Source organism: Talpa europaea, assembly GCF_964194135.1.
Source record: "Talpa europaea genome assembly, chromosome: 14".
NCBI classification, from domain to species: Eukaryota; Metazoa; Chordata; class Mammalia; order Eulipotyphla; family Talpidae; genus Talpa; species Talpa europaea.
The window spans coordinates 83,235,626-83,307,714 of record NC_140082.1 but is presented as its reverse complement, the minus strand read 5'-3'; positions in this window follow the sequence as shown (position 1 = coordinate 83,307,714).

The following is a 72,089-nucleotide window of genomic DNA, read 5'->3' as shown; positions in this document are numbered from 1 at the left end:
GAGACATGGGAATTGTGTCAAATGGGAGAACATGATGGGAGAAGGAAGAAAATTCTGGAAGAAAGCTGTGCTAAAGTACTCTGGAGTATAAAGCCCAAGCATAGTCCAGGGAAGGGGATTTGAAAAAGTAATTCCAAGTGACTCACATGTGAATAAAGTAAGTAGTTTATTTTTAACGAGATTGTGCTGCGTTGTGGAGGTTTTGTTCATTTTTTTAGTCCCTATTTTTTTAAAATTGAAGTAACATTGCATTATAACATTCATCTCAGGTATGCGTCAAAAATCACCATTTGTACTATTATATTAAGGGCTGTTAAATGGAGCCTCATATGCATGGTATAGCCGTGACCCGGACTATATAGTCTAGGAATGTCTAGAAGATATAACTAAAATAAAAGTACCTGAACAGTCTATGACATTATACCAGCCATCCTGTTTTGTATAACTTTTTGAATAGGTAGAGATCTAACAAATACTATTTTTCCTTGTTAACTGTTTGAAATATTTTAAGCTCCAATGTGGTTTCTTTTTTAACAAAATACTTACAAATTTATTTCCCTGCTGCACAACTTAGGTTCTGAGTTTCATACCCCTCTAGTGTGTGTGTGTGTGTGTGTGTGTGTGTGTGAGAGAGAGAGAGAGAGAGAGAGAGAGAGAGAGAGGGAGAGATTATGGCCACACAATCAAGAAATGGCTTAAGGATTTAACCAATGCAGCATCCAAGTTTCTATGGTTTTAATTCTTCTCGTGAGAACTTTATGATAAAGTACTTTGCATCAACTCATAATAGAAATATCTCTGCTCCCCTCTTAACAGCCAATAGTATTAAAACCAAGTTTCTCCCCTTAGCATTATTATTTTTTCTAAGACTTCTTCGGGGGAAAAAAAAAATGAAACAAAATCAAAAACATCTGGCCTCACCTCAGCCATCTACTTTTCGCTTCTACTCCCTTTTTCTACTCCCGATTTGCACTTGCATTTTTCTAGTGCTGGGCAACAGGCTGGACACAGGGAGTGAGATCCTTACGGGTAAAGTGTTCAGACACAGCCCAGACATGATGGGTGCCCAGGATCCCTGGAGCGGTGGTGGTAGGCATTTCCCCTGCAGAACAGCTTCTGGCTCCTCTGGGTGCCTAGAACCCACTGCTGGGTCCTGCCCAGCACTATTGAAATGGAGTCTGCTCTGCCTAGACAGGCTCCACACTATCTCGGAGGGTGGGCAAGCTTCCCTGCACTCGGGCAACTCCACATGGGAAATTGACACCCCCCTTCCTGGGAGGAGCCGTGGGGAGCACTTCCCTGAGAACAAATACGCTTTTCAAAGGTGCAAAGGTCTGGCAGGGGGAGAGCATAAGGGGCAAGGGTGGGTGATATAGAAAACAATGTATTTTTCCTTCCCTGTCAATCACTTTGCCCTGAGGTTTCTCACCCATTGGATCAATGGCATTAATTGTTTCAGGGGGGACTGCAAATGCCATGTAGGACAAAGAAGTCATTGCTCAGCTTGAATTTCACACCAACTTTTTTTTTTTTTTTTTTGTAAATCGTTGGTCTTAAAATAAGGCCTAGCTTTGTTGAGAGAATAAAAGATTAAAGATTTCTAAATTCCTAAAACGTCCTTACATATCCCTAGTGGAGCTTGGGGGTCTGATCCCAGGAGTTTACTGTAAGCCAGAAACCTAAGGGAAGTCAGCTCCTGATAAACAAAGAAAAGGGCCCCCGGGCAGGGAGGAACTTGGGGTAATTTAGAGGGCAAAAGTCTAAGTCCTTTTCAGGGACAGGAGCCCCACAGCCCAGGTGTTAGGTCCAGAGTCTGTGAAGACAAGGAAGTAGACAATCCAGGCGTGATCATGGGGCAGCCTGAGGGGAGCGGGGGGGTGGGGGGGGTGGGGGGGAACCACCTCCTGTTGGGCACTGTGGAGGCCAGTCCCACTAGGGTGGGGAGAGGAAGATCGAGTCAAGGGGTGTGTCGGAGGCTCATGGGAGCTGGGGTATTGCATATGGGGTTGGATACAACATTCACCCAGTGATGCAAGGGAGAACCGCCCTTGGGTGTATGGCAGGCGACCTTCAAGTTACATCCAGATGCAAATGTTTTTTGGCAGTGAGAGAGCCTCGCCTGGGCTGAAGAGAGAGGACAGCACTGAAAATACCAAGCCCATAGCCATTAGCAGCTGACCTGGAGCAAGTGGATTCCAACTTAAGCCTCCCTGTCTAGGATCATCTGGGAAGTTCAGAGAACAAAGATTCCTGGGCCCAACACCTCCCGATTCTTTTTTTTTTTTTTTAACAGAGTGGAAATTTATTTTTTTAATGATTTATTTATTTATTTATTTATTTATTTATACAAGAACTAAAGTACAGTCAGCGCCGGAGGGTGAGAAAATTCACCAGAGACAGAGCAGAGAGCAGAACAGGCAGACAGACTGAAGACACTGCTGAGAGGAGCAGCAGGCGAGGTAGGAGAGGTCTGCCCCACCATGTGGGTTTCTCCTTGGCCAGCTGGGAATTGAACCAGCAGCTGCAGAGCCTGCGGACACCTTCACAGCATGGTGCTCAACCTGCTGTGACACTGGGGAGGCCCCTGATTATTTTTTTTTAAGATTTATTTATTTATGCATACAAGAACTGGGGTACAGGCCAGAGGTGTAGGGGTTGAGAGGATTCACCAGAAACAGAGCAGGGAACAGAATAGGCAGATTGACTGGAATACTCTGCTGAGGGGACCCGTGGGCTGGTCAGGAGAGGTCTGCTGTGCCATGTGGGTAGCTCCCTGGCCAGGGATTGAACTCATGCTGCAGTGGCTGGAGTTCCCCCTCCCCCACCTGACTCTTATGCACAGATCAGGTATGGAGGCCAGGAACTTCGTTAGAAAGCATGCTGAGGAATTATTCTGAGCAGTATTTAATTTTGGAAACCAGTGTCTTGGACCAGCTTGGAGACAGTGTGTAGAGCAAGAAGAGCAAATGGTAAAGAAGTGATCTTTGCATTAAGGAGAAAATTTGGAGAAAGGGGTGCCTATGACAGGTCAATGGAGGTGCTACAAAGATGCCACATAATGAGGGTTTTTCTCCCCCTTTTGCACCATGAGTCACTACTACATTGTCCCAGTATTATTTTCTCAAAAGTAAAAACGTTCCTTTTCTAGACTCTTTATAGACTTTTTCGTGGTATCCCATTGAGTGGGTGGGACCAATCTTTTTGTTAAAAGCAGTAACTTGTTACTATTCTAAATGATCTTTTATAGTTTCTAACACACAGAGTCTTCTTGATAAAGCAGGGCCAGGAGTGAATTATTAAGCTGCTGGAAGTTCTTGCCAAGGAAAGGCATAAAACATAATGTACCTCAGTCGGGTAACGCCAAGTGTCTGGGGTATGCTTGCTAATGAGCCTGCTGCTGTTAGTGCCTCCCGCCTTCCTTGGTTTCTTCTAGGAAAAAAATAATAATTTACTTGCAAAAATATTTTTTGAGACTCAAAGCAAAAAGCTTAGGGTGGGCAAGGTTTACATAATGGGGTGTGGTGCTATCCAACAAGATGGCACTCATTCTCTGAAACCAGGCTGAAATCTCAGGTGGAATGAAAGCCCGAACTTTCTTTTTGTTTTTTTCTCACTTTCTCAGGCCATGACTGGGCTCTCCTGGCTAATGGGACCTGAAAGAAGGAAATGAAGACTGTGCCCACCGACCCACAGGCGCCTGCGCATCTTGCACGCCTGGACCGAGAGGGGCCTTCCTCTTAAAGACATCGGGGAGGGCCACCCCAACCTCTAATATGTCATCAATAAAAAGCTGTTAGGAATTTCGTAGCTGACATCGGTGCATCTAATTACTGATGGGAATATCGTTGTCTAAAAAGCAATATCCCGTCACTCAAAAAAGATAAATTCAGGTGAAAACCAGAAGTGCAATTAGGTCACCTCCCTTCTGCAGATACATTTGAAATATTCAACCTCAAGGGGTCAGGCCCCTTAGTTGCCTCTGGCGCCTGCATTAAGCCGATCTGAAATACTGAGCCACGTCAGTTTTCAGTCCTGTTCTGGGTGCTGACAACTACCATCTCCAGCTTCTGCTCTTTTGTATTTTTATTTCCAGCCCAAAGATTCTTTTCTGAACTTACGCTCTCACCCTACAGAGAGCATATCAGACATTTCAGAGTGTTGAGGGTTATATATTGTTCTGCAAGAGTCTTTTTTTAGTTTTATTTTTTCACAGTTTCAGAATCAGTTTGCATGAGTCCCAAGTCTTCTTCAGCCAGCTCAGAGAAAAGGCCAGTAGATGGTACATTTTCTCTTCTTGTGTTTATATCCTCAAAAGACATTCCATTTCATGGCATGCAGACCTCTCCTGCAGCACCCGCTGCTCCCCTCAGCAGTGTACTTCTTCAGTCTGCCTGTTCTGCTCCCCGCTCTGGCTCTGCTGAATTCTCTCACCCTCCCACACTTCTGACTGTACCCAGTGATTGCGTAAATAATTCTTTAAAAGAAAAAAAGAAATTAAAAAAAAAGACATTCCATCTCACCACAATAATAAAAAAATAATAAATAGAAATAATCCAGCTTTCATTTGTCAGGCACTCTAATAAAAAGCTTTAATTTTTTTCCCATTGTATTCCCATAATCTATCTATGAGTTAGACACCATCAATATCATCATTAATTCCACCCTCAAAAAGGAAAAACTGGGTCACAGTTAAGCAATTTTCAGACTCAAAATAGCATGGCTAGAAAGTAGACAAACCAAGAGATAACACTCCCCAAATTTATTCTTAAAATATATGCATGCGTGTGTGTGTATATATATATATTTTTTTCTATAAAATGCCCATAAATTGAGAAGAATGAGAAAGTTACTTTTGGGCACCATCTTCCTGCCAGATGCCTTCACTTAGCCCCCGCGCCTCCCTCCACGGGCACATGGCACCTGCGTCTGCTCACCTGTCCTTGCATTTTCCCTTCTACTACAGGATGCAGTTAAAGGGCAAAGGGTCCTTTTACATTTGCCCTGTACACCCACGCATTAGTCAGGGTTTGCTATAGAAACTAGGCTGATGAAGTACTAAGGGACATTCGTTTTCTATTATACTTATTTAGCCACATGATCACAGAGGCTAAGTCCCATAATCTGCTGTCTGCAAACCCAGGAAAGGTAGGGGTGTAATTCAGTTTGAATCTGAAGGCTAGGAACCAGGGGACCAATGATGTAAATCCCAGCCTGGGGGCAGGAGAAGATGAGAGGAGATATCTCACTCTTCTAGAGGGGCAAGGAAAGGGGAGGTGCATTCCTGTTCCTCCACCTTCCCTTCTACTCAAGCTGTCATCAGATTGGAAGAGGTTCACCCGCATCGGGGGCGGAGGGGGGGGTGATGGGCTTTCCTGAGTCCACTGACTCCAGTGCTGACTCCTCAGAAAACACCCCTCAAGCACCCCAGACACAGTGTAGCATCCAGGCACGAGGGCCAGTGAAGCTGACACATAAAATGAACTCAGACTGGTGATTTTTCAGTTTCTATTCAATATATGTTTTAGGAATGAGTGAATCCAAACCCTTCAATTGCAAAGAATGAACTCTAATGTTTGACTCTGTTTTATGTGGCTGGTGGTTGGCTAAGAAGTTATCCGGTGATGACCAGGCACAGGTCTCCAGGTCAGCCAAGAAGACCCATCCATCCTGAAGCATGTTTAAACAGGGTCCTTGGAAGGTTAAATTGCAGTTCAAGTTTATTCATTCTTCCTGCATCTTTGGTGTGTGAAAACTGATCCTGAAAATAAACTTCTCTGAAAAGATGGTGAGGTCGCATTGGCTTAGGTTAAGGCCATGCTGTATTTTATGATATATAATATGATTCATATGTATATGTATATAAATGAAGTTTGACTCTATTCAGCCTGGTTCATATAATGAATCACATTATAGATAACAGAATCATCATGTACATCATGATATAGTTTTATAGAGGGATTATATAGACACTCTATATAAATATATAAATATATGACAATATATGATACATATACTTATAATAATTCATAGCTACTTCATCAAAATGGCATTTGACACCTTATATAAACAATTCAGCAAACAACTCAGACCCTAAAAGAACCAAAACGGCATATTGTATGGGGAATATAACAATAAAATTTATTATAAAAAAAAAATTAAAAAAAATAAACTAAGAGAGGAATAGTAAAAAAAAAAAAGAGTCAAATTTCCCACTGCTAGACATTAGTTTTACTGCATATTAGCTGTTGCGCCTTTGTGCCTCAGTTTCCCAGTCCCTGTGTTAATGATATATCCACTAGTCACATGGCTGCTAATCCAGGGAACTGGGCTTTAAACCATTAAATGTCTTTTTTTTTTTTTTTTTTGGTCTCATCTACTTAAAGACCTGGATGGGTGTTAATTTTCCTTGAATTCTCAGCATCTAGCACAAAGTCGATGCTCAGTAAATTTATGTTAAATGGAATTTGAATATTGTCAGAGGTTTGGCCTGTCATGTGAAAATATCAAAATGCTAAAGAAATAATATCTCATGGCCCTGTGGGCAAAGTGGTTTCCTATAAAGCAATGATTAAAGGTTGGTTATTGAAAAATTATATTTTCTTCCAATATACCTTAAGAAAAGTATACAATAGCATGCTAAGGATAACCTGAAGGCCAGAAACCTATAAATATGTGAAAAATGTTAACATCACATATTTAGGCTTATTAGAAACAGTCTAAATAATTATTCTAGTCAAATTACTGGTGGCTTTGGCTCATGTCCAGGATGAAGGCCATAACCCAACATCCTGCATCATACAAGTGATTGACAGGAAGAGGAAATAGATTGATACCATTCACGTGGGAATCACAGCTTGTTGCAAACATAAGCAAAAATCCTATGTAGATTTTATGGGAAAACTTCATTGTGTGCTGATTCAAGTTCTTTGATTCCCAAAGTGATTTAATTGTGATTTGTTTGCCTGTGTGTGATAAAACCATAATAAAATAAAGCCACTCACTTTTAAAATCTTGGTTGAAATCCTCACTGGATATGTTTTGCTTTCTTTTCACTGCAGTATCTATTGGATATTTGGCTTCAGGCAGAGGGGAAGCAATTTCTCAAATGTATTTTTTTTCCCAATCACTGTATAGGAAATTATTAACTTTTGAGTCTCTAGATAATTATCTACAGTCCATCCACAAAGAATATAGAAGGTATTATTTCAAAGGAAATTATATAAAGGGATAAACTCCCACCACTAGTCTGTCCTATTTTTGTAATACCGAGCATAAGGATTCCAAATTGGAGCTCCAAGTCTGGGTCTGCTCATGTGTCCATGACCCAATACGCAGGAGATCAGGAAAGCCTCAATCTCACACAGGGATTTCTATATTCAGAAGCAGAAGATATACTTCTCAGCTTCAATTCCATGATTCATGAAAAGATTTAGAATTCACGAGAAGCTAAGTGCTAGTTTATCAGCAAAATTTATTTTTGTTTCCAGGAAGCTATTGTGTTGTCAGGCAGAAGTTATCAACCTCAGCTGCACATTAGACTCACCTAGGAAACTTTTTCAAATGCTCACACCACCCCCTCCATGGGTGGAACCCAGGCATCCATAGTTTAATGCAGTTCCCAGATGATTCCAATGTCAACCAAGGCTGAGGACCATTATTAGGTCATAATTATTCAGCTGTGCATGCCAACACATGTAAATACTATGCATTATTGAAGTTCTTTGTTGTTCTTTGCTGTTGTCTTTTGATTTTTTGAAAAATAAAAAGATATTAATAGTACTAAATTGCATTGGATTTATTTACATAGATAGATAGATAGATAGGAACTAGAGATGTAATGTGCAACATGTAACTATAGTAAATACTGTTTTACACATTTTAAAATTGCTGAGATCTTAAAAGTTCCCAAATGAAAACAATTGTAACTGTAAAGTGATGATATTAACTAGACTTATTGAGGTGATCATTATTAAAAATGAATTACACCCCCAAAATGAATTAAAAAATATTATTCCACATTGGTTTGGTTCGCCCAGTGGTATGAAAAGAAGAAAGAATTTTTTTTTCTCCATCTCAAGATAAGGCAAATCAGCTGCTCCATCACACTGAGTACCTGCCCCAAGGTCATCTAGCTCGGCTGTGTCAGGACTCTCTTGCTTGTTTCTTGGTTTCTAGTTCAGTGTTCACTCCACTTGTTAAGGTGTTCCTTTCCTTCTGTAATTGATTCCTTGCAGACTTCACTGAAGATTATTTGATTTTGGTAGATTAAATGAATTTCTCTTCATGTTTCAAATAAATACTCCTGAATAATTCCAGTAGTCTTTTTTCTTAAAGATTTATTTGTTTGTTTGTTTGTTTGTATGTTTATTTGTTTATTTATTTATGCAAGCACTGGGTACAGTCAGAAGCGCGGGAGGGTGAGAGAATTCATCAGAGCCAGAGCGGGAACAGAGCAGGCAGACTGACGAAATACATTGCTGAGAGGAGCAGCAGGGGAGGCAGGAGAGGCAGTAGAGGTCTGCATGCCATGTGGGACCCTGAAAGGCAGCCAGGGATGAACCAGCGCTGTTGAGGCTGCGGGCAACTTCACAGCCCAGCGCTTAACCGCTGCGCCACCAGGGGAGGCCCCAATTCCAGTAGTCTTTAAGTAACACAGCTGCGGTGGGGTTTTCTGTGACAAAATAATGTGGAGAATATGGAGTCCATCCCTGGGATCAGGGCTGCATGAAAATACAGAAGAACGATCTGCTTTTGTGCTCACTGGTATCCACTGGAAGCCATTTGTGCAACTTGGTGAAAGCAATGCTTTTTTTTTGCCGTGGTTACCTAAACATCTGTCTGCTCTATTCTTTCTAAAATTGGAGAAAACATCTCTTCATCTGACTTTCTGGGTTAGCCTGAGAATTAATCCTACTTTTTACCCAAGTGTCTTCAAAACAAAAACACCTGTGCATGCAGTAAAATATAAACTTGGGAAATCAATGTCTCCACTAGGTCTTCATGGTCTAGTAAGTATTTTAGTAACACATGTCCTCTGGGACAATTAGCTCCTGTGTAATAGATTATTCAAGAAAACCAACTGTAATAAGTATTGTTATATGGTCATAAACTTATGAAAAATGCCCCAGAGAATGATTTTTAAAAGACTTTTATCATGTTTTATAAAAAAATAAGGCAAAGATATATGTAATTGAATCAGCAATAATTCTGAATTTGGTTAATCTTCATTACTTTCACTTGAAAATATTTTCAAAAAGATTAACTGACAGGGCCTCCCCGGTGGCACAGCAGGTTGAGCACAGCGCTGTGGGACTGTCCGCAGCTTCTGCAGCACGGGTTGGCTTCTGGGCAGGCCAGGGAGATACCCATATGGCTCAGCAGACTCTCCTGTCTTGCCCACTGCTCCCCTCAGCAGTGTTTTCTCTCTGTCTGCCTGTTCTGCTCCCCGTTCTGTCTCTGGTGAATTCTCTCCACCTCCCTTGCCTCTGGCCTGTACCTCAGTTCTTGTATAAATAAATCTTAAAAAAAAAGTTGTTTTTTTTTTCTTTTAAAGATTAACTGACAGTGTCTCTTCGCCACTTCCTTGAGCTTCTGAGAGTGACTTAGCACTACCGGGCTGCTGGCCATCCCCACAAAACCTGTCATCACTCTTCTAGGTATTTGCTCTCGCTTCCTCCAGAATGTTCATCTTCCCCTTGCTCACAGGATCCTTCTACCTCCCTCCCATGTACTAGCCCAAGGTTGATTCCTCCTGGAGATTTGCTGATCACACCACATAACACCCGATAAATAGCTCATTTAGTGCAAAAATCTCAAAGCATTATATTTCTATATATTTCTGGTTTCCCAAATGATTGTGAATTCTTTGGTGTTGTGGATACTAGTCAAGTGTCCTTATTACTAAAAATGTAATCAGCACTCAGAAATGTTTATGTAATAAAAGTAAATGACAACACCCAGCATCTCATATTCTTAAAAGTTACATTAACTTATAAGCCCACCATCAATTTGTAAGTGTATATTTGTCAGCGTTGCATATGTAGACATTTAAAAATAAATGTTAACCTCCTATCGTTTAATGTCATATCGTTTTATATTTCTTTAATGACTTGTGGATATGGCTTTTATTTTAGCTATTTATATTCTCCTTTCTGTAGTCTCCCGTTTCCTTTCCATTTAGTTATTCATGCCTTTTTAAAGACATGCATGGCTTATTAAAGTATTAAGACCATTTTTAGATATTGGCACAAAATAATTTCTCCCAGTTTTTAAAAAATCTTTCAACTTACCTTATGCTACTTTTCACTTTAGAGAAAATATTCCCTTCATGTTCTCAAAATGACAACATATTTCCTTTGTGATTTCTCCCAGGGAAAACAATGTTATTCTTATTGTTTGAAGCTGAGATAAGCTCCATATATATATATATATATATATACACACACACACACACACATATATATATATATATATTATATGCCCTAACTTCATTGAAAAGTCCAAATGTACCAGGCCTATAACTAGATTATGACTGACCCCAAAAAAAGATAATTCTTTCCTATAACTCTTGTTCAGGCAGCATTGCTATGTAACATTATATAAGTTGCAGCTGTGCATAATTACAAATAAACATCTGTATATACCACATTAAGATTACTATTAAAAGCCCCATTCCCTACAGGAATTTTGAAGCAAATATTACCTTTGGTTGGAAAGGCATCAGAATTAAGGCTAAAGTTGTAGTTCTTCATTTATAAAGTCCTTATCATATCAGTACTCTCCAAGCTGTCAAAATTTTTTCTTTCACTATAATAATTATTATGGGGCATGGTTCACCTGAACCAATTATTGCGATCTCAGGAGGAGGTTCTGAGGAGAACCCTATTTGTTTCAGCTCTACCAGAATGTTTGTGGGAATATGGAAAACCTCAGTTGTGGAAGCCACATTAGTTTCAAGAAAAAAACACCAAGGACATCTATAAGGACCTAAACTTAGTGGCAATTGTACAATGTTGGAACTGTCCACCATCAAAGGTATGCTCAGATCTTTGTGCTTTCCAGAAACTAAGATTTTACTCCCATCTCGTAGAGGCCTAACCCCCCTTAGGTTTACCTAGCTACATAAATGGCCACTCCCTTTACTCAATGGTCAGAACAATAGCCTTAGAGTTCTGATTACTCCCCTCTCTCACACCCTTAGCCTGAATCCAGCTGATCCAGGGTGCCATGATAAATACTCAATCCAAGCCACTGTCATCACTCACCCAGCAGGCAGTAGAGCTTCAACCTTGTCCCCCTGCTTCTATTTCTGTCTCCAGCAATCTGTTGTCTACACAGCCGTGTCCCTCTTACTATGAAAATGTTATCATGTTGCCCCCAACCTCTGCTAAAAATCTCATGGCTTTTCATACCCAAACCCATCACTTTCTCCTTGGCTCTAAGCCCATGTATATGACACCACAATGACTGTCCCCACTCACTCACTTCTTTTGAGGCATACCTGTTGGTTTACTATAAATTGAGCAAACCAAGCAAGCTCCCCATAGTCAAGTTCCTATCCTCCATGTCTGGAATGTTCCTCCTCCATATAATTTCATGATTCACTAGATCATTCTTTTTAGCCTCTTGTCAAAATATGATATCATCAGAGTCTTTTCCTGACCCTTACGTCTAAAACTAACCAATCATATTCACTGTTCCCTTTATTTTATTTTTAATTATTGTGTTTATTAGTCTTAATATTATGTTATGTTTCTAGTTATTGCCTCAAACATAAACTGTTATTTACAGGTGAAGAATGTGAGGCTTTGAAGTGACAATTGAGACTATTGGGTATAGGGGTGAAACTTAAGGGGGAAGGGAAGAGAAGGAGAGAGTTTAAGAGTAATTTATTTTTAGTGTTTGAGAGTTGAGGACAAATATGTCCTTTAATTATAAATCATAGCTCTATCCTGTAAGGAATAGGAATGAAAGGCTTAAATACTGCTGACCACAGCTTGACCACAGCTTGGTGACACCATTTTAAATGACTGCAGGTGTGACTTAAAGGCATCAGAGAAGCCAGGACAGGGCAGAGGTCACCCTTGGGATGCCATAGGCTATTAAGGTAATTTGGGAGCTGAGTCAAGGAAGATGTGGTTTGTTGAACCACAAATCCAAAGGGAAAGGGAAAGCCTTTGAAAATGGGTGAGGGTAAATATTCCTTTGTCCTATTTGGTGAAAGGGCAAAGTAGACCCAGCTGGACACAATTAAGTCTGAAAAAGGTCGAAAGGTTAGGGGCAAGAAAGAGAAACAGGTAAAAACTGACCTCTACACCAACTCTGACACAAACCAGTGAGGGCAAAGAATGTGTTGTCAATTTGCATATTTCCAGAAGAGAAGAAAGCAGCCATCCACCCCAGTGTTGATTGAGCCATATGTTGAGAGTATCATCTGAAATAAACATGAAATGTGTTTCATATGAAACACATTGAAGTCCCTCTGAAGGACCTCAATCCCTATCAGGCCCTCCAAAATATATGCCAAATTTTGAGCTAAGTACCCTCTTGTGCTCACCATCATCCTACTCAGATCTCCTCCATCATATCCTTACATTCTCCTCACGTCTGTTTGTATTACTTTTACCCCAACTTTATTATGAATTCACTCTCCCCTGAGCAGAAATCTATCTTCATATTTCCCCAGATTTTTTTTCAAGGATTTTTCCATATAAAGTATTCAAAACATAACTGGCCAAGTGATTGTCAATGAATGAAAAAAATTCAAATGACCCAAGGTCTGTTGGATAAACAGAACTGTATGTGAAGCAAAGGTATAGGATCATATCTCTTCAAATGTAAGTTACCGCGCCACACCCACCACCAAGGCAACCATAGTCCTCTACCATAGTCCATTATGTCTCCTTCACAATTAGCTATTTACTCCCCACCTCACCCTTTAGTAACCTTAATTCTACAGAAAGATTTCTAGATTTTATGATTGGATTGGTTTTGATTTACTCTTTGTTTTGTTTCTCTATAATTCCACATATAAGTGAAACCATCTGATTTTTGTCTTTCTCATTCTGACTTATTTTGCTTATCATTATCTCCTCCAGTTCCATCCTTGTGGTCCCAAATGGCAAGAGCTCATCTTTTTTATTGCTGAGTAATACTCCGTTGTGTATATATACCACATCCCTCATCCATTCATCTGTCCTTGGGTGCTCAGGTTGTTTCCATAACTTGGCAATTGCAAATAGTCCTTCAATGAACATTGGGTGTATGCATGCCTTATAACAATATCTTTGCATCCATTGGAAACAAAGGGGTGGAATTGCAAGAGTGTCTCCAGGCTATATGATGGCTGGTTTTGGAAGCCATTTTGGTTGGGTTATAGTGCAAAGTTAGGTAATCAAACACTAAAGCAGCTGCTGCTATGTGGCTATTTTATATATCTGAGTAACAGTTTCAGCCAGTTCATTTTAAGTAAAGACAATTACCATCCTTAATCAAGGTGGTCTCATTCATCAACTGAAAGTCCTTATGAGCAAACCTATGGTGTCCCCGAGGAAGAAGAAATGCAATGTATGAACTGCAGCATCAGCTTCTGTCCCAGGGTTTCCAACTTGCTGGATTTCAAGTGAAATTTGATACCCTACAGAAGTGAAATTTGACTGGGCAGCACCCACAATCAAATGCACCAACTCCTTGCACTAAAATCTCCCTGTCTCTCTGCCTGCTTCTACCTTTCTTTCTGTCTCTCTCTCTCTATGCCTATCTATCTATCTATCTATCTATCTATCTATCTATCTATCTATCTATCTACCTATCTATCTATCTATCTCTCTATCTATCTATCTCTCTACAGTTCTATTTCTCTGGTAGGACCCTGGTGATATAGTCAGTGTCTACAAGTACAAAGCACTCCATTGCCAAAGGTATATGTCTACACCTGTATAACTGTATGGAATGCTTCTTTTTTTTTTTTTTTTGCTGAATTATACATGCACAGAACAGAAGAGTGTTAAGTTCTTTCAAAATAGAACTCTGGAGTCAGAGGCACCGCATCAACCTCCGCTATTGGATTAGTCAGTTGCCATGGAAACTTACCGTAGGTCCCCAACAACCTGCGGCTACAGGTCCTCAAACCCTAACTCTAGCACAATAGACAGGAAGAATAGAGACCGCATTACTACGCCCTGTTGATGTGGAGTTTCAAGCCAGAGGAAACTAAAAAGTAGCTCTGGAGAGAGCTGGTCAGGGACGAAGGAATTTTAGACACCGGTTTAATAACAATTTTATCTCCATTTTGTTTTCTGCTACTAAGAAAAGACCAAAGGACAGAGTGAAGCACTCACTAGGAGATCATTGCCATTGTCTGCCTTCAGCAAATGGGCTTCTGATGTCCTCCAGAGTATTTCCATTGCCTCCAGAGGATTCACCATCATGCTCATACATGTGCACAGCAATAGTTCACATTTCTAATCAGATTTGAAAGCCACTCTAAGAAATCTGACCTGAGATGTTTTATTAATGGCTAGAGGTATCTCCTTTACTCATTCTTTGTTTTTCATCAGCAATTACCCAAATCGATCTTCACCTCCCAAAAGAAAGATAAATTTCTGCCTGTGCCTTAGTATAATGATATCATCACAATTATAAAGATATGTACATGATCACACAATCACAAACATGTGTGCTTACTACATATAAATGTATATATGAATCAGTACAATGTATGTTTATAAATCTGTTTTCATGTTTAATTACTTGACATGTAGGTGGCATTTTGTAGGTCTATATATATATATATATATTTAAGATTTATTTGCACTGGGTACAGTCAGAAGGGTGGGAGGGTGAGAGAATTCACCAGAGCCAGAGCAGGGAGCAGAACAGGCAGACGGACGAAGTACACTGCTGAGGAGAGCAGCGGGCGGCAGGAGAGGTCTGCGCGGACCCTCCTCCAGTAGCCGGGGAGCAGCCAGGGATCGAACAGGTGCTGCAGAGGCTGCGGGCAGCTTCGCAGCCCAGCGCTCAACTGCTGCACCACCAGGAGAGGCCCAGGTCTATAATTTTTTAATCCCCTGAAGATGTTTTCCCAATTTGGCCTGGAAAATTCAAGAGCAAAAAAAAAAAAAAATTACAACCAAATTTCTGAGTGGTAGGTGATATTAGTTATTCATTACAAATTTAATAAACAATTGGTAGAAGAGCATGGAATCAAGAAAAGAAACTATTTGTTCCTAAAAATTGGTATTGGACTAGGCCTAAATCACAGGACATATGTGGCTACTGTTTGAGAATGAAGTAGAGCACTGAAATCATCATGTATTTCATCATCTATGCTTGTCCAGTGACTTTTAAGTTTGTATTTTTAAAAGCCAATGTTTTCTATTTAATAGTTCAATACTCTTTGAGACCCCCATTTTAATACCTCACTCAAATACTTTCTGGAAAATGAAAATAATTTTTAATAAATAAAATACAGATTTTTTTAAAGATTTATTTATTTATGCATACAAGAACTGGGGTACAGGCCAGAGGTTTTGGGGGTGAGAGGATTCACCAGAGACAGAGTAGGGAACAGAACAGACAAATATACTGAAATACACTGCTGAGGGGAGCAGAGGATGAGTCAGGAGAGGTCTGCTGTGCCATGTGGGTACGTCCCTGACCGGGGATCGAACTCATGCTTCAATGGCTACTAATAGCTTCATAGGTTGCTTCTTAACCGCCTGCACCACCAGGGAGGCCAAAATACATATCTTTATAAGATGCAGAAACAGATACCTTACACATTTGATCAGCTAAACTTTAGAGAAGATTTAAAAATCTTTAATTATTTACTGAATATTTGATCTTTTCGAATTGGAGGAATTTGAGTTTACTTTTAGTGATATATAAAATGCACCAAATAGTCAATTAAGAAATGGAGCTTCTTTTTAAAGCACGCATTATTTACAAACGATCATATGTTATACCACAAATACTATCTCGGTATCATTTAAACCTTACAATAAATAATGTCTTCAAGGTTGATTTTTTAAATGTATGTTTCATATTCTTTTCAGGATGAAAAAGGGGGTGAGTGACCTTATATCCCAATTCACCCAGCAAATCCCAGTTAAGTTTGTGTCCATAAATAATTATGAATAGTCCCTGTTTCATTCTCGAAAATGTGCCAATTTAGATGGTAAATGAACTTGCCCCCCTACATAAAGGGCATCATAACATATAACAAGAATTAAATAACTCATTATTCCATAGAAGAAATTGAATTTTATGCTTTTCCTATAAATAACTCACTATCACAGGCCTCCCTGGTGGCACAGCATTTGAGCACTTGGCTGTGAAGCTGCCCGCAGCCTCTGCACGCCGGTTCAATCCCGGGCCACTCGTGAGGGTCCCAAATGGCGTGCAGACCTCTCCTGCCGCCCGCTGCTCCCCTCAGCAGTGTACTTCGTCAGTCTGCCTGTCCTGCTCCCGCTCTGGCTCTGGTGAATTCTTTCACCCTCCCACACTTCTGACTGTACCCAGTGCTTGCATAAATAAAGAAATAAATCTTTTAAAAAATTTTTAAAAATCTATTAAAAAATATATTGTGGTGATGAATTTTCCTCCTTACAATGATGTGATAAATAACTTTAAATGATAACTAACAAATCCATTTTAAAAGAACAAAATAAAACAAGGGTGATTCTAAATTGGAAGCTAACATAAAATGGGTCTCATGGAATTTTATACTCTTCCTATAAGCAGGGTTGGTGATCATCAGCTCTACGTCAGCACAACCAGACAGGTTGTTGAAATAGCGAAATACTTCCCTGGAGATGTGTACCCCTCTGTCCTCAAGTGCCCTTGACCATCACTCAAACTATTGAGTACCCATTTCTAGACCAGTCATTTAAGATTCTTGTTGCACACTCTTCCAGCAACTTAGAATTTTCACCCAGCCTGGCAAGCGGCCTAGAGGATGCTGTTCTCACTGTCAAATCAGCATCCACTATGAGTGGTGCACAGGACCATGCATTATGTATTAGATATTTTGATCATCGCCACTGTCTGTGCCCACACCACATATTTGGCTATGAATTTTGCAGTTAATCATACAATTGCATGGCATGGGAACTAGAGCCCCTAGGACTTCTGAATAAAATGCCAGCCTACCGCTTGACAGAAACATATTTCTGATATGATGAAGGACATTATAGCTGCTGTCTTGGTCCCAACTGAGGATCCTCAGGCAGAGCATCCTAGTGGTGTAATCAGCAAGGACCTCAACAGCATCACTGTTCTCCATCCATAAGGATTCTAGGGGGCCGTTTCTTACAGCACCAAAGCACAGGTGTTTATTCTTGTCCCCCCCTATCCTGGTGATCTTGTTTATATCAGGGGATGCTCAAATGTTTACATGTGAGGAAATGACACTCTATACAATTGAACGGTATCTTATTTGTGGTCACTGGCTACTATTTATGGCACAGTGTCCATTGAGCATTTACTCAAGCACTTTATAGACATCATCTCTTGATTCTCCAATGACACTATGGTACAGACATTCTCAGCAATGATTCTATCCTTATTATAGAAGCATTTGGACTCAGAGGCATGAGGTAACTTGTTTCAGGTCAGAGGACTAGCAAAAGGTCAGAAGCAGCTTTCAAAATGAACTCTTTCAAACTTTTAAGCCTTGAAAATTTCAACCTCCATTCTCTTAATGGCTTGGCTACCATGCCTTTCGATTTAATTTTTGCTCCAGTTATTTCTAAACCCCCAGCTGTTCCCATCAACTGCCTTCTCCAGTGAGATGTGGAATGTGCATCTTTTAAAACAGGTCTGAGGCCTCCTTGGTGGTGCAAGGGGTTAAGAAGCAACCTATGAAGCTATTCGCAGCCACTGCAGCATGAGTTCAATCCCTGGCCAGGGAGCTACCCACTTGGTGCAGCAGACCTCTCCTGTCTCTCCTGCTGCTCCCCTCAGCAGTGTATTTCATCTGCCTGTTCTGCTCCCCACTCGGTCTCTGGTGAATCCTCTCACCGCCACACCTCTGGCCTGTACCCCAGCTCTTATATGCATAAATAAATAAATCTTTTTAAAAATTTAAAAAATAGGGCCTCCCCTGGTGGCGCAGGCAGTTGAGCGCAGCGCTGTGAAGCTGTCCACAGCCTCTGCAGCACCGGTTTGATCCTGGCCGGCCAGCAAGTGTCCTACATGGCGTGGCAGACCTCTCCTGTCTCACCCGCTGCTCCCCTCAGCAGTGTATTTTGTCAGTTTGCCTGTTCTGTTCCCTGCTCTGTCTCTGGTGAATCCTCTCACCTGTGCATCTGGCCTGTACCCCAGTTCTTGTATAAATAAATAAATCTTTAAAAAATAAATAAAAATAAATAAAACAGGCCCCAGCTTCAGCAAAGGTCTCAAAGTGAGATGGGTACAGCTCAAAGCAATGGACAACATCTCTGTGATAAAACAGAAGTCTGTGCAGCTCAGCTCCCCTCACCCCTCCAGCAATGATGACCTTTAACGACCTTATCCCAGGCCCCTGTGGATGGAGAAGGGGAGGAGAATGGCGACACAGCAGTGGGGGCAGAGGCCGCATGTTGCTCCACCGCAAACCAGTAAAGCCTCTTCTAGAAAGGGCCCCCTACCCATAGGCTTCAGCTGTACCAGCGGTGCCCCTGCCCCCGGGGACACAGCTTCACCTTTTACTCTCCCTTCGTCGCCAGTGTTTTCCTGCTCCTTGACATCCACTCCCAGATGGTTGACTGCGATGAGCCACACCTTTCATATTTTCTTACCAGTCATAATATTGCTTCAGTCATAACCTCGGCACTTTGAGGAATAATTGTCCCTGACAAGAGGGTGAATCACTGACAGAGAGTTGATAAGCATTACATACAGATGACAGAAGTCAGGACATATCGGATTACTGCTGTGAATATAATAAAAGAGAGACTAAACACTTTGGCAGCTCAAAGACAAGCCATTTCATAACTCTCTAGTGGGGCTATTATCTTCCATTTACTGCCTCTGATAACCAGGTTGTGACTGTCTCTCTATGATCCAGTTTCAATTCACTTAACACGTTGCTGACCAGACGTGGTGGGGGAGGCAGAGCCGATAATCAGATGTTTGGGGCATTTATTTTTAAAGTTTATCTTCTGCCTCCCCTCTGCAGCCGGATAAGGTTCGAGCGAGGGGCTTTAAGCCTTCTGGGAGGAGAGTCGGTGTGGCCATGCTCTCTTTAATCTAGGACTGTCTCCTTCCTTTGAAGCTGCCATAGCCTGTCTAGAAAGTGACAGTCCACTTTCTCCTGTCCTCTGATATACCTGGGCCTAAAAGCCCAGGGCAGTAAAGGGCCAAGCTATTTTTACATTTGGGGCTCTGAGCAGATAAGATTATTCTTTTTTTTTTTTTTTTTGGTAGCTCGACTGAGCCACCTGAAAAGACAGATCAAGAGCTGTGTGGTCTGCAGTGTAGACAGCCCTGTGCAGTGAGGAGGTCAAATGCACTTCGGCATCCACAGAAAAGAGGCATTTATGACAACTCGGAGGGATTTTGTTTCAAAATATGTAGGAAACCACATTTAATATGCCAGAATTGAGGGCATCAAATGTAGAACAAAGAAGAAAAATAAAAACAAGATGGGGGAGTGGCGGAGTCAGGGGAGAAGCCCCCATCAGCAGGTGGCTGAGCTGGAGTCAGAGATGAATGAACGGTTAAAGTCAGCTCCTCCTGAAGCGGTGTGGATGCTCAGCATATTGAGATTTTGTGCCGTGCATTCTCAGAGCCAAGAAATCTTAAGCGGCCACTTCTGTGGATGCCATTTGAAAGCTCTACTTCTTGTCTTCCTGGTCACTGCTCACCTACATTGCAGGACCCACTGGACAGATTCAGAAGCGTGGACCTCCTACAGGAGCAGGCTGGGGAATGAAGTAGGTTGGCCTGGCAGTGAGCAGACCTGGAACAAGAGGGAGACCACTTGGACGAGACAGGTGTGGGCACGAGAAGTCACAGCTGGCACATGAGAGATGCCCAGAGGATTTGATCAATTCAGGTAGAAGTTAAAAAACTCTTGGTATCAGAGGTCAGTACGTGAAATCCTATCAGGAAGCAAAGGGACATTCACATTTCCTTGGAAACAACCACCTTCGCTGGGGACCAGACTCCGGAGTAGAGCCCAAGAGACTGCCATGTACAGCTGGGCAGGTTGTGCACAGCCCAACTACAGGGAACTCTGCACAAGACCCCATGTGAATGCCACCCCCTTGTGGTGTATAATAATAACCTACCTGCATAACCACTTTGTGGTGGTGGGTGGGGGTACAGAAGCCAAATAGTAGGATTTTGCACCCCTTGTTCTCTGGGATTTCTTTGGAGAATTCACACAACTTAAAAATTCAGAGGCGCTCCCTGAGCCAAAGTGCAGCTGACAAGTGGCCTCCAGGGTAGAATAGAGTTAAGCTGCAGCATGGACATTCAGCTCAGCTTTGGCAAGACTCCCCCACTGTAATACATGCTGAGACCCCAGAATGGTGTTGCACAGTTTGCTGATGAACTTCCTGCTGCTGGGGCCTCTCTGGTGCTGCAGGGGTCTCATCGTATCAAGCTATTGCCAACCACTGCGGCACAAGTTCAAAGACCTCTCCTGTCTCGCCTGCTGCTCCCTCAGCAGTGTATTTCAGTAGTTCTGTGGTTCAAGGGCATCCCCTCTGAATGGGAGGTTCTTATTCCACTAATGGCAGGGAGTATTTTAAGTTTCTCCTTCTCTCAGTTTCCTTTCATGTGAAATGGGGATACAGATAGAGTTGTTATAAAATTAAATTAGTTTTAAATGTCACTTAAAGTCAAGTCAGAGTAATCTCAGTGCACATAGGCTATCATGATGACCATTGTCTTCTTTATAGCTCTTTTGAAGACCCAACCATGGAATTTCTGGGCCTCTTCTATATATTTTAGAGTCAATGAGATAAATATTTAAAATAGGTTCAATAAACTAAGGGACCTAAAAACCAAGCTTTTGTATACTTTGTACTTTTATCCAAGCTGAGAATTATTATCCTATGAAATGGTTTGTGCTGGATGGATTAACCCTTTACAGTACCCTTCTGGTTGCCATGGAGAAAGTACCTATCAACAGAAATACCCCTGATTTAAACTCACCCCATAAAATTAGCTAAATTGTCATCACTAAGAAACCATTCATTTGAGAATGTATAACTTGGGGATTAGTTTCTGAACTACAAAATCTTTGAGCCAGGATTTTACCGGATGAAATAATTTTATGGTCAAATAACTGGCTCTTTTGGCCCTGAAATATATGGCTTTGTATATTTTAAAAGTAGAAACTGGTTCTTTATGGAAAAAAAGAAAGCCAGGAGTGAATCAAAATGACTCTCAGATTATTTTTAGAAATGCTTACTTATAGACTTTGGAATCAAGTTCTATCAATCAAACATAAATGGATCAGGATGGAAATAGTTAATAGAATGGTCATTATGTCCATAATTGAGAAAGGCTTCAGCACTCTGAAAACCATTTTCTTAATTATTTTAGGTTAACACTTGTGTCCGTGGCAAGGAGAGGGAAGAGGACACTTGTAATCTGAAACCCCAGATATGGTGCCTAGCCTGAATTGAGATAACATTAAAGATTTTATTGCTGATACATTATAAATTATTTCTATTACTGTGGTCCTGTGGGTATTGCATTGTCGGTGCACTTTGCCTATTACCTCACTTAATGTTATTAACACACTTTGGGGTATAAAATTACAGTTTTATCATGGAAACCTTAAACACTTACATCCAAAGTACTGAATCAAGTTATTATCTTTACTGACCAGACCCGTTTTACTGTCGTTTTATCACTCATAAAATCTGAGATTCAATTTGATGTAACTATTAAGAAAAGCTTGGTCTACATGAGTTTAAACCCAGCTGTAATATTAATATATTAATATATAAGATGACTTCATTTTATTAAAGGTGAGGTAACTTAGAAAACCTCTTTTAATGTCTTTCTGTGCTAAGAAATGTTACCTGACCTGTTTGCACTTGGTTTTCACCAACATCGACAAAAATTGAAGACGATCTTCTTGGAGGATGTTAAGCGCTATCTCTAACCTGCTCAAGACTTTAATTCAATGTCTGAGACACATTAATCAGCGACAAAATGGCCTGGCTCATCAAAAATGTCAAGAGGTGATGTCCAATTTTAAAGCAAAAGGCACTGAGAATCTATGTACCATGTTAAAGAAACACGGTCCACACTAGAAATTTGAGCATCATTTCAGTAGCTCCTAAAATAAAAGGATGGATCAGTTTGCCAGATCAAGTCATCTTCAAAAAACTGCTGGTAGGAACACAGAATGTGTAAGTGTTTTTCTACCTTATTATGGTCTGTTTGGTGCCTTAGAGGTTAGGAAGAAAGTTGTTACAAGACTGAGTTGCAAGATAAAAGGATATCTTTTTCTGTGAAAGGGCATCTTGATATTGGTTCAAAGATCTTTTATTTCTTTCAATTTTTTTTAAGATTTATTTTTTTATGCACACCAGACAGGTCAGAGGTGCAGGGGGTGATAAGAGACAGAGACAGAGTGGGGAACAGAACAGGTGGATTGACTGAAATACACTGCTGAGGAGAGAAGCAGGAGAGACAGGAGAGTCTGCTGTGCCATGTGGGTAGCTCCCAGGCCGGGGATCAAACTCACACTGCAGTGGCTGCGGATAGCTTCATAGGTTGTGTCTTTTATTTTTTTTTTAATTTTTTTTTAATAGAGGCATGTTTTATTTTTTTATTTATTTGTTCATTTGTTTTGTTTATACATGCACTGGGTACAGTCAGAAGCACGGGAGGGTGAGAGAATTCACCAGAGCCAGAGCAGGGAGGAGAGCAGGCAGAAGGACCGAAGTACACTGCTGAGGGGAGCAGCGGGCGGCAGGAGAGGTCTGCGCGCCCTGTGGGACCCCCCTCCGGTGGCCGGGGAGCAGCCGGGGATCGAACCGGTGCTGCAGAGGCCGTGGGCAGCTTCGCAACCCAGCGCTCAACCGCTGTGCCACCGGGGAGGCCCCATAGGTTGTGTCTTTTAAATGAAATTCAAAATATGCTCTGGTCAATGGTAAGAAACCATACAAGAGACAGTTGTGTTATTTAAATTGACAGCTTCACTCTTTCCAAAGCACATTAGTCCTGGGTGTTACTTTGCCTGCACACTCCCAAAACTTTCAGTAAAGGGGAGCCCTGGGTACTGTGTGTGCATTCACACCACCTGCACTACCAACGCTTATCACTCTACTACTCTTCTGGGTCTGAGGATCAGACTAGAACCCATGCTGCAACTGGGGTCCCACGGGTCAGTACAGAGCCTTGAAAATAACATCCTGAGTCCCCACTGAGTGCCACCACGCAGGACATGTGACAAATGACACCCAGGGTCAGATGTGTGCCAGTCTGTGTGCTCACTGTGGGGATATTGAAACAAGACACACAAATCTTGGCTCCCCAAATCTTGTAATTTCTTGAAGGGTAAAGAAGGACACAGGGGCCATCTCACAGAGTAACAGGCCTTGATGGGGTCTGCTTGGGCGCTGGGCTCCATTGCCAGATTTACCAAAGAAAATGGTGCAGGAGTTACAGTTCAATTCAAATGTCAGACAAACTATGAACATTTTTTAGTATAGATAGGCCCCAAATATTGCATACCTATGGTTCATTATCCAAATTTAACTGGACAACCTATTTTGTAGAAATGGTACTAAGGAAACCCCAGTTCACCCTCAGAGGAGGGCCAAAGACTGTTGTCTTCTCATTAGAAATCATTTAGAATCAAGCAATGATCCCTGATGCATTTAAAAAAAAAAGGCAAAACAACAAAAGAATTGGGTTGCACTACTGGGAATTATCTTGAAGAGGACATGTTGCCATCTTTAAGCTCTGAAAGGACAAGAGGAGTAGAGATTTTGGTTGGCCAAATGTCTAGCTCTCTGACCTTTAATTTCACTTTCCCCAGCTGCCCAGGGCTGTTGCTAGGAAAAGATTTGGCATGAAAGGGTGCTCAATAAGCAACCATTCATTTTCTTTGTGTCTGTAGCATCATATTGACATGAAACATGGCCTTGGGAGAGAGTACATCATCATACCTTTACACCCGGACTCATAAATAAATAGAAATGTTACTAAAGTGTTAGGGGGTGGGAAAGGGAGGTCTTTGGCACATAGTTTAGTGTATGGGAGGCAATGGTGAGTCTCTGTGAGTCCCCCAAAGCATCAAAGACTGGCAGCTGCATTTTGGGGCATGTGTGTGTGTGTGTCTGTGTGTGTCTGTGTGTGTGTTTAATAGAAATCTTGATCAGAGGAGAAATCCTTTGTTAAAGGCTTTTTGTTAACACAGAATCTTGACATAAAAGCTTGACATTTATCTAAAAGAGTCAGTCATGAACGACACAGATTGTCTAATAAAGTAAGAAAGCAGAAAATTCCCTGAAAGTGGAAGAAAGCACAACAATAGCCGCAACACGCACCTTCACAATGGGTGAAATTTTGTGAAAAATAGCAGTTGTAGAGGAGTTCTGTGGACGTGAACTGATCGACAGAACGGACTTCAGAGATCACCTACTTCATTCCTGCCTTGGCAGGCAAAGACAGGGGAGCTAGCAAGGCCAAGGGACTTGTGTTGGTCCCCCAGTTACTTGACAGTACCCAGGCTTCCTGATCTCCTGTGTGGGACCTTCCTCTACTCTGTGATGGTACCTGCTCGGGAGGAGGCGCTCAACCCCATGACAAACTGTGAATCAGTGGAGGTTGTCTTCAGAGCTTCAATCTTCTGGATTTATTCCAGTTTCTACGACAGACATGAACTGATCCCCCCGCTGCAATGGTAGGTTGAATGCTCATTATTTTTAAATCATAAAAATTATTATACATCTATCAAAACATTATGTTGCTGGGCCTCCCCGGTGGCGCAGTGGTTGAGCGCTGGGTTGTGAAGCTGCCCGCAGACTCTGCGGTGCTGGTTCGATCCCCAGCTGCTCCCCGGCCACCGGAGGAGGGTCCTACGTGGCACGCAGACCTCTCCTGCCGCCCACTGCTCCCCTCAGCAGTGTACTTCGGTCCTTCTGCCTGCTCTGCTCCCCGCTCTGGCTCTGGTGAATTCTCTCACCCTCCCGCGCTTCTGACTGTACCCAGTGCATGTATAAACAAAACAAACAAATAAACAAACAAACAAACAAATAAATAAATAACATGCCTCTATAAAAAAAATAAAAAAAAAAACATTATGTTGCTCACTGTAAACATATACAATATTACACATCAATTAATGTGAATAGAACTGGAATAAATGTATTATACAATCAAGGAAATATGAACATTAACATATATTTGAAAACAGCAAGAATTAACAACTGCTTTAGATTTTATAATACTTTCATGCTTAAGTTTTCTTTTAAGATTTATTTATTTATGCATACAAGAACTGGGGTACAAGCCAGAGGTGCAGGGGGTGAGAGGATTCACGAGAGACAGAATGGGGAATAGAACAGGCAGACTGACTGAAATACTCTGCTGAGGGGAGCAGCGGGTAAGTCAGGAGAGGTCTACAGTGCCAAGTGGGTTGCTCCCTGGCAGGCCGGGGATCGAATTTGTGCTGCAGAGGCTGCAAATAGCATCATAGGTTGCATCTTTACCCCTTGCGCCACAAGGGAGGCCCTCATGATTGTTTTTTTAAAGAATGCTTTTTTAAAAAATATGTACTAAAATTATTTGAATATAAATTGAGTCAGTTGTTTCACTGAGGTGATGTTTGGGCTGGCTTCCAATTCTGCTCTCTTTTCCACACATTCAGGCTTTTTTGTATCTTGATGGGAGCAAAAATCCATGAAGTAGGCGACAGAATGGAAAAGTGATAATCACCTAGCTCACCCCTCTGAGCAGCCTATAAATCTGGGACAGCAGCAGACTCACGGAGCTGGTGACTGAACCATTCTCCTGTGGCTAAGTTAGGTATTGTGCTTTTTTCAGGAACTTACCGAATACTTATTTTTTAAATTTATTTTTATTGAAGTGACATTGGTTTATGACCTTGTGTTGGTGGCAGTTGTATATAGCATTATGAATCAATATCTGTATATCCTACATTCTGTTATCTCCTTAAGTTTAGTTTCTAGGGACCTCCCTGGTGGTGCAAGGGGTTGAGACGCAACCTAGGAGGTTGTCAGCAGCCACTGCAGTGCAAGTTCGATCCCCGGCCAGGGAGCTACCCACATGGTGCAGCAAACCTCTCCTGGCTTGCCCGCTGCTCCCCTCAGCAGTGTGCTTTGGTCAGTCTGCCTGTTCTGCTCCCCACTCTGTCTCTGGTGAATTCGCTTATCCCCAATTCCTGACCTGTACCCCAGTTCTTGTATGCATAAATAAATAAATCTTTAAAAAATAAAAGTTTAGCTTCTATCCACTACCGTACAATTGCCCCCTTTACCAGATTTACCCACCTTCTTCCCCTTTACCTTTCAAATGTTTGTAAATCCAGTATCTGATGAACCATGTTTTATCAGAAATGGATATATTATCCAGCTTTAGTAAGATTTTAACCCCCACATTGTTTTTCCTTTTAGTCACCCTCATATTTGTGTTTGGTTTTGTTTTGTTTTTCTACAACACAGGTTTTGCAATCCTCTCCAGTTAAATAGTTTGAACCCCTAATTACAGATCTGTGTTCATGCATGTGACAATGTGAGTTTCTGAAGATAACTGAACCAGGGCCTGAACAAAACTTAGAAGGACCTTGATTTCTAGAAACCCCAGAACTGGATATATCAGTCACATAGACACATCCACAGCATGTAAGTTTGGCAAATCTTATTCCTTCCATTTTCCAAGATTATACTAAGTCTCCTTTTATTGTCTAAATTATATAATTATTTGCCTACCCCATCTTCTAAGCTACCTCTAAATTCTGATGAAAACAAATAGTGCTAATAATCAATATAAACATTGGCACTCCAATTTTACCTCTTGCCTGGCTAACCAACCTTTCCCCTTATATGGTCTGGTTGCTTGATCATAAAATAAGAATTGATATGTACATGGATTTATTTCTGGACTTTTGATTCCATTCCATTGATCCATGTGTCTACTTTTATGCCAATACCATATTCTTTTCAGTACTGTTGCTTTATAATGTAGTTTAAAGTCAGATAAAGAAAAAAGCCTGTTTCTCTCCTTTTCTTTTTTTTAGGTTTGCTCTTAGTATTCAAGGTCTTTTATAAATTTCAATATTTTTTTCATGTTCATTGAATAATAGTGTTGGTGTTCTGGTGGAGATTACATTGGCTTTATATGTTGCTTTAGATAGGATAGTCATTTTGATTATATTGATACTCCCTCTCCACGAGCCTGGGATATCTTTCCATCTCCTGTCACTATCTAACTCCTTTAATGACTTGTAGTTCTAGTTGCTCTTTTCATACTTGGGGAAAAAAATGTGTACGCACTGATTTCTGTGGAGTGTTTTGCAGCTATCTGTGAAGTCTATGTGATCTAGCTCCTTATTTAAGGTTATCATTTTCTTATTTATGAGCTATTTTGTTTATCTGCCCATAGTTGTAAGTAAAGTATTAAAACCCCAGAGTATTATTTTATTGTCTCCAATATCTTTCTTTAGTTCTATTAGCAACTGTCTTATTTAACTTCATACGCCATCATTCAGTGCACATATATTTCAGAGTGTTATTTCCTTTTATTGAACTAGACCCTTAATCATCATGTAATGTCCATCTCTCTTACTGCCTTTTTTAATTGGAGGTCTATTTTTCTAATATAAGCACAGCTATTCCCTGGCTTTTTTAAATTACCAATTGCATGTAGGATTTTCGTCTAGCCTTTAATTATGAATCTGTGCTTATCTTTGTTGGTAATATGAGTTTCCTGTAAATAGCAGAAGGTTGGATTGACTTTGTTTTGAAATCCATCCAGCCACCTTTTCTCTGGTAAATTCAGACCATTTACATTTAAGGTGATTATTGAGATAGAGGAGTGCATTGTCATTTGCTACTATTTCTTTGTTTTTATTTGTCTTATCTTTTTTCATTTTGAGGATCTTTTATATTTTATTTAGGTTTCATTTGTTGCCTTATATGCTACTTCTTTTGATTTTTCTTTGAATGTTCTGATGAGGTTAGGATATGATGGGGTATTAATGTGGCCTGTTGGATGGTCAGGTCTTTCAGACTTCTTAGGATGGGCCACATTGTAACTTTCCTCCACTGTGTTACATGATTTAGGTGTCTATTACCTCTACATCTGTTGTTTCGTTACTTCATTGTAACCACTTTAGAGCTTCTTTCAGGTAAGGCTTAATACCAACCCAATTCTTAACCCTTTGTATTGTAAGTCTCATCTGATTCATGGGGATCTTAACTAGTTTTAGATAAAGAGATTTTGAATTTGCAACTACACACAGATTTAATAGAGAAGATGGCACTCCTTTCAAATCTCTATTAGGTTAACAATATTAATAGAGATTCTGTATAACAGCCACAGCCATAGGATGAGTATATAAAAATATAGCCAGTCCTGCACTGGCAGACATACAAAACCCCCATAGCAACAGAGATGACAGCTTGGTAACAGCAGCTGTTGCTTAATTGAAAACATTAGAAAAATATTATATTATATCTGTATTCCCTGTTTTTATGTTTATTTTCATCACAAATGAGAAAATAACACAGGAAAAATACAAAGGAAACATGAAACAAAGCTTCAATGCTAACAAAGGTAATGGGTGAACCATCTCTTCAAAATTTAATATTCTGGGGACTTACTCCACTTTTCCATGTGAATGAGCACTTCCTTTTGTGTTTAAAAAGCTAGAAATTCTTCTCCTGGTGTTGAATTTAGCTCCTAGTCAAGCCTTTAAATTTGATGAACTCGGAGGAGAAATGGAATATGAATGTTCTCTATGTCTGTATTTGTGTGTCAAGAAAGAGATGGTCACATTTTAAGTGCCATTACAGATACAGAGAGAGATTTGAGACCCAGAATCACACTCATGCGAACTAGGAGTGAATTTTTTTAAAGATTTATTTATTTATTTATTTATTTATTTATCTATTTATTTATTTATTTATACAAGAACCGGGGTACAGGCCAGATGCACGGGAGGGTGAGAGGGTTCACCAGAGACAGAGTGGGGAACAGAACAGGCAGACTGACGAAGTACACTGCTGAGGGGAGCAGCGGGTGGCAGGAGAGGTCTGCTCGCCATGTGGGACCCTCGCCAGCTGGCCGGGATTGAACCCACGCTACAGAGGCTATGGACAGCTTCACAGCTCTGTGCTCAACTGCCTGCGCTACCAGGGGAGGCCCTAGGAGTGAATGTTTTTTGACAACACAGGTCCAGCCCTGCTAGAGTGACCCATTCACACCAAAGCAACACCAACATATGGGGTACAATTTAAAAAGGATTGGTAAGAAAAGAAGAGCATATAGGTGGCTCTATGAAAGCAAAATAAATTAAGCAATGAACAACTATTTTTGTATCTCAAAATATGGAGCAAGAAGGGACCTTGTAGTTGATCTGTCTACTTAAAACTTTACGTTGGTGGCACAGGAAGATAAAACAGGAGATGCATTTTATTCCTGGGATAGGGTTTTCTTTTCCCTAAAATCATGCCAGAGATAATGGTCCTAATGAATTTCAAGGGCCCTAAACATAGTTGGCATGTAGTCAGAATCCATCTGGCAACTGGAAATCAGGCACCACATTTGCAAATAGGATTTCCAGTGCAGGCGATGCATTGAAGATTCTCATTGCAAAATAAATATCAAATATTCCATTTGATGACAGTGAACTCACAAAAGAAACACACTGCAAAATTGTAGGCTAGAGTCCAGAATCTAGCCTACAACTACAGGTACTAATTTTTTGCAATAGAATTCAAGTCTTTTCAAGATTGATGCCATCCTATGAAAGAAAAAATGCTATTCTGTAAGCTTCTTGGGATCAAGAACTGTCTTATTTATTTTTATGTCCACTGTGGCCCATAGTGAAAAGCTTGCAAATAGTAGACATTCTACAAATAAATAGGGCTATGAAATGAAAGTGAAATTGATATGCTACTGAAAGATAATACAAAATAATATGACTTTTTCTAATGAATCAGGAATTTCAATACATTCTTTAACTGATTAATTTATTTCTTCAATTAATAGGTAGTGAGCACCTACTCTGGGTCAACCAAAGTGCTAAACTTACATTGTAGTTTCCAACTTACATTATTCTCTTATGTGAAAGAGGTAGGAAAAACATTCTCCCTCTTTCAGTGATTCCAGTTGTTCAACTTAGATTTCAATAAATAAATCAATTATTATGTCAAGTGTTTTATTAAAACAGCATTTGATAGGAAAGATGCATCTGTAACATTGGGAGGGTCTTTTCCCCTCAAATTAATACTGCCTTTACTCATCGAGTATGTGAAGAGAATAAAGACAAACAGGAATTTCTCAATGTTCAATAGCTAGAAACCCAGTGAAAATCATCACAGTGATCTCAACCCTTTAAATCATCTTAGAACTCTCAGCTCAGAGAGGCCCATAATGCAGGAAAATTATAACATCTTAAAGACTTCCAATCTTTGAGTTGGAAAGATCTCAGAAGTTAGCTGAGTTTAAAACAACTGCTTATCAGACTGTGGTAATGGTGATTTGGTGGTGGGAATTTTATGGGGATTACATCTGAGAGGACAAATGATCATTACACAAAAATGAATGATGATGTAAAATATATTTAAATAAATATATTTAATTAAAAAACAAATACTTGTCACGTAATTCAGGAATATCAGAGAAGATATGCTCTTCTTTTATATTACTGGTAGATTGTCATGTAATTTCCTATCATATGTGGCGAGAAACAAGGAGTCACTACCAATAGGCCAATTGTAGCACATTGTAAAAATATTATGTTAATGTGTTGTATCCTCAGGAATTTAGGAAGAAATTATATTCTAGATCCATCAAAACCTGAAGGACAAAACACTAGAGAGGTAAAAATTATACAGACTTAATCCAAGAAGGCTACATGCTGTGTGATTACAACTATGTGACAGTCTAGGAAAGGCCAAATTATGGAGTCAGTTAAAAAATCAGTGGTTACCAGGAACTGGGGAGATGTAAGTTGAATCAGTAGAGAGATTCTGGAGCAGTGAAAATCTTACAGGGCAGGGAGAGGGACACCCCAGACCCCCCAAATTTGCTTGCTCTACATAGGTTCTGCATCCTCTGCATCAACAAATATATGAGACTTTAATGGGAAGGAACTTTAATATAATTAGGAAACAACACAGGAAAGGCAAAGAATATAGTTTCTCAATCAAGCACCCAAAGTTACCTGTCCCCTCATGGGTAAAAGTCCATCCAAGCAGGATTGGCCCAGAGAAAAGGCCCCAAAGCCTGCCATAAGCCTAAAGCATCTTCCAGTGGGGACCCACAGAAAAGGATCAGAAACAACCAGAGAAGTCTGGAGGAAAAGGAGCAAAATCAAAAGCAAGACAAAAACCGCCCTTGTCACCTCCCGACGGGTCTCACCCACATCTGTGTCACCCAGTGCATGACCAAAAGGCAAGCGCAGTTTCTTCACGTGTCTCTCAGCTCCATGTGCCTCCTCCAGGTGTCCTTCTGGCTCCATCCTGCTTCCTTCCTCAGTCTCCTCTGCAGCTTCTTCTCCCCCTGCTCAGCTCCACCCTCCCTTCGGTGGGGCAGGGAAACTGGAACCTCCCCCTTTCCTGGAGACCACCCTGTTACAAAAATACACTCTATAACCCTCTAATGATAAATACCTATAATTACACATTTGTCCACTCCAAAAAACTTACAACACCAGAGCTTTAAGGTATACTGATGTAAGTTTTGGACTTGGTGATTATTATTTCTGAGGTCAAATGAAAGATTCCTCAAATTTCTATTAATCATTCACTGTAAATCTAAATCTAAATCTTTGTCTAATATGTGTCAAAAATATATCATCTCATAAATAAATATATAATCATATAGAATTGTAAAGCTTAAAAAGGAATACATTTCAAAATACATATTGCAAAATTTACATTAGCATATTCATTGCATACTAATCACATTATATAAATACTGAAATTCTTATGGAGCACATGGGAAACTTCTAGTGAAATAAAACCAGAGCAGCATAGATCCATGTCATGATGTCATAAAGCATAATATATTGTATAGTATAGTTCAAATTACACAAAATTATATTATTTTGATTACATAGTTTTGGACACAACTTGGCTTGAAAATTAGAAATGATAATACATTAAGTTTGATACACTAAACAGAACTAAATTTTTGTTTTTATAATACAACTTTTCCATTTTCACAGCTAGAGAAATAATTTATTAAATAAATTAAAGCATTAGCCATAAAATAATTTTCAGTTGATGATAGACTGAAACATTGCAAAAATTGGCAGTAAAGTAAGGTTATTAACGGTCTTACATGCTAAATTATATTGTTTATGGGTATTAAAAATCAACCAAGATTTTACTGAAAATTAAAATTTCTCTTAATCCTACTTATTAAAATTTCCCCAATACAAATGTATACATAATAATCCTAAATTAAGAATTAAACCTCTTTCAGATAAATTATGCATGGAAAATATGATCAGATACATTACATTTGAGAATGTTCGATTATCCTGTAATCTCTGCATTTTCATTTCTAATAAGGGGTAATTCCATTTAATGTAGTGATTCTTTTCCAGTTAGTGATTAGAGTTTGATATTGCAGAGCTTATGGTAATCCCAATATTTAGGTTACAAGCATATGGTGTGGTGATGGTGGTGTTGGCTACTGCAGGGGATGGTAATAAATAAGTCACTAACTCCATCATTAAACGTGCGGTTTCCATTTCTGTTGGAAGGAGGTGAGAGTCAAAGAGGCCTTTAAAAAGACTCTCTCAGTTCCATCGAGCATGTTAACACTCAGAGCTCCCTCCTGGAGATTTCTGAGGATTGTCTGTTAAGAGAAGGTTAAATTAATTTGAAAAGCTTTGACAAACTTTTGATTGTAACTCCCTGTAGTTTTAACAAGTTGAATAAAAGTATTTTGGAGATAGGATCATAACACCTCTGACAAATTTGCAGTCCTTGGCATTTTAAAACTATGACTCAGGTTTTTCCCAAAGGAAGAAGTTAGGAAGTCAAGAAGGGAGGGTGGAGAGTTTGGGAGGGTGAGGTTCAGGGAGGGGTAGGGAGAGGGAGACCTTTGTTTGCTAGTCACACATCACAAGCAGTGAAATTCCCTTGACTGGGAACCCACCAGGTACATTTCAAAGAGACACGTTTGAGGGAGAAGGTGTCACTCAAGGAAGATATTTATAAAAGATGACAGTTTGCAAATATCTCTAACTTGGACAAGCCTGAGCTCATGACACACAGGAGCACAACCAAATTGTACAAGTCAGCAACCAACATTCATTTCATCAGGACCTGTCCGGCCTCCGCTGATGGTTTGATAATCTGGGCAGAGCAGACAAGAGTGGGTTCATTCTGCTGCTTATTCTGCCTGGAGCCATCTCCAATGTCCTAATAAATATGCAAAGAAGGAGAAAAAGTAGAATTGAGGAAAGCTTTGTTTCCAAAGGTAGCATGTGGCTAATTTTTAGCTCTTCCAAAGAGGAAGCGTGCAATCAATAATTGCAAAAATATTGATGGTGGCTCCTGCAGGTTGACAATAAGGTGGCAGAGGGTCTGCCAGTGTGGAGACTTTTATCTCAGGACAAAGATCCCATGGAAGATCTTCTGCAGAAGAACTGATCCCACTAGATGCTCTTTCCCGTGACAGCTGCCCACAGTCCTGATACACGGAGCATAGTGATCTTTGATGAAAATAGTGTTACTTCTTCTCCAGGGGGTGAAACATTAGAAGTGCCCTGAGCAAATGCTAAAATACCACGGGAGATTTTCCATAGTGTTTCTATCAAGTTGACAGACACTCTGGATGTCGGAGACGCATTGTGTGGCCAGCCTGCTTGCTGGCTTTGACATTACCACTCAGTGCCGTTTGCTACCTGACCAATCGCTGCCCACACAGATGTGTTTCGCTTGCCATTCAAAACGTTCATAACGTACATCTTTTAAATGTCAATGTTAAAAGTCAGGAGTTTTATGGTAAATCTTAATTTGGGGAAAAAAACATCAGACTGAACAAGGTTAGGCACAAAAGACTTCTTTTGACCTTAACCTGGAAGAATTGAAAACCACTGCCAGCTTTACATAGTTCATTCTCCATAATCTCAAATCTTTCCAAAAGTCAGTCCTGAGGATCAGAGACCTTTTTCCATCCAATACATACTTTTTGTCCTTTACAGTCTGCTTATTTCTCTCTTTTGTATAACCTGTCTGAGTACTTGAGTTTGGACTCACTCTGCCATTTGGGCAAATCATCACCTCAGCCTCCTTTTCTTTAAAATAATGTTAAGGCTGATTGTTTTATAGGGTTGTTGGTGAGAACTAGAGATATGGAAGTGAAAATACTTTGCACAATTTGGGATACATACTAAATAGACATTGGATAGATGCAAGTTTTGTTCACTCTTCTCCAATTCTTTAGGAGGGAAAAAAAAAACATGCACACAATAGCATCTTGTTTCAAGAGGTACGTGCAGAAAGACAGATATTTTATTTGCATAGGTCTGATATTTTGAAACTCTTCATCCATTTTTGTGCATGTCAGATGTCACCACTCTTGTCCATCAAGTACTAAGTGTCAGCAATGTTTGTGAGCTGGGCGTGCATCAGAATTGCCTGGAAGGCTTCACTGCAGTGTAGAAACAGCCCCAGAGTTTCTAGTTCAGTACTGAAGGTCTTCAAGAAAGTGCATTTCACTTTTATTTTATGCTGAAATCATAGAAGCTGAAAAGAAGTTTGCCTTGTGTCCATCTCTTCCAGCAAGGAGAGGCAGGGGGTAATTATTTTAACATTTGTAACAAAATCAAATGACTGGATCCCCAAAGTTTTTTTAAGCAAGAGAGTTCCTAAAGATCATAACACAAAATAATGTGAAGTAGATCATAAGTCTTGGAAGAGCAATCTCCCCAGGAGAGATTTCACCTGATAAATGGCAAGATAACCAGCATCCTCAAGAATTGGGCATACATGGTAACGTTACTCAGTTACTATTCATATTCAATCTTATTTTGGAGGTGATGACCATTAGCTTCTCTCTGTAAGTAGCTGTTTATATGCCATCTTTAACATCAGCCATCCTAAGAATGTTTTTCAGAGATTCCAGTGTGATTAATTACTCAGCTAACCACAGGATCAAATAGCACCTTGGTCCCATCTGACTGGCCAGGATGCCAGCCTTGCTGGCATATCACTTGCAGAAAAGTCAGTTGCTAATGGAGGTGAGTTTTCTTTGCAGAATACACAAAACTCTGCTGTGACTGAGCCTTTCTGCAATGCCACTGAAATCAATGCCAAATTCAATTAAATGCTCTGTCCTTCCTTCCTCCCTACTTTGCATGTATCAGAATCTTGCAAAATTAAAAATAAATGTGAGGCAAAGCAATTCTTGTTTCAATTATTTAAAGTTGTGTTTCATTTTTCATCCCATTTGAACAATGGGGAGGCATCTCTGAAAGCACACAATTAAGAAGTGAATTGTAAAAGTTCTCCCAGGGGCTGGCAGGCAGGAGCACCCACCCTGACAGGTGTGAGAGTTCCCTCACCTGCTTCCCAGCAACTCCAGGTGCAGAGGAATCTGAGTCATCCTGCTTACCACCACCCACCTCTACTTTTAAAATTTTTTTTTTCCCTTCTGGTCACCCTTTAGCACAAACCCTTATCCCCATGAAGTAGTAAATGTGACCTCTGCCAGGGGCAATAGGTAAAATTTGCATAAATCTGTCCATATTACCAAAATGGAAAGATAACATTAAATCTTAGCATTCATAATCATGGATTATTTGTTATAGGTTATTTACTCTCTTCTCACAAATGCAAGTTTAACCAAGTTTAACCTCTTACTGCCCCTCTTCCTGCCCCTAACCATGTCAAGAGTATAAAATAAAAGATTGCTTATCTGCTTATTTTTCAGTCTTCAAATCAATCTCATGGCCTTTGGATAAGTAACTTTACTTATCCTAAGACTTGGTTTTCTAACTGCTAAAATGAAGTAATACTAGATACATTATCCTTTTTATTTTTTCTTTTAAAGATTTATTTATTTATACATACAAGAACTGGGTTGCAGGCCAGAGGCATGGGGGGTGAGAGGATTCACCAGAGACAGAGTGGGAAGAAGAGGCAGACTGACTGAAATACACTGCTGAGGGGAGCAGCCGGCGAGTCAGGAGAGGTCTGCTGCACCATGTGGCTTTTCTCCCTGGACAGCGGGGATAGAACTCGTGCTGCAGTGGCTGTCTATAGCTTGATATTGATGTGGTTGTGTCTTTAACCCCTGTGCCATAGTGGGACCCCCCCACACTATCCCTTTATTGAAAGAAATCACTGAAATAAGGCAGGAAAAAATTGAAAGATTGAAAGAAATCACTAAAATCACTGCATGTAGTGATATTGGTACATCAGTACTAGAAATGATATTTATTATCATCACACTAATTGATTATAGTCTTTCATCACCCCTTAGTTCCTCTTGCCACCATTAAAGCAATGATCACATCATATAATAATCTGTCTTGTTCCACTAGACCATACACCTTTAGAAGTCAGGGTGCTAACTCTCTTAAACATGTTTATTTGATGCTAAATTATGCCTAGTTCTATTTTTACATTGGAACTATCCATATCTACCTCATACTTTTTAGCAGCTGCAGAGTATTTCATGATACTAATTATTATTTACTAAAGAATTCTGCTACCGATGGCCCTTTAGATAGCTTGCAAATTCTGTTACAAATGACACTATGTGGATATAGTCATCTAAGACAATTTCTTTTCACCACAAGTGCTTTATCCAAGAGCACATGAACTGAAAATTTTGATAGCTAATGCTAAAATGCGTCTAAAATATTAGTTAAAATCCAACTGCTATCAACTCTTTTCTGAGAATTGTTTTTATTTCCTTTCTTCCCATCTTTGTGTGTGTGTGTGTGTGTGTGTGTATTTGCATATTTTTTCTTATTGACTGGTGGGGAATTTTTACATATTCAGAATATGTTATCAAATTAATAGATTTCAAATATACTTTCCCCACTTGTTGCTTGATTTTGAACTTGAAAGTGTCATTTTCATGAAGTTTTTCAGTGTTTCTAGCAAAAAAATTTAAAGGTATGTGTGTGGGGGGAGGGATTCTAGGTTTAATCCCACTTAGAAACATCTTCCTTATTATTAAATTATAGAACTATTTAATTCTAACAATATAATTTTTCAGCTTTAGTTCTTTGATCTCTCTGGAATTTGTTTTGCATAGAAACTGTGGTATATGTCTAATACTGTTTATTTCATAGAGATAAAAACTGACATGACACAAATATGAATAATCCATATTTTTTTACACTTCTGATATGGCACCCTGTAAGTCAAAATTCCTATTATTTTCCATTGAGAAAATGGTTTATTATGTCCCAATGTCACCTCTTTGGCTAGTTTTGTGTTTTTGAACTTTTTGTTGATTTTTCCCTTTGCTTCACAATATTCTCATCTGGATTTGGGTATTTTTTAAGACAAATTCTAGACCCAAAATTCCATAAAATATCCTATTAAGAGCTTTAAAGGCATGGACTTTATAGATGAATGACTTAGGCAACACTGATTTTGCTCTTTTTCAGTTTTCATATGTATAACATGGTAAAATTAATGATACACATGTCATGAAAATACTGTCAAAATGTTACTCTGTTAGCAAATAATATCACCTCATACATAGTTAACTATTATTATCATCATTATCACACAATTTTCCATCCAAAAACATGGATTATATCTCTGTTAACTTAGACATTTAGCAAACTTTTTTTTCACATTGAGCTCATGAAGTCTTTCAAAAACATATTGCAAGTTAATGAAATAAAACAACACATAAAACTTAAACATTACTTTCACGTTATAAATCTAACACATATGTTTATTGTGGAAGAAAAGAATGACATAATTTTTAAATTACTATTTATGCCAGAATTCAAAGGCACATTTGTTTACTCATAACCAATTATTATTTATACATATTATTTCAAATAATAGTGTATTTCAAACATATCAGCATTTAAAAAAGATTATTAAAGATAGTGTATCCACACTGTTAATGGTCTCATTTTAATATTTCAATGTCAATTAGATCAACATCCCTGAAACATTATGTTGAGATTGTTTCTGCACTTGATAAAAATAAAAGATTATTCTTTTTCATTAAAGTTTTGTACTCATGATTATTTTTGTGAGATTGATTCCAGGAACTGGAATTAATAGATTAAAGAGAATAAGTATCCTAAGGCTCTTAATACATTCCACCTAAGTGCTTTACAGAAAGAATTCTGCATACCCATCAGTAAGACATGCAAGTGCCTGTGCCATTACACTTTCCAGAAGTGAGGATTTTTATTTTAATTGTCAATTTAATAGGTGTAATAATTCTATTTTTATTCATATTTCTTTACTCAGAGATTGAATATTTAATTATTGTGTTTATTACTAATATGCATTTACTAATCTGTGTTCACATCCTTGGGTTAGTTATGAGGCTTTAAAGATGTTCATATTGATTAAGTGATTTGGAGACTAACTACATTAACCTTTTGGAAAATTGGCAGCAGTTCTTTTTCTCCAATTATTTTACCAACTATTAAAACGTGATCTTATTTTGTATTTCTCTCTTCAATTGCTTTTAAACTTTGTTAGGTTGCCTCCGTAGAGATATTTACTTCTGTGCAATTTTTAGGATCAATGAGCCAATGCTTAGTGAATTATGCTATGCCAAATATACATAGCCAATGCTATGTATATTATGACAGCATACTTTTTTTTAAAGATTTATTTATTTATTCATACAAGCACTGGGTACAGTCAGAAGCACCGGAGGGTGAGAGAATTCACCAGAGCCAGAGCAGTGAGCAGAGCAGGCAGACTGACAAAGTACACTGCTGAGGGGAGCAGCGGGCGGCAGGAGAGGTCTGAGCGCCATGTGGGACCCTCACCGGCAGCCGGGATCGAACCAGCGCTGCAGAGGCTGCGGGCAGCTTCACAGCCCAGCGCTCAACCGCTGCGCCACCAGGGGAGGTCCTATGACAGCATACATTTATCGAGCATGAAAGATGGTCAAACATTTTAAGAAAGTTGAAAAAATATATACTAAAATATCATACTTGTTTTACAATGTAATATATACAGTTTTATATATGATAACAGAAAAATGTTACATATACATATATGTATATTTATATATAGAGAAACAGTTTTAAAATATAACAGAGCTAAAATTCATTGTTATATTGAGATATTGGAAGCATTAGTTCTTTTTATTGCACTTTCTATTTTCATACTTAATGGACACAAATTATTTTTCATAAAATCTCCACAATAAGGCATTCACCATGCCCTGAAAAACATAAAAATATACTTGACAATTGAAGTGTGAGGAATATATGATCCCCTTTTCAATAAAAAAAGACTCAACACCAAGACCAGTGCAGATAGGAGACAAATGTTGGAACTGTCAAAGAATTTAGAGCAGTTCTTTTTATTGTGTCAATGAGCTAAAGTACACTAATAATAATGAAAATTTGGGAAATGCAGCAGAGAGAGAAAAGGAAAATATAAGAAAGAACTATACTGATATCTGAGAGCTGAAAGATACACTAAAATTTTAAAGGCACTGAATAGTTCAATAGCAACATGGAGATTACAGAGAAAAAAATGATCAACTTGAAGATAAATCGATATGACATAATCTGACTTCCTGAATGCTGGAGTGCCCTGGACAGGACAGCCAATGAAGCTCTCTGCCATTAACGAAGACTCAGAGTCTAAACGAATTTGCAGTGAGGGGAGGCTGTGAAGAGCCATCGAGAGCAGCTCTGCCTTTCTCCCAGCTCAAGTTTTTATTACAGATATGAGCAAAGGAACAAGAAAATAGCATGCAATTATGTTTTTGCTTATACAGATTAATAAGTTACTGCTGAAAACAAGTTTTCCTGGTTAGTGGGGAACATGCGCACAAGCCAGCACGTCCTCAGAGAACAGGAGTCAATTCTGGGATGAAGTTCTGTTTGCAGAACTTCTAATATCCTGGAACTCCGAATGCAGACTAAACAGGTGTTCTCCAAAAACTCCAGCTCCCTTTAGGACAGCAGGCTCCCGACACTGGAGTGGGTGGGAGCTAGGAGTGGAGTTCTGCAGCCACATTTGGGTTTATAACTGACCATATGCCCACTGGGGTGCTCTTATTTCTGCAGCCAAGCTTAGATCCTGGTACTACCAAGAAGCAGACCTGGAGAAGACATTGGTGGGGGGCAGGGGGCGGAGAGACTTGTTGGGCACTTAGAAGAGACAGGCATAGAAGGCTGTTCTTGGCAGAGACGATGGCAGCTGTAATCTTGACTTGCACTTTGACTTAAAGTTTGCATCTCTCCTTCTGTCCAGGGCTCTCTAGGACATGCCTCACCCCTTTCCTGTGGTTCCCTGCCAAAGGTACTTAGACGTGTGGCAAGCTTTCAGTGGCCCTGATTCAGGCGGAGTCTGTTTGGCTGGGCATTTGCCCACGACGGAATGGGTAATATTCAGAGTTTTATTAGGGATATCCTTTCTTCTCTTCTCTCTGCCCACAAAAACATCATTGGTTTCCTAGGGATAGAGGAAAAAGTGGATGCCAAGGAGTAACAAGAATCTTTTTTTTCTGGTGTTGAATTATTACTGGAGTCAAGAGTAAAGCTGTGGTTTCACAGTTGGTTACATTTGTCAAAATGCATTGAGTTTAAATGGATGAAGTTTATTGCACGTAAATTATACTTCAAAAATTTATAAAAGTATTCTGTGGCAATACATGGATACACATCTTACTTGATAATAAAATATTATATATTATCAGTAAAGAAATCAGTTTTGGTTTTGGTACATGCATAAATTAACAGATGCATAGCACAAAATACAGATGCAAAAAGAGTCCAACTAGAAATTTGGCATCTATAAAAGTGACATCTCAAGTATCAATGGGGAAAAAAAAATAGAGATTTTAATAAATGAGGTTAGGATCATAGATCACCACATGGAATATAATAAAGTTTGATCTGTTTCACACTTTATAGTATAAGATATTCCAAATGGAAATAAGTGGGTGAATTCTTCCATAACCTCAGAAGAGGAAAATTTTCTATGACTCAAAATCAAAGGGGAAAAAAATTCTAAATTGGACTATAAATAAAGAAAATTTATCATCATAAGAGAAAAACACCTAAAATAAAATAAAAAGACAAATGTCCAACCTGGAAAAATATGTGTTATTTACACCAGTGAAAGATTTATTCCCTTAGTTTACACAGACCTGTTGAAATAGAGAAAGACGAAAAACGTGATTGAAATATGGGCCAGAGCTATGAATCGCCAGTTCTCAGCAAGAGAAAACCAAGTGAGCCTTAAATATATGAAAACATACCAAACTCATCATTAAAAGAGAACCGTAAATTAAAACTACCCTGAAATATAGTTTCTCACCTACCAGACTAGCAAAAATCTAAGTTTGACAACCCCCTTTGTTGAAGAAGCTATAAAAAACAGCACTGTCATAATTGCTGATGAGATATACAATTAAAAATTTTAATATAGGGCCTCCCCTGGTGGTGCAGTGGTTGAGCTCTGGATTGCGAAGCTGTCCGCAATCTCTGCAGCGCCAGTTTGATCCCCGGCCGCGGGTGAGGGTCCCACATGGTGTGCAGACCTCTCCTGCCTCCCGTTGCTCCCCTCAACAGTGTATTTGTCATTTTGCCTATTCTGTTCCCTACTCAGGCTTTGGTGAATTCTCTCACCCTCCCGTGTTTCTGACTGTACCCAGTGCTTGTACGGATAAATAAATAAATCTTAAAAAAAAAAATTAATGTAAATTAGTATAGTCATTTTTGAACATAGTTTGGCAGTTTCTTGCAAAGCTAAACATAGGCATACTATGAAATCCAGCAATTATGCTCCTAGGTGTTTACTCTACTGAGTAAACTCATGTCCACAGGAAAACCTGCCATGAATGTTCATAGTAACTCTATTCATATCTTGAACCAAACAACCAATATGCCCAGTAAGTAAATGGATAAATAAACTGTGGTATATCCAAAAAATGGACTATTACTCAGTGATAAAAAGAAATGATCTCTCAAACAGAAAGATCACACACATTGCTAAGAGAAAGACACCAAATTGAAAATCTATGATTTCCATCTATGGCTTTCTGGAAAATGACAGTTTAAAAAAAATCAGTGATTGCTAGAAATTTGGTATAAAAGAGGTGAAGCACAGGGGATATTTAGGGCAATGAAACTCTTCTGTGTGACACTGACTAATATACGTCATTATACATTTGTCAAAACCCATAGAACTATAGGACATTAGTAAACTGCAGACATTAGTTAATAATAATGCATCAATACTGGTTCATCTATTGTAGCAGCCCTACTGCACTGCTGCGAGATGTTACTAATAGAGGAAAGTGGGGTGGAGGGACTGTATGGGAGGGAACCCAGTTTTCTGTGTAATTTTTATATCAATGTAAAAATGTTCTAAAACATGACTTTTAAGGGCCTCCCCGGCAGTGCAGTGGATTGAGCGCCGCACTGTGAAGCTGTTCGTAGCCTCTGCAGCGTGGGGTCGATTCCCGGCTGGCCAGGGGAAAACCCACATGGTGGCGCAGACCTCTCCTGCTCACCTGCCGCTCCCCTCAGCAGTGTCTTCCGTCCGTCTGACTGTTCTGCTCCCCACTCTGTCTCTGGTGAATTCTCTCACCCTCGAGCGCCTCTGATTGTACCCAGTACTTGTATAAATAAAAATAAATTTTTAAAAAAAGGTGATTTTTAAGGTACAGTAAGCCAAACAATAATAAATGGCTTGGAATAGACCAATAGGAATGGAAATCAGAGCCATATGGTGGCTGGAAGGAGGCAGGTGTGTACAGGCCAGGGAACAGTGAGTGGTCTCAGAGTAAAGACTTGAGTAGGGTTTGAACAAGGTGAGGGGTCAGGGCACAGCTGCACTCAGAGCCTGAGGGGTCAAGGAGCCACTGAAGCCAAATCTCCAGGGCAAGAGTGAGGAGATTGGGTCACTGGAGAGGCCCATTGTATGGATGAAAAGTCTGAAACCTAGAAGAATGAAATGATTTACCTGAAATCACAACACTGAAGATCGGATTGCTCAAAGAGAAGCAAAGGAGATACATATAAACTTCTGCAAGTCTGTATACTGGGGAGACCTAATCTCCTTATCTCTTTTCAATGAAGAAGGCAGAATTTACATCTACATAACTTGGTTTACCCTTAATCCTCCCTAACTAACAAAAGTTTCTCCCCTCCCCCTCCAAAGTCCTTTTCTGGGGAGCCATTCAAGATGAAGCCTAAAGTCTTAAAGTACCAGTTACGCTGTCATGCTGAGTCTATCCTGTGCACAAGGGAGGTATCCCTTATTATTAAACATCTTATTGACTTTTTATCTTACAAATCTGTCTGATGTTTGTTTGTTTGCCAGCCTAGAATTGCCCAAAGGGCTGTAGGAAGACTTCCCTGTGTCTGGACACTGTTTCCATGTTTTCTTTAAACAACACCTGGTTTTCTTAGATGGGGGTATCTGAGTCCCCAGAGGGCAGATGCCCCTTAGAAAGCAGTAGGAATGCCATGGGATGTGGCAAACTGCTTAAATAGGCCCTACAAGTAAACAAAACACCCACATAGGTCTGCCTGCTTAAAAATTCCATCACCCCAGTTTCTGTTTATACCCCAGCTCCACTATTTCAAGAAACCTGGGAGAGTTAACCGACGTGATTTTCACTCTAGAATGTAACTGCTATTTCCTAACACAGTTTGGGGGAAGAGGAAGCAAGCTAGTGGTGTGTTACCACGGCCTTGTAGTTGCACTACAGGACAAGACTGTCATTTTAAGAAGCTTTGGAAATGTGGGCTTTGTGTGCACCAAAGTCTTCAGCTTAAGGGCTTCTCTGCCTTGGGGGCACCCAGGGGCTTAGGTGAGTTGAAAGGAACAAGGTTAATAGGCCGGAAGTATCAAATGGGAAGGCTGGAGGACTCAGAAAAGGAGAGAAAGCACAAGAGCAAGCCCTGGAGTGGCCTGCATTCTGCTAGGCCCCGCCAAGGGCCCAGGCTTGGAGACTTGGAGGTGTCCAGACTGCTGGGATCTGTTCTTGGCTTCTGCAGAAAGCAGTAGCTTCCAGAGTCGACCTCTGAAGAGAAGCCAAGGAACCTTGCAGGTGACCGGGCAGCTGAATACGCTTATAGTCTTGTTTCTGCTGTCTGGAGAGGGAGAGCAAAGACCTCAGGCCTAGTATCTCACTCAGCTGTTGCTGGTGAGGGCCAAAGTCTCACAAAGAGCTGTTTATCTGACCGTCCACCCTCTTCTCCGCTGCTGTCTGTTCCAGTGTTCTGGCCGTTCATTCTGCCTTTCTGCCCTTGGACGGTTGCTGTGGGCTGCTGAGGCATCGTTTCACCAGCCCCACCGGTGAGCCCCTCCAGCTGGGTTGCCACGGTGAGTTGGATCCTGGTGATCATTGGTGGGGCGATTTCATCTTGGAGGAGCGATCTTTTGTTCGGGACTCTGAACATGGTGGACTCTAGGGTGAGATAGCAGGCCTCTGGGGGCCCTAGTGACTCTTTGTGTCCCTGTTTGTTAAATGCCCCATTATTTTTATTCCCTAGACTTAAGTGGTCTTGCAATTATGTGTGAGGGTGGAGAACTCACAGACAAAGTGACCTGTCCTCTGTCAGACACTGTCCTTGGAGGGCTTTTGTACCCATAGGGTCCTTCATCAGGTGTAACATTTTTTTTTTTTTTTTTTTGTGGGACCCTTGCCGGCGGCGGGAGCATGAACCAGCGCTGCAGAGGCTGCAGGCAGCCTCACAGCCCAGCACTCAACTGCTGCACCACCAGGGGAGGTCCATAACATATTTTCTTTTTTAAGATTTATTTATTTATGCATACAAGAACTGGGGTGCAGGCCAGAGGTGTGGGGGGGTGAGAGGATTCATCAGAGACAGAGTGGGGAACAGAACAAGTGGATCCACTAAAATACACTCCTGAGGAGAGCAGCGGGCGAGTCAGGAGAGGTCTGCTGTGCCATGTGGGTAGTTCCCTGGTCAGGGATCAAATTCATGCTGCAGAGGCTGCGGACAGCTTCATAGGTTGCATGTTAACCCCTTGCGCCACCCAGGGAGGCCAGGTGTGACATATTTAACATAATACCTGGTTCTGTCACCAGGCAAAGGATCTAAAAACTGTTACCAGGGCACAACCTCTCTTACTGTTTTTGGGTCTGGCCACCGTCCCTCACAAATGCAAACAAAAGGGGTCTTCGGTGCAGCAAAAGAAAAACAGTGTTTTAACTAACAGGATAGAGAGAGAGGGGGAGGGTCCAGATACCCCAAGGATCGTCGCTGGGGTCTGCAGCAACTGGGGCAAACCCTTACCAAGCCGTCCTCACAGAGTGTCATCTCCATGAAAGGGCCACTGAGGCCTAAAAGCTTGTGCACGTCCAAGGCACATTCTGGTGGGGAACCACAGCGAAGGGGCAGAAGGGGCCAGGCAAGTCTGGGATGAAAGGAGCAAAATCACAGAACAAATCAATGTAAAAGCTGCCATTGTCAGCCTCCCCACAGGTCTCTTACCAACATCTTTCCCAAGTATCTCTACATGTCTCGAATTATGAAAAAATCTCCTCCCTTTAATTGAATGACTTTAACATCAGAAAATCAGCCTAAAATTCTGTTCTGCTTATTGTCAAATGGTTTTGGGGTGTGGTTCCTGGTGCAGCAACAGAGATCAGGTGTGCTCTTGAGTAGAAGTGTTAGCGTTCAATCGAGGGGTACCCAGGGACTCCAAACTTAAGGTGTACATGCTCAAAAATGGGGGCCTGCCCTCTGCTGCATAAGGACAAAGGAAGCAGACTCTTAATTGAAATATCTTTAATAAAATGAATATGCATTGAGGGGAAAGAGAGGACAGGAGAGAGATGTTCCTAACAATAGCTTTCCAATAAATCCGCCCTCCCCAGCCCCAGTTACCCATGCCTTCATGGGTAAGAGTCTAGCCAAACAGGGTTGGCCCAAGGCAGGACTGCTGAGGCCCCAAACATGCCACCAACCTAAGGCATCTGCTGGGAGAGAAGACCAAGGCAGGACTGCTGAGGCCCCAAACATGCCACCAACCTAAGGCATCTGCTGGGAGAGATGAGCAAGAGAAGAGCATCTGCTGGGAGAAAAGAGAAGAGAAGAGCAAAAAACTGGGACAAAGGAGCAATATAAAAGTATCTATCAATGTAACACCTGCAGTTTCTCTGCCAAGGACATCTTCCTTCTCATTCATTCAAATGTCTCCACAAGTCTCTCTCTTGTGTCCTCTTCCACAGCACCCCACCCCGACCCCAAGCGCCTAGGTGCAAGTCAAAGCAGAGAAGCAAGAGACCCCCCGTGTGCCTCTGTTCAATTCTTTCTCAAGCACAGCTGCTTGACTCTGCCCCGAGGTCCCAGTTGCTAGTCCAAGGCTGCTGCACAAAGTGGGGGCAGGGAAAAGGGTACCTCCCCTGCAGCAGTCACACCCCTGAACTAGGCATGAATATAGCCCTCCCCACCAAACTCCCTCCCTGAGAGTGTTTCATGTAGCTCCACTGGACTCAAATATCCAATAAAAGACAGAGTCAGTTCAGACCACACCGTTCTCTCTTTGGTGAAAAGAAAATAATAAGGAGTTCTCCAAGTTGCTGTAGAAATAAATGTAAATCACCTACCAAGCATTTATAAACATAACTTACCTTTCCCCAGATATGAAGGGATGCAACAACTGGACTTAATGGTGGACAGAAGGGGGACTCGGGAGGCCAAATAATGGACACAGCTCATCTGGAGGGAGACAGGTAAGACCTGAACACACACCCTCATTCCTTGGGTCTGGCCACACCTGGTGCTACCCTTCTTCCTGCAAGTACCTTGAGGGGACACACAATTCAGGCATAGTGTCAAAATTCATTTGGCTGTGTCAAAACCCCCTTTGATATGACACAATGTAAATTTAAATTACACACTGAGCTTTAGTCTGGAGGCATGTTGGCACCCCTGAGTAATTAGCAGCTAATGCCATTCAGACAGGCACACAGCAACTCTATGGTGGTCAGCATTTATGCCCACTTGGAGGGCAGCCCCTTTATTTGAATATAAAAGGGTAAATACTACAGAAAAACAAATGGAGCAGGTATTGTTTAGGGCAGGGATGAAGAGGAGAGGGGTTTTACATGCACAAAAGCAGGGGGGCAGCATGCAGCTACTTCAAAGCAGGACAAGCACAGGAAACCCCAGGCTCAGCCACGCCCAAATCCCCCGGTGTGCCCAGGACGCATCAGCAACCAATGGATACACGCCGAGATGCAGTTGCTGGAGCTTATTTATAGGAGCTTTCCCTCATCTCTTCTTTAAACATAAACAAAAGTGAAGTCACAGCACCGATAGGCTTCATCGACAGCATATGGAATAAATTTTGCCTAATGACAGTCTCCAGGCTGCTTCGCCACCACTGGGCGCACAGGCTGCACTTAGCTGCAGAGTCACATTTGCCAGCCCAGCCGCAGGCTCCTCATCCTCAGCAATCGCACAGATGAATGGAGTGGAGAGAGCAAGGCTGCTAATTGAAAAGGCGAGCACTTTACAAACACCATTACATGAAACGTGAGAAGTGTAACGTGGCAGGAAGCAGGCAGCACCTGGTGTCAGCGGCTAATTGTGTTGCTTGGTGGCATGTTCGACCAGCGCTGGTGCCAACCCCAGGCACGCGCTCTCCACTCACTTGCCCTGCAGGCGCCGCGTCCTCGGACCCAGAGCTTGGATTACAGGATGGACCATTTCGGTGGCAGCATCCTCAGGACTCATGTTTCATTCAAAGGAGCTGCGCAGATGACATGCCTTCCTCCCTTGCAGCGCTGGGGCAGAAGTCACATGTCTGTTTAGAAGAGGAAAAAGTGAATCAAGGAGTAGGAATCTGAATATGTTTGAAAAAAAGATTTGAGGAGGAAGAAGAGGAAGCATGGAAAGAAAGCAGGGAGAGAAGGCAGGAAAAACAAAAAGCGGAGAAGGAAAATGAAGCAAGAAAGTAATTGAGGAAAAAAAGAATGCTTTTTGTGAACAGGAAAAAAAAAAAAACTTTAATTAGAACCCGTTTGCCATAAGAAAGGTAGTCTCCATTAATATTCCCCACTGCTGTTATTATTTTCACACATAGGTATGGGAAATAAGACAAACTTCAGTAGAAATTAAATTATGTTCTCAGGGGACAGATGTTATATTCTTGGTTTCCTAAGGTGCTCTTTGACACAGTCCTCTTCCATTTATTCCAGACCTTTCTATGAGATGCCTGTGGTCCTGTTCCTTACTGGAAAATTAGTGACCAATCAAAAATTTATATTTAAGAAATTTATATTTAAGAGAAAATTTGTATTTAAGAGAAAATGATCACAGGCAGAAGGGACACAAACAAAATAGTCCATATAATCTTTAATTAGTAACAGTTATTACAGACATACTGTAAAAAAAAATCAAACCAATTTTTTAAAAGATCAAATTTTACATGAGGAATAACTTATGCAATATATTTTGACTGGTCCTGATTTTCTAGTAATAAATATCCTGAAAAGGTTTGCAAATTCTGGGGAGTTTGTTTTTAGATTTTTCTTTAAGAGACATAGTTAAATCAAAGCAATGTCAATAGATATAATGGCCCCTGTGGTTGATAGAGTTTTGGGAGAGTTTTGGGAGTGAGGCAGTTTAAGCCTGCAATTCCATTTGGAATATGTCTAAGCTGTGTGGCTTTACGCATTTAACTTAACCTTTCTGAGACTCTCTTCAACTATAAACTGTAAACAATAATGTCCCTCTTGTAAAGTAGAATGAGGTCTAGAGAAATGATATCAAAAGGGCTAATTAAGTATAGCATCCTGCATATAACCATCTACAGTGGTTTTACTTTTAAAATGAGAATTGTTGGTATTTAGGATTAAGCTGCTAAATATTCTCTGCTTTTCAAATAGACAAATTCTTAAACTACTCAGAAAAGTAGCCAATGCATTAACACATTATTCTAAATTTCAAGCAGCAAATGCAAATGACACACCAGTTCTCCTTTGCCTTAAGATAATGTATACTCTGTAAGCAGACACGACACTTACCCCAAAGTGCCTCTACATCAGTGCTCATCCCCAGGGATAGACCGTATAGGTAACTCGATGCATCTGTTTCTGCTGTAATTGGGAACCCGGAACCCCGTCGCTGAGTGGAAAAAGTCAGGGCTCCCCGCCATGTCAATGAAGTAGGGTCAGAATGACATTTGCAGCGTAATGTTAGCCAATTAGAGTTTGGAAATATGTATGCACTGCTCAGACCACCTGTCACAAGCCTGGGTTCCCGATGGGAAACAGGGCGAGATCACCAAGAAGAAAAGCAAAAATCAAGGGGGAAAAACCAGTGCAAAGACACACGGGCTGGAAAACAGCAGCATCCGGAAAGTCCCATGGAAAGTGAGTAGTTGTGTGGAGAATGGCAATGATCACCAGACCTGGCATGCAGGTCCACTCTTTCAGAGAAAATTTTTTGGAGGACCCCACCCTGGTAGCTTAATGAGGCAATGCTACAAATCATAGCAGAGACTAGACAGGTGCTAAACTAGCCCCTACCTTTGTTGCCATTGAAAAAAGTAAAAGAAAAACACACACACACAAAACCTATGTTCTCCCAATGAGGTTTTTCAAAAATGAATTACGCCATTAAGTGCCAAGAAGAAAATTAGCTATGAGCTTTTAAATTTAAAATGATCCCCTTTTTAATTGTAAAACAGTGGCACTTAACTGCTATTGATCCTGCTGAGACACATTAGGGAGCAGGGTCACCATAACTGTTAATATTCACTGCTTTGTGAAAGAGCATCAAAGGACATTTTAATGTCACAGACTTTCTCAGGGAGTTTTTAAAGAAGGTTTGAATCAGCCAGCCTATGAATGAAAAGGACATGAGGGTGACAAATGTAGAAACAAATGTGATGGCAATTTTCTGCTAATCAAATCATAACTCAAGATTGATTTTTTGGCAAAAGTTTATGTCATATAGATTTCCAAGGCTGGTCGACATTTAAAAGTCAGAGTCTATATTTTCTATAGACTGGGACTTTTTAGATGATCGTCCAATAGGGAATTTTTGTTTATTTTTGAGCACAGAAGTGTAAAAGAAAGCTTCCCTTCTGGGGAAGACCATTTCACTCTTGCATACCGCAGAAGGAAGGGATGTCAAAACTCAAAGTCTGTCCCGCTCTTTGGAAACTTTTATTGGATGAGTCAATAAGCCACAGGTGATTGTTCAGATTTTTAAAGGTAGAAATTACATTTTTTAGAGCACATTCAGGGGAGATTTTCCTCCTTTTGCCTGAATTTGAAAATATTGAATTTGTGGCCCTATCTTCTAGAATGTCTGTCTTTTCCAAGATAGTTGAGCCAAGATGCTCATGTTTAGGTTAAAATCCTTTATTCCAAAACCTTCAGTTACCAAGAGAAATATTAACAAGGTAAAACAAAAACAAAAAAACAAAAACAACATTTTAGTAACCTCTATTTCAAACCAAATTATATTTTTGCCTCGTTCAGATGCCTGTAGCACACTATGCTAATAGAGTCTTGCTAAAATAGTGTTAGATATTGTCATTATTTTGATCACGAGCTGAAGCATTTATCTTATTTGCCTACCTCAACATTTTTTAGGGTGCAATTTTTTGGCAAATAAAGTCTTACAGTAAATATTAACTAGAAAAAGAATTATACGAATGGTTTCTTTGGGTGGCTTAAATTATTGCTTAAAAGGAGGTATTTCATTCTTTTCGGCATCATTGAGGGAAACTCAGGAACATCTGGAAACAAGTAGAAAACCGCTGGCCTACGAATGTCTTCATTCTTGGAATCATATTGCAAATATGTACTAAATGCATATTCTCAGGGATGTCACTCTGGAACTAAGGAAAATCCTTGTGTATTTAGGGAGTCACCACAGGAAGAGACAGACATGACAACAGGAATTCTGATGTGCAAAATGTCCTAACAGTTTAAATCCGAGCACTGTGGAACGTGGAGGGCAAAATGAGATTCAAGAGGCAAGGAAAGGATCCCCAAGGGCATGACTCAGGGCCCAGGACTTTGAGAATAAATTGGTACTGGCCAGAAAGAGACTTAGGGTATTTCATTCAGGAAAAACAAATAAAAACAATGCAAAGATGGCAGCACTCTGTCTGCCCACCTGTGACTATGCAGGTGCTTCCTTTCACCAACTCTCCAGGCAGCCTTCCTGCCTGCCTGTGACCTGTCAAGGCCACCTGCCTGCAACCATGCAGGCCTCTCTTAGCAAAACTGTCCCTTCTGGGGCAGCTCTTCCTGCCCGCTTGTGTCTATGCAAGTGTCTTTTACTGTTTTTATCCCTTCTCTAATAAACCTGCCCTTTAAATATTAAAAAAAAAAAAACAAAGATATGGTGCTTTCGTGGGCACGTGAATGTCAGGAAGCCCGCAAGGAAGACAGAAGCCAAACCATGTTGTGCTAAGATGTGCTAAGGTATTTTATTCTTTAAAACAATGGGGGAACCATAGAAATACTCTCAGAGGACGAATGATGTGGCCATAGTTATTAGTCCTAAGTAGCTACTCTTCCAGTAGGATGGAGAAGGAACTGGAAGGAACATGCAAGGTAGGAGGCAGAGACCATAGGTGGGAAGCTGTTGTGGGTGTTCCAGGTGAGAAAGGACAAGACCCAGAACCCCGGCAGGAGTTGTTGTCCTGGAAAGAAGTGCGATCTGAGTGATTTATTAAAGTGGAGAGGGAGGAAGAGAAGGGCGCCCAGAGTGTCTCTGGATTCTGACTTGGATGGTCTTGTGGATGATCTACCAAGCACCATTTTACTTCCACTAGGTTTACTGTCTTCTACACTGACCTAAAATATCAGCAAAAGGGTTATTCAGGACACAGCAAGTCCCCTCTGGGCTTGTTGAGACTGTCATCAAAGCACAGGTGTCCACTAGGCAATTGAATATATAGGAGCTGAGGAAAGAGATCTAAATTCTGGCTATATTGTCCAGAAGGACCCTTTATTGTCCAGGCATACCCCTACAGGCCATCAGATGAGCTGCAGGGGTGCTCTAAAATTCTTGTGAAATCAAGTCTTCTATATGCACAGTGACATGGGGAAACTCATTATATTAAACAGCTTCTCCAGGGGATCAGTAACCCTCAAGATACTTTCTCTATGGATTATAAACGGGGATCAAGGATAGAAGTCTGTGAGTATCCTCAATATTTTAAGAAGGGGTGTTGTTGGCCTTGATGCTTCACAATGTGTGTCCATTTGAGTTTCTAAATAATTCGGTTTCACCAAATCCCTCTTCTCCAGGCAGGCAAAGAGCTTAACTGTTGCGCAGGGCATCTGAATGTGAAAAGCCGGTGTCCTACATTTTACCTGACATTAAGCAGCACAAGCTTCTCCCTCCTCCTGCCCTGTCACTTTCTCTTTGCCTGTCTCAGTATCGCTCCACTCAAATATCCAATTCAGGAAGTTTGTACTTATTCCTTTCACCAACCCAAATGCCCCTCTGTCTTCCAAATTTCAAAAAAAAATGCTTACCTCTAGGTTTCATATGACCCTTGTACAGTGCCTGGAACTAAACAATATTTTTAAATAAGCATATATATCATATCTGAAGATAATTTTCATGTGACATTTTAATAATGTGTGTATGTGCATGTATATATGTTTATTTGTATATGGCAGCATATGCATATATAGTTGCATATATTCTGCTTACCAACCAGACTATAAACTCATTAAAAGCAATGTCCATATTATATTTCCTTTTTTTTAAAGATTTATTTATTTATGCATACAAGAGCTGGGGCACAGGCCAGAGGTGTGGGGGTGAGAGGATTCACCAGAGACAGAGTGGGGAGCAGAACAAGCAGAAGAACTGAAATACACTGCTGAGGGGAGCAGCAGGCAAGTCAGGAGAGGTCTGCTGTGCCATGTGTGTTGCTCCCTGGTCAGCTGGGGATTAAACTCGTGCTGCAGAGGTTGTGGATTGCTTCATAGGTTGCGTCTTAACCCCATGCACCACCAGGGAGGCCCTCATTGTTCATTTCTAAACAATATTTGCTTCTCCCACCCCCCACCCCCTCAGGTGTAGTCCCCATAGAGTTTCCTTCCCCAATGCACCCGTGCACCATCACCTCAGTCCCCTGTGCTCCTCCCTCCCTCCCTCTGATCTCTCTCCCTCCTCCTTCCCTGCAGGGTGTCTCTGATTTATAATTGTCCATCATATTATATTTCTAAGTATAATTTTCAGGAGGATGAAGAGATAGCATCCCAAATTCAGTACAAAGACTTCCATACTCAAATTTGGAAAGCAAGTCCTGTTTCCATCCTGTCCACTTTTAAGATTCTAAAATGAAGAAAAATTTGTCTGCCCTATTTATGTCATGATATTGCCATAAAAATTAAATGATACAATAGATAAGTAAAGTAACCCAAAGACGAAATTTTAATGATAATTCATAAAATTTTTATTTTGTTTTCTAAGTACATAAACTATTGTTTAAATATAGTTTAAAATAATAATAATAATAGATTAATAAAATGGATTAATAAATAATAGATTAATAAAAATAATAAATTAATGACTTTGGGGGAGGAAACAAATGGAATCACGTTTAAACATTTAACAAAATGTAAACAATTAAGCTCCTAAACATCTGTGAGTGCCGTACAAACAATTATAATCAAAACAAGTTAAAAGTAATACTTCTGTAATAATATGGTGATAATAAACCCATCATTTTTAGAAGGGGTAGAATGTAAATATAATAGTTTGTTCTAAATAACTGTTTCTAGAATTTGACCAGGAATAGATTTATGGCAAATGAAAATAATTTATTTAAAACAGTTAAGGGAACTGAGTTTAGAGACTCAGCTAAATATCATTTTGGAATAAGAAGAATTCACTTCAACAGCTTTTTCTAGTTTAGATTTTATATAACACTGCATTAGAATCTATGTTAAATATTCATAAAGCAGGATATAATTTTTTATGATTTTTGCACACCAGTGTTGAGTACTTTTTTAAATAATAAACACTCAGAGTATACTAATCTTCACCATAAGCACATTAAAGGGAATAGATCCAAATCTTGATTTTGTATATTTTTTAATATAAAAATTTCATCCATGCACCTAGTTCTGGATGTTGTAGAGCCAAACTAAAATAGAGTCACTGGAGTCAAGGCCAAAATGGAGCCAGTGAACACAAATTCAATAAGGAAATCTGACCTCACCTTACAGGGATTTGCAGAAATCAGCAGAGGACACCAGCTAACCCTCAAATGCCAAGTCTGCTCCTTCCAGCTTGGGACTTCTTGTTTACCCCCTGGACTAATCTGATCCAAAGGCCACTGGGCAACCACTCAGCTGAAAAAGCCAAATAATTCCTATATTTACCCCCTAGATTCCCCTAGTCTGTGAGCAACTCAGAACTTGGCCCCCTGAGCCTGGAGTGTCCTAGCCAGTGGGTCAAAGGCCTTGCAATAAACCCACCCTTCTGCTTTGTTTTTATTGAGGATGCAGACTTTGGCTTTTTACAATACCTTTTACAGAGTAGTTTGGCTCAGGTAAATATGAATTAAATCACTGCATGTTGGGATGGTTTAGAAATGGGTTGGGAAGGGGAAGGATAGAGCAGGAAGAGGGATTTTTTAAAATCTCTTCAGAGAGATTTACAGAAACAGATTTTACTTGGTCCTGGCTGTGAGCAGTTGTCCCAGGTGGGTTAAGAGAAGGGCACTGTGGCTGGAATACAGATGACAGAAACCAGGGGAGAGATGTCCTCTGGGGCATGAGTCTGAATCCACACTGTCCCTCTGCCCTCATGGCCTTGGGAAGGATTTGTGGAGTCACAGATGCAAACACACCCTCTTAGAAGAGGAAAACGATGGAATTACAAACACAGAATCAGTTATGAATGCCGATTTTTCTATGGTATGTGAAAAGAAATTACAACTTTATGAGATTTGGAAATCCAGGTCCATTTTTCTGCGGTGGCTTGAAGCACGTTGCTAAAATACCTGCAGAATAGGTCCAATGGCAAGTTTGTTTTTCCTCACTGGCCAGGCCTCAACTCCTGAGAGCACTTCCCAACACTCACAGAGACCCACCCCAGAGGCCCAGGAGCTTGAGATTCATGGGCTGTGCAGGAAGTCTGCCTCTGGCACCGAGAACCAGTAATGAGCTTTGTCTGGTTACCTTTTACGGCTCCACATTCAGGCCATCCCATGTGATGGCTAAGACAGTGTTCTGTGAAAAAGACAATGTCTGCACCTTTGAAATTCCAGCTCCCCAGTGAGGAAACGTGGAACGGACTGTGGGCTCATGACTGCTCTCTCCAGCTTGCCAACTCCCTTGAATCTGTCCTTGGCCCTGAGGAGAGAAGCCCTCATGCTCCACTCCATGCCAGTGTGAGGGGGTCCTGCCTGGGTGGGTGGTAGGAAAGGTGCCCTCCCTGCCCCTCAAGTTTGGTCCTCATGCTCCCAACAGCGCTGATACAAGTTTTCCCAAGCCCAGCAACCTGGCAAGTTCAGTCATCACAGAGGCAGCTTCAGGCCCCATGGTTAGGTTTCAGCTGTGAGGCTACAAATTGGTTGGCCTAAACCTACACTGACCTCTGAGGAGAGGAAGGAAGTCTCAGCACCTCACTGTCTGTTCTGGCAGGTCAATAATATTGAATTTGCACCTCTGAAGTGCAATATTATTTTAAAATAATCAAGTTGCTTCAGCAGCTGACAGCCAAGAAATTTGAAGAGCACAGGGTATGGGGAGCTGTCTGTTCCAGCCTCCCAGCAGGCCAAGCTAGCAAACCAGAGCCAGCGGGAGGGCGAGACTGAGAGGCTAGACGGGAGGTAGCTATGGACTGAAACACCAGAATCCAGGGAGTTGGGTGATAAGTTCAAATACAAGACACTCCCAAATTCATACATACATTTTTTTTAATAAGTATTGTCTCAAATATTGCATGGGCTGATTTCTATTTTTTTTTTTAATTATTTCTTCTGTATCTGAAATAAATTTAACTCAGGGTCCTATATCTTCATTTGCTAAGTCTGGCGACTCTGAGGCAAGTCAAATTAAAGGAAGACCCTAAATTAGCCAGGACAATTCAGTACTGAGAATTATGAAACCATGCCACATGGCTAGAGCAAAAATAAAAATAAATGTGCAATATCTAGGGAAGTGATTTTTTATGTTTTTATGGTGGTAAAAATATAATTCATTTGAAAAGTGAGAAAGTACTATAGCACTTGAGTATTTTTATGGAAAAATAAGACTACCCCTATCTTACATCATGTATGGTAATTGAGTAGAATAATCATATATCTAAAGATAAATGCTGAAAACATAAAGCCCCTAAATACAAACATAGGAGAATATCTTTACCTCCTGATGTAGGCAGAGATTTCTTAGGATACATGCATTATAGAAAAAATGATAACTTAGCCTCCTGACATAGGCAGGGATTTCTTAGGATACAAAAAAGGGACTATGCATTATAGAAAAATTGATAACTTAGCATCTTAGATTGAATCTCCTAAAAGCAAAACCTGAGAAGAGAGTGCTTGTGTGAATCCTTCATCCAGAGATAACTTGCAAGTGACAACTGCAAGGAAGTAAGGGGGGTGGAATAAGGCAGAGGACTGACCTCTTGGGGCGCCCCAGAACACCCAGGACACTTCAGCGGAGGTGCTGTCCCCAGTGGAGGTCAGAAGACAGGACTGTTAACCACCATGCCAGTCATTTGTCTAAGCCATTTCAGAAGAGAGAAGCATCCCAGTTATTTCTCGATACCATAGCTTCTGCTGACTGATAAGTGTTCTCTCCCAGAGGGTGTCCCCATAAGTACTGGCAGCCAACATCCCCATTAGTTGGGAATGGGTCTGCTATCACTGGATGGACATCATCAAAGTAAAAAATTCCAGAGATCAAACATTGAAAATAGCATATAATTAGGTAACATATCCAAAGAAAATAGTTGCAACTTGTGCATGTAACAGAGGTTTAATAACTAAACTATAAAAATATATGTAATACTATATATATTGTGAAAAAATCCTTCAAACTCATAAAAAACAAGTCATGTTGGGTCCTTCCTGGTGGTGCAAGGGGTTAAGTTGCAGCACTGTGGGGCTGTCCACAGCTACTGAATCACGAGTTCAATCCCCAACCAGGGAGGTGGACTCACATGGGGCAGCAGACTTCTCCTGTCTTGCCCTTTGCTCCCCTCAGCAGGGTATGTCAGCAGATCTGCCTGTTCTGCTCCCCACTCTGTGGTGAATCCTCTGACTCCCCCACCTCTGGCCTGTACCCCAGTTCTTGTATGCATAAATAAATATACCTTTAAAAAAAAACAAGTCATGGTTTTTAAGTGGGCAAATATATTTTTTCCCCATGTGAGTCTTGCTTTCAATATTCATTAGTGGTTTATTATACTGAAGTTTATAATTTGGGTAAGTCAAATTTATCTTAATTTTCATTAATATTTCCTATTTGTATATTGTATTTAGGAAAATATTTCTATTTCCTAAAGTGTTGGGAGTTCACTTTTTTTTATTTTTTTTAAAGATTTATTTATTTATGCATGCAAGAGCTGAGGTACAGGACAGAGGTGTGTGGGGGTGTGAGAGGATTCACCAGAGACAGAGTGGGGAACAGAACAGGCAGACTGACTGAAATACACTGCTGAGGGAAGCAGCGGGCAAGGCAGGAGAGTTCTGCTGTGCCATGTGGGTAGCTCCCTGGCTGGATGGGGATTGAACTCCTGCTGCAGAGGCTGTGGATTGCTTCACAGTGTGGTGCCCAACCCCTTGCGCCACCAGCGAGGCCCTCGCTTTTTTTTTTTTTTTTTCTTTTAGGTTCCAAATGCCCTTTCAAGGGTTCTTTTTTATTTTATTTTATTATTTATTTATTTATTTTTATATATTTCTTATATCATTTTTCATTTTTGCACAATGTATGCATTTTCATCTTGGTTATACTCCCCATACAATTGCACCCCCCTTATTTTGACCCAAATCCCTCCTTTCCCCACCTTGCCCCCAAAGTGTGTCTCTGGTTTATAGTTGTTGATTTTGATTTTTTCTTTATTATAGTTATTCTTTTTCCTGGTCCCTTTTTTAGGTTTTCTAGATTCCTGCTATGAGTGAGACCATCCGGTATTTCTTTTTCTTTCTGGCTTATTTTGCTGAGCATGATCCCTTCCAGCGCCATCCATGTTGCTGCAAATTGCATGTGTTTATCTTATTTGATTGCTGAGTAATATTCCATTGTGTATATGTACCCCATCTCCTTGATCCATTCATCTATTTTTTGGCATTTGGGTTCTGTGTATATCTGCCATCAACTGAAAGTATCAGTGTGTCTGGTTCCAGGTCCCCCTGCTGCATGTGACCCAGTTCATTGTTGCTACACTGATTTGAATTCAACCTCTGCTGTATTCACTATAGATCAGGTTCACTCTATTTCTGAGTTAGCTGGTTTCCCTATTATTGATATATTTGTGGTATATCTCTATTGTTTCTATATTTATTCCAATATTTTAGATTCAACTTATATAATACAACCAAAAAATCCCAATACAACCAAAAAATCCCAATACAACCAAAATATCTTTGGGAATTTTAACTGATATTTAATTTACTTTATGTTTAATTGAATAGAATTCAAATATTGATATTACTAACACCACCCCATTCAACAACATAATATTCTCTTAATTTACAATTTTCCTTTTATTTGATTTAGTGGTGAATCTAACTAAAGTTTAGTATTTAATGAAAGTACTAAATCTAGGTAGATAGTTGTCATTATTATTTATTTCCAAATAAATCCTACTATGGCTTTAATAGCCAATGGCATGTTTGAGATCGACAATACCAAGTAGACTCCAAATCAGCCGAGCGTGCATTTCCCCTTTCAAATTTAAGGTTGAGAATCTCTTCCTTTTGACATAAAGCAGTGACCTTCAATCCAAGACTAAACTCTGTATCATTAAATTCAGAAGGCACCACCAGCTTTCCTCCCTTGTGAGTGTTCATGGATATAGATCTGTGGTTCTGGGCCTCCCCTGGTGGCGCAGTGGTTGAGCGCTGGGCTGCGAAGCTGCCCACAGTCTCTGAAGCACCAGTTCGATCCCCAGCCATCGGCGAGGGTCCCACATGGCGTGCAGACCTCTCGTGCTGCCCCCTGCTCCCCTCAGCAGTGTACTCCATCAGTCTGCCTGCTCTGCTTTCCCCTCTAGCTCTGGTGAATTCTCTCACCCTCCCACGCTTCTGACTGTATCCAGTGCTTGTTTAAATAAATAAATAAATAAATCTTTTAAAAAAAAAAAAAAAAAGACCTGTGGTTCTGAAAGTGAGTCCAACCTCCCCCAAGAATTCTTATTTATTTATTTATTTATTTATTTATTTATTTATATTTTTACAAGAATTCTTAAGGCAGGCCTCCCTGGTGGCATAGGGGTTAAGTCTCAGCACTATTGTGCTATCACCACTGCAGCCTGAGTTCTATCCCCGGCCAGGGAGCTGACCCACATGGTGCAGCAGACCTCTTCTTTCTCACTCACTGCTCCTCTCAGCAGTGTATTTCGTAGATTCACCTGTTCTGCTCCGCACTCTGTCTCTGTTGAATCCTCACACCCCTACACCTCTGGCCTACACCCCAACTCTTCTACACAAAAATAAATAAAATAAATCTTAAAAAAAAAGAATTCTTAGGGCACATTCAGGAGATCTACAAGATAACAAACTTTTTATAATAATTATTTACTGAAAACACATTATTTTCCTGTGTCACTGTATGAACATTTGCATTGATAATGCCAAATCAATAGAGAAAATTGCTGTCACCTTAGCAGGAACCCCAACATAGTGTTGTGCCAGTAGATTGCTTTATGCACACAATTAGAATAAAACACATCAAGGAAATTCTAGTTTCCCTTAAGAATTCATGACAAGGCAATACAAATTATTAATTATATCTCAACTCTTGAATACCTATCTTTTTAATATTTCATACTAAAACATGACAAAATGGGATGTACTCTAGAGCATTTCTGCATAACCAGATATAATGACACTTTTGTAATTAAGGTACAAGCTGAACTAGCCATCTTTCACAAAACACTAAACTACTATTAATCCAACATGGATATTTGACAGGCATTTTCTTAGAAATGAATTAAGTAAAGCTATCATTTTCAGGGACGACATCTATTAGTGCGGCAATTTGTGAGTGATAAAATAGAGGTTTTCTAGAAAAACCTGTAAAGTTTGAAAATTTGTCATAGATATAAACCAGATTTCTAGTGGCAATCATCTCTGTCATGCTTATAGACATGAAATTAAAATGTCGTACATCTGAAATTTATATAATGTTATAAGTCGGTGTTTATAAACCTCAATTACATTACTTATAAACCTTCTATTACATTTCTTTTTCTCCAAATTAAATTTCTCAATACTATTGATGTTTCAGTTCCACAGAGGAAAAACAGAATGAAAATGAATTTGTCAAAACTTACTGAATTAGATGTCTCCCCTCCCCATCAATATCAGCAATCATTTATTAAGTGATATTGGAGATAGGACACTATGTCAGTGAAGTGAGTTGTGCTTTTTACTTAAAATTAATTATATATCTATACCTGTCCTTCACGTTAATTTAGACACACACACATTAATTATACTGTTATAATTAATCAAGCACATATAATTATATTACATGTTACACCAACAATAAGATGATTTTAGATGTTAGGGCAATATACACCAAATCTCTGCTCCATCACACATTAACCTATAAGTAGTTGTGGAAATAGTATTATCTACTTCAAGGGCAGTAGAGGTTATTCTGATCAAGAAAGGCAATACTAGGAAAACATAGCACATCATACAGTATCAATTCATTTCTGGAAAATATTTTCTAATTATAGGCAAATATCAAGCTAAAGCCTGGAAATATTTTCTATATCACAAGTCAATTTCATATACTATTGTTGGAACACATGCTAAAAACTAGGAGACACTTTGGTGAGCAAACAAAATGTAGGGGGATATTGGGATTTACCAATTTTTGGACTTTTATTCTCTTGTGGCATTTATTTTTATTGCAGCACTTACCAAATTGAATTACTATTATTTACTCAAGTATTAACAGTAGAGGAGAGTAAAAAAAAAAATAAATGAAATTTGAAGTACATTAGGCAAAATTGCTTAGCCCTGAATTGCTTTGTTACCACGTGAGTGGTTTTGTGGAAGCTCATTATGGCCGCCTGGGTGTCATCAAGCCCATGAGGTGAGATGGGATGATTGCAGGAATCAGACTGGTTCTCTTGTTCTCACTCTGCCTCTTCAAGTGCTGTGAACTTGAAGGAGGCTCTCACACCATTTCTGAGACTCTGCTATGTTTTGTGGAATGAAGAAAAAAACACCACTGTTTTTTGGCAATCTCCCATTTCTCTACAAATGTTAAATGTGAGGTTACTATGAAAATTCTCAAGACCTCTATAAATATAACCAATATTTTATAAGTAGTCCAAGAAGAATATACACATATCTAAGTATTTGGAGGCTCATGAAAAATTCTAGAAGCAGTATAGATTTGAACTGATCCTAGTTTCTAGAATTGTCTATGTCCCAACTCTTGCAATTTCTCCTCCTAAATACAACCCATAAGAAAAAAACAAAAAAAAAAATGTTATAACACCTAACTTCAAAATAACAAGTGTATAGGAATATATTGCTGAAACCAATTGCTGAATATCAGAATTAACTCTAGAGGAATGCCATGTTGGCTGAAGTAAAATGTCTAAAGCCAAAAGTAGTTGATGAGATAATTAGAACAAAGAGATAGAGCCAAACAGAGGTTAGAGAATTAGGGAACTAACAAGGCAGAGAAGCAGATTGTAAGGGATGAAATGGGAGGTGATCCAGTTAAGGAATGACTGAGTTTTTATATAACTCTACCAAAGACTTAAATGCACTGTGGAGATCCATTTGCAAATTCTAGCCCCAGGACATGAGATCTATAATGTAACTATGTTCTAGCAGGATTTTAAAATATGTGTTTAAGTTCTCAAGAGCACCATTTACCTAAGGGTATATCTGTCCCTGTGTAAGAATGAGTTGCATTGTTAAGAAGATGTATTGTATAAATTAAAGACACATTTTAAGAAAGGATATATGCATAGCTTCTGAGTAAGACACATGGCCCAGGAGAAATCCAGCCCTCAAAGTGTTTGAGTGGCAGCCTAAGAGGCAAAGGAGGAGCAAAATGGGATGGGAGGTCAGAACAAAAGACAGTTCTATCCTCTGACAGATTAAGGCCATTGGGTTTGGACACCCTTGCAAACCATCCACACCTAATACTTAGCATCTAGTACAATGGCAGGAATGAGTTTAAGAAGAGCAGGGAATCATACCAATTTCTGATTCAAGTGTGATTCCTCAAATCCAGTGGTACAGTCATTATTTCTTGATTGACCCAAGTGAATAAATCTGAGAGTTGATAGCATGTCCCAGGCTGCCCATCAGGAAACAAAATATTAGCAGGCAAAATAAGGGTACTCTGAGGCCCTCAAACCTTGCATACTCTAAATAGGTTCCACCATCCATCACATAAAGGCAAAGCATATTCTTAGAGCAGAAGATCATCAATAGAAAAAAACTTTAATAGGATTAGGGTGTGAAAGAGACGAGAAAGGTTGTGGTTACCCAGTAAAACACCCAAAGTTATCCATCCCTTCATGGGTAAAATGTCCAGCCAAACAGGGTTGATCTGAAGCAGGGCTACTGAGGCTCAAAATCTTGCTACTGGTCTAAGGCATCTTCTGGAGGGGAACCATATAAAAGAGACAGAAAAGGCCAGGCAAGTCTGAAAAAAAAGAAGCAAAATAAAAGTAGAAGTCGAGATAAAGACTGCCATTGTCAGCCTCCCCAAGTGGGCCTCTCACATCTCTTCCAAATGTCACCTTCCAGGTGTTGTCAGAATCTCCCCATCAATGTTACAGATGTTGCAGGGAAAGTCAGGGTGCCGGCAAGAAGCATGGGAGTTTAAACCTCCAAAACTTGTCTATTAGGCATGGAGTGGGGACATAGTTTTGTAAGCTTATTAGGTGACACCCCAACAATAGAAGGTGGGTTTAAAGCTAAAAGACAATATATAAATGACTAATTTGGCATTAGGCTCTTTCTTGTCTGACTCCAGTAATATATATCCAGGGAAAAGTTATTCTTGTTATGATTCATTCAAAAATCATACTGGGGAAATAAGTTGTATAATCTCTGCTCTGGGTATATATAGCACCAACTATTTTAAAAAAATAAAAAGGAAAAGCTAACACAGACACCATCTCATGAAACAAAGTTTTGGCATAACTAATGATTACTCATCTCATCTGTCTAAATGATTATCTCACCATTCACTCAGAAATGCAATTCATTCATTTCTGATCTACAGAATACTATCTTATAGACAATAAACAAATAAACATAAAAAGACCACCGTACATTTACCTTTTGCTTTGTGTAAATTGTACCAACCTGTGGACAGAAGTAACACAGTTCTGATCTGAAATGAGAAAATTGAATAAGCACACACCATATTTCAGAGAATTCTAGTCATGAGTAAACTCATTGAATTTTTAACACTGTTTCCTGTGTGTGGGCTTAAAATCTTTTTGTCAACAAAAAGTATTTTCTATTAAGTAAAGATGTCTGCTGGAGCTCTTGTCCTGTTACACTGTAAAAATATACTTGGAAGTAAGTGAGGAAATTGGTTGCCAAAGCTTACATGATGTTTATTGGAATTTCATCTCTGAGTAATTAAAAGATTGATTATGTTTTGTCAGCAATTGAGACAAAGTTTGAGTCTGATGTCAATAGAGGATTTCATTTTCCAACTCTACTGCTTACTTATCAGCTTTCATAGAGGAAATTTGCAAAATAATACTGAATACATGGCTGTCCATCAGGTTCTTTGTGATTGGGTGCTGACTCTCCTCTTTTAAGTGTCCATAAAGACCACCTTCCACAATAGAAGGGAGATGCAAATAACTAAAAGAGGAAATAACTGGACTGTGTCTTTTTTACCCTATGAATTGATTTCCTATTCCTCTTATCATAATATTTTCAAAGACTAGGAACCAGAGATATTAGTAAAAATCAGAGCGAGAGCGAGGGGAAAGAAAAACAAATTTATGAGTCTCTTTAGCAATATTGAGGTCCTTATTCATTTTTTGCAATTATTAAACCAGAATGAGAAAATAGAGGCCCCATCATTACACACACACACACACACGAGATTATACTGCATTGGATTCCCTGCCCTGTAAGGGCAGTCGGGCAAAGAGGTTTTATCCATGAAGACATTAAAGGAAAAGTTGAGGTGGAACTAATGGAAATGTTCTTTGCCGAGGCAAGGGGCTTAATAACTGAGTCTGCCTCTCTTTCCTGCATGTAATACTATGTCTGTCTTCACCTTTGGAACCTGTAGAATGTTGTGTATGTGATTGTATAGTTAGTTCCTGCATCTGTTGTAAAGGTAACTTAATTCAAACTCTCTGCAGAATGACAAATGTTTAGGGGGGAAAAACTTGAGCCTACCCTGGAGATGCAGCAGGACAGCATGTTGTGTAGTGAAAACACTATCCATCACTAAGAGGGGATGTGTTAAACAACAAGACTTTCTGACCTCAGTGGCTCTCCTTTGGCATTTGCCCATGAGGGGTTGGTTAACTTTAGGTGCTTTATTTGGAAACTTAACTATACTCTTTCTCTTCTCTCTTTTGCACACTAATTGTAGTAAAGTTCCTTTCTATTGATGGTCTTATGCATAAAGAGTATATGTGCCTTTGTAAGTTGGATGACAAAAAACCATTTAGAGCGTGCAGGCTTGGGGGTCCTGTGGTACCCCTCACACTGCCTGTAATATCACCACCATGGGCATCATGTACAGATTGTGCTTTTTATTTCTTTTTTGTTTTAATTTATTGTAGAAGATTTGGGGTGCAGGCCAGAGGTGCAGGGGGATGAGAGGATTCACTAGAGACAGTGTGGGGAGCAGAACAGGCAGACTGACTGAAATACACTGCTGAGGGGAGCAGCAGGTGAGACAGGAGAGGTCTGCTGCACCATGTGGGTTGCTCCCTGGCCGGGGATTGAACTCAGGTGGTTGCAGTGATGCCGCTAAGACTTAAGCACTGGGACACCAGGGAGGCCCCATGCTTCTTTATTTCTTGTCTCTCCCCTCACGTACTTGCAGTCTCCATGAGAACAAGGGTTTGTTCCTGACCACGCGCTCAAAGCTGCACAGCAAACCTGGCACACAGTAAACTCTTCATAAATGCGTGCATGACAGATAAGCTCATAAGCATTAACAATTGCTTTAAAAAAAAGATTCTTAGTTTTATTTTTAAATATGTAAGTAATTAACCACAAAGAAAGTCAACCAAAATGGAACAAATCCGAAGTGAGAGCGAGGATGGGGACTATGCCCTGAAAGGAGTATGTGCCCATTGGGTTCAGGAATCCACTTCAAGGAACACCTTGGGGAGAAAAAAGGAAGAAACAGAGGACTGAAACTTGTTATTTCAAGAAGAAAGAAAAAGAAGAGGACTCTCCTTTGCAAAATTGATCTTTGCCTGAAGAGAAAAATTAACCTCATATAACAGCAATTGCACTGAGAAAGCTTTCAGGGTCTATCAGAAAATATTTTTCTACTGTTCCTTTCACTTTAACCATGATTTTCAAAGTAACTATAATGACAAAACACTATTTTGCTCTATTTTCAGGGGATGATTTTCTGTCTCCCATTCCTAAAGGAAGTTCCAGTATCAAAATGCTCATTACCTCAATGATATCAAGTTTCTTGGAAAAAATTCTAACCACTTTTTTTGGGTCATTTTAGTAGGTTGAGGAGATTATTTACTATCTGCTTTATGTTAATTAGTACATAGGACAACTGGCCACAGGCAAATAACAAGAGGGAGAAATATAACCATTCTGTAAGAAAGCCAGTAGCATTGATCCACATTGACCCCAGGAAGGCGAGCCAGGAAGGTGACCAGTGCAGTGGACCCCAGGAAGGTGACCTCTGCAGTGGAGACAAGGGTTCCTGTCTCAGAAAAGCCCCAGAGATGAAATCAGGGGCCAGCATAACTGAGGTGAATCTCACAGCAGCTTTATTTTCTTATTCAATTTATTCAGAGTTTTTTTTTCTATTTTTTTATAAGCAAATGTTACATCATTATTGAATTCCTTACAGAAAATTTCATTTTGCTAAGAACTGAAATCCCCTGGTCTGAACTGCCTCTGGCCTCAGGGGTTAGTGGCATACCCAGCTCACACCCGGAAAGTCCTCACACCCCTGGGATGACACATCCCTCAACACCCAGGCCCAGATGCCCTGAACCACCTATTTAAGGCATGAGGGTGTTGTCAGGTGTAACGATGAGCCGTCTGAATAGTGACTTCAGTTGTGGGGTGTAAATGAGACCGTGTTGACCCCCTCCCCGCCAGCGGAAGTTGAGTCAACATCGTCCTTTGAAGCAGCAGCCTCTGTCCTGTCATAAATCTCAGTGTCGGGAATGTGAGAGCTTCCCTTTATTTACCTGCCAGGTGGCACCTGACTCCTCACCTGTCACCAAGGCCCATTTGCAACCACTAACTTCTCGTCTGAAAGTTCCAGATCAAGGAAGGCCCATCCCTTTGAGATCCAGAGATGGAAACCTGATCTCTCCCAAGGTCAGCACATCCCCGAAGAATGGACAGAGGCTGCCCCCTCCCTTCCGGGCCAGGTGCTCGCTGACCTGGTTCTCTCTGCTTCAGAGCCAGAACACCAAGTCTGCACAATAAATACTGGTCCTCACTCTCCAAGCACCAAGCTATTTATAACTGCAGGGTGCCAGGCTTGCAGAGAGCAGTGTGACACTTCCAGAAAGAAGCAGCACTGCTATTTTAGCAAGCTCCTAATGAAGAGGACCAGCAGGCACCGAAACAGACTGTCCAGCCTGGGTGGGGGAGCCAGAGAAGTCAGGAAGGGGTGACTATGATTTGGGTTGATGTGTTTGAGATTCTTCTTACCTGCGACGCCATTCAGAAGCCTTAAATGGACTCTGCTCCTCACCCTCAGTGCACCCCGCCCTCCACTCCCAGCTGTCTTGATTAGTGGCTCTGCGTATGCTGGTCAGATCTGGGGATTAATGATGGCTAATTTGCCCGAGGTTGGTGCAGCCCAGGCAGCAGACTCTGCACCACCAGCTTTCGCTGCCATATGGGCAGAAGCAGCTGTTTCAATTACTTTCAGTGCCCAGATGTGTCAGACGAGCCACCAGCCCTCTGCGGGGTACATCAGCCGCACGGCAGCTAATTGCTTCAATCGCTGTGGAAGTGTGGTGCTGGGTACTGTGAAAGGGGGTTTTGGGGACAGCCGAGTGCCAGCTGTCGTCACGGCTCACGAGGCCAGCAAGCAGAAAGGCTGGAACTAGACTCCCGCCTCCACTCCCGGGCCGCATGACACCTGAGCTGGCTGTGTCTCTGTCAGGTACGCAGCACACAAGGACAGACAGAGGCTGGTAACATGCCTGGGGCTTTGGTGTGTTTGCCTCTCCACGGACCCTATATTCCAGAAACAAATGGGATTTGGTGCTGTGCTCTGCTGATACCAAAGAAATCAAAATCACATGATTGCAATTAACATGCAATTCCGCGTGGTCACTTGAATGGGAAGCTTCCAGGCAGATTTTTAAAGGTTAGCATGCCCCTCCTGCCTCCCAGACAGTGATCAATGAATCAATGTGTGTGTTATGTTTTCTGGTGTATCAGAATGAGGGAGAGGAAAAGGGAAATGAAAGGTCAGCCCCCACCATAGCCCCTGCCTCCTTGGTGGGAAAAGATAGCAGAAACAAATGGCCAGAAAGAAAGGTCTTCCCATTGTTTGGAGGCAATAAAACTGAGAAACTCTGGGATAAATAGGAAGCTCTTATCATCATCATAATACATCTATTTAGGAAAAGAATAAACATTTGTTTTGTGCTAATTCTATGGTAATCAGGGTGATTGTACTGTACTTATAGCTACTGGTTGTTGCCATGGTTATTCCAAGCAGTTTGTGGTTATTAATGGCCTAGAATAATCCACAGCGCTTAACTGGAGACCCTTCCTCAGAAACATGACTTTCCCTGTTACATCCCAACAGTTTGGAAGCCCAGATAACTTTGCTTTCTCAGTTTTGTATTACGTGGCATCTGATCTGAGTTATGAAAATGTATGCTCCGTCCTTTATTTCTCTTCTCTTCAAAAGCAACTTTTGACTAAACGTCTGCAGTATAATTAACAGAGCTCAGCATTTGTTCAAATTGATCTATTGATGAATATATATGTAATGCAACTAAGCAAAAAAAAAAATTGTATTGAAGGAGCAGGCGTGTGGTCTGCATTTAGGAACTGTTCCTGAGCTGCTTGGCCAAGAGCCTGTGGGTTGCTGATCATTGCAGGCTCATAAACCAGGATTTAATCTAATATTTAAATAATGGAGGCTAAGAGTAGAAAATTTAGAATGTAGGCGTCACATGATCAGAAACGAGGTGGAGGTAGAAATGATTAACATAGTCATTAAATCAGCTATAGAAATGAAAATCCTGGGGGCCTCCCTGGTGGCACAGGGGTTAACTCACAACCTATGAAGTTGTCCACAGCCACTGTGGCATGAGTTCAATCCCTGGCCAGGGAGATACCACGTTGCACAGCAGACCTCTCCTGACTTGCCGGCTGCTCCCCTCAGCAGTCAATCCTCCTGTTCTGCTCCCCACTCTGTCTGTGGTGAATCCTCTCACCCCCCGCACCTCTGGCTTATACCCCAGTTCTTATATGCATAAATAAATAAATCTTTAAAAAAAGAAATGAAAATCCTTAGGTGGCAACTACTATAGCAAGTATCAGAGGCACAGACCAGAGGTGGGAATATAGAGATGGAGGCCATTGTCCTTCCACATCAACCTTGTCATACCCTAGAGGTAATTTATCTAAGAACAGTTAACAATTCCACAAAGGGATAAGCACCTCCCAAAGAGGAGAACCCCACATCAGTGCAATTTTTGCACTAGCAAAACGAAGCTCTCCTGCCCGCCTGTGACCATGCAGGCATCTCTTAACACCTTTTCCTTTCAGGGGAACACTTTCTGCTGCCCCTTGTGTCTGTGCATTCTCCCTTTACCTTCCTTCCCTTTTTTATAATAAACCCTTTTGGGCTATAACCAAAAGTCTCCGCCTCGTGGAGAAACTCACCAAGTGCTGCTGAAAGGGGAGCTCTGGTGAAACTTTTTCCAGAGGTAACCAAAGGACCCCACTCTCTTTATGCAACATCTCTCCAAACTGACATCATAAACATTGTCCTCCCTGCTGAGGGGGCCTCAGAACAGGTCCTCACATAGTATGCACATGCCTGTCACTCATATTTTACATGCTTGTCACATCTTTCACATGACATGCATTGACCATCGGTGTAGTTCATATGACCATCACATATATGTCACATGATATGCAGTGACTGTTACGTGTGTGCCATATGATGTGCATATGTACTCCCATAATATCAGCATGACCATGACATGATATTCATGTGACCATCACAAGTCATTCACATAATTCTAAGATGACCTTTGCATGATCATCACAAATCAGCCGCATGACCATCATATGACCATCATGATATTCACATGATGACCACATGACACTTGCGTGACCACCACATGACTTTCATATGGAAATCACATGACATTGGCTACTCACATGACTATCTTTTGTGCACCATGTGGTATGCACATGCCAGTTACATGTAATTCATGTGATATGCATGTGACCATGTCTCTGCACATAACTTTCATGTTTTGCTTATCTTGCAAGAATTGCAGGGCTTGTGAGAGTGAAACAATGAAACAAACACCCTAACCTACCTCAAATGATGAGAAAAATAGGTTTTTAATAAGTTGACAAGCAGTGTTTGAAAGCGCTGGGCAGAAAGAGTGCTCGCCCTCCTCAAAGATGAACTCTCACTGGTGGGATGAAAATTGCCACAGAAAAAGGCCGCTTATATGACCAGCTCACAGTTAAATGAACAACATTAAAAATGTGGGGTGCCCAGTTTTATTACAGTTCTGGACCCCAATCTGTGTCACAACATGATTCAGTAGAAAACAACCAACCAGGTTTTACCAACTTGCACTGTTTCTTAAACTTTCTTTGTCCCTAAACCCTATAAGTAATGCCCAAAACTGCAACCTTGGGGATACTGATTTGAGCTTTGCCTCCAGTCTCCCTACCAGGTGATGTTACTATAAAATATTTCTTTTCTCAAAAGCCAGTGGTGTGGTTATTGCCCTCTGGGCCATCAGGCAGGCAGTAGGTACCACTGAGCAACAGCTGCAGCTGTTCCTAGGAGCATCAGGGTGGGAGTGTGGTGGCTGCTTTGAAGCCCTCCAGGGTGTGTTTGGGGTGAGGGTGCACAAGTGGGAAGTAAAAAGATCATATTTGAAAAAAGTAAATATGTTGGATTGTCCTGATATTAATTCTTGACATTTTTAAAAAGGAAAATGAAACAAAAACCTGTTAGTTTTATAGCATTGTCTTCTATTTTGTTAGGATATATAGAATATTAAAAAAAAGCTAAAAACAGAAATTTTCTTCTTTTTACTACCTCTTCTGAAAACTGCCAAGAAGCATTGATTAGAATGTTACCCAGGTCTTTTGTCTGTTTTTGAATAGAGTGCATTGAAAAGCATAATTTACTCTAGAAGTGAGGCCCTGGGACTGTCATTCATAGATGACTGTAGGAAGATTTTTCCTTCACGTCTGTGCTCAGTTTTGGCAAAGCTCAGTGTATATGTGGATGTAGAAGTTGCTCCTTCCTTGAGGCATGCCAACACTCTCCTGGGAAAATCCTACCTTTGTCTGATTGGAGAGTAAACTATGGACTAGAAATGATCCTATTATCAAAGTCACATATTTGGGGGCTCATGGGAGGGTATATTCGTTTAGGTGAAAAACAATGCCCCCTACCAAAGCAGGAAAATCAAAACTGGCAATATCACCAAGCCTGAACTCATTCATCTGGAACCTTCTAAACAGGTGGAATCCAAAAGCAGCCTTTATGCACATTAGTGATGCTTTTCTGCTGGAATCTAGTAAGAAATATTAAAAACACAAATGGAAAGTCAATCTCTGGGGTCTCACCCCAGGCCAATTAAGTTAAACTCTCAGGAGGGTGGGCACCCCATATTAATAATGTTTAAAAGCCCTTCAGGAGAAATTACAGAAAAGATTAATTAGGTTGTCCATCACTTTGACTTTTCATGAAATAATAAAATTTTGTATTAGATAGATCCATGTTCAGATCTCAGCACTTTTACTATTATTAATAATGACTATCTGTTAATAGTAATAATAATAGATAACATTTAACAATTGCTGAGTCTGTACTAATCACTTTACTAAATTATCTATATAGAGCTGCTTCTCAACACTTTAAAAAGTTCTAAGAAAGTGAATTCTAATGCTATTCCCATTTTCCAGATGAAGAAATGATAGCTGTGAGAATTTAGGTGAAATGCCTATATTTACTTATCAAACTAGCAGCAGAGCCCAGATGAAGACACAGTGTGTGTGCTCCACAATGTACAAATAATTTCAGACTTTTTTTATTTTGAGGAAGTTGAGGATTGATGTGTGGTTGTACAGAGATAATAGAGATCTTGTGTACACAGCTTTCTCGACTGGTACAATCTTATAATC